General features: G+C 30.5%; 3 protein-coding genes across 11 annotated transcripts in view; 2 read left to right on the forward strand and 1 right to left on the reverse strand.

The window, feature by feature from the left end:
- Positions 1 to 315: 315 nt before the first annotated feature.
- On the forward strand, positions 316 to 28,335 carry LOC129989284 (monocarboxylate transporter 2-like). 7 transcript variants are annotated; one of them, XR_008785748.1, is made up of 5 exons: positions 14,773 to 15,265; positions 16,057 to 16,265; positions 19,007 to 19,150; positions 20,337 to 20,773; positions 20,874 to 20,946. XR_008785748.1 is itself a non-coding variant. In XM_056097719.1 (5 exons), exons 2-5 carry the CDS (start codon positions 16,076 to 16,078, stop codon positions 28,152 to 28,154), a joined length of 492 nt encoding a protein of 163 aa, XP_055953694.1. In that variant the 5' UTR covers positions 14,773 to 15,265; positions 16,057 to 16,075; the 3' UTR covers positions 28,155 to 28,335. The 7 variants fall into 7 exon arrangements, 6 of the variants coding, with proteins under 6 accessions (XP_055953689.1, XP_055953691.1, XP_055953694.1 ...); XM_056097719.1 differs by lacking the exons at positions 20,337 to 20,773; positions 20,874 to 20,946 and adding exons at positions 22,818 to 22,951; positions 28,131 to 28,335; XM_056097714.1 differs by lacking the exon at positions 14,773 to 15,265 and adding an exon at positions 316 to 381 and having other exon boundaries at positions 20,337 to 20,963.
- A 12,307-nt stretch (positions 28,336 to 40,642) lies between these two features.
- On the reverse strand, positions 40,643 to 55,051 carry LOC129988607 (speckle-type POZ protein-like). Of its 2 annotated transcripts, none has more exons than XR_008785660.1 (3): positions 54,806 to 55,040; positions 48,765 to 49,229; positions 40,643 to 40,935 (listed from the first exon to the last, which is right to left on the reverse strand). XR_008785660.1 is itself a non-coding variant. In XM_056096867.1 (3 exons), the coding sequence occupies exon 2, from the start codon at positions 48,868 to 48,870 to the stop codon at positions 47,425 to 47,427; it is 1,446 nt and encodes a 481-aa protein (XP_055952842.1). In that variant the 5' UTR covers positions 48,871 to 49,229; positions 54,806 to 55,051; the 3' UTR covers positions 40,643 to 40,935; positions 47,402 to 47,424. The 2 variants fall into 2 exon arrangements, 1 of the variants encoding a protein (XP_055952842.1); XM_056096867.1 differs by having other exon boundaries at positions 47,402 to 49,229; positions 54,806 to 55,051.
- A 4,932-nt stretch (positions 55,052 to 59,983) lies between these two features.
- Positions 59,984 to 72,089, forward strand: part of LOC129988927 (uncharacterized) — a 16,950-nt gene continuing 4,844 nt past the window's right edge. The window contains exons 1-10 of one of the 2 annotated variants that reach the window (XM_056097214.1): positions 60,014 to 60,038; positions 60,174 to 60,263; positions 61,125 to 61,188; positions 61,939 to 61,998; positions 64,305 to 66,818; positions 67,454 to 67,603; positions 68,534 to 68,694; positions 69,123 to 69,356; positions 69,982 to 70,075; positions 71,812 to 71,957. In XM_056097214.1, coding sequence (XP_055953189.1) covers positions 61,153 to 61,188; positions 61,939 to 61,998; positions 64,305 to 66,818; positions 67,454 to 67,603; positions 68,534 to 68,694; positions 69,123 to 69,356; positions 69,982 to 70,075; positions 71,812 to 71,957 — 3,395 coding nt within the window. In that variant the 5' untranslated portion in view covers positions 60,014 to 60,038; positions 60,174 to 60,263; positions 61,125 to 61,152. Of the gene's footprint in view, positions 60,264 to 61,124; positions 61,189 to 61,938; positions 61,999 to 64,304; positions 66,819 to 67,453; positions 67,604 to 68,533; positions 68,695 to 69,122; positions 69,357 to 69,981; positions 70,076 to 71,811; positions 71,958 to 72,089 lie in introns of both variants that reach the window. The other variant, XM_056097212.1, reaches the window with a different exon arrangement.

The following is a 72,089-nucleotide window of genomic DNA, read 5'->3' on the forward strand; positions in this document are numbered from 1 at the left end:
CCAGAACACAGATCCGAAACTCCTTTGCATTTTAATTGGCAAAGTTTCGGTTCTTTGTTATATTTTATAAATCTGACGTTTAGATTTTACATGCTTATTATTTTTTTACGATCTCGAATTGAATGATTACTGATTAGATGCCTTTTAGATTTAAAAGTGGGTCATTAGATCGTTCGATAAACCTGACATTCCAAGGGCATATACTAAGGAGTTGAGATTCATTTCCAAATACTGCATGATTTTCGAAAACCTTGAACCTTATCAATGCATATACTATCATGATTATCTCATTTCTCAAACTCTCCAAGTCTTCTTGAAACATTTGACATCAGAAAATGCAGAAATGCTTCTGAAACTGGCATCTCCTTATTTACGAATCTAGTAAGTAAATTTCCCTTTATCTTCCTAAAATGCTCTGCTTGATTTCTCACATCATGTTTACAGGTTGACATGCTATCTGCAAATTGTGGCATGAGACATATATATGATTAAAAATAAAATAAGATGCTTAATATGGCAGACGTTGATCTACAGCAAACAAATATGGTGCACCTTTTCGGTAGTAGATGATCATTTTAAAAGCTTTTTTCAAATGGTATGTTAATTCACTCTAATTTAAAAACAAGTAATATATAAAAAAGAATTTTTTTCCTACTTAGCTTAACAATTTTTTTTTATTTTAGTTACTTTTTATTAAATAATTACAATTAATATAGGAATGTATATACATATGACAGAATTACAATTTTAAGTGGCAAAATAGAACTTGACGACAAACTTGGAGAGCATTTGGAGATATGATGATGGATTTGACGACGAAATAGAAATGACTGGACAGATTTAATTAATTAATTAATATTTAAAAAAAGCTGTATTAATAACAAGTGTCATCCACTACAAGTTTAAAAAAAATGTATTTGAACTTGAGTGGATGAATAAAAAGTATTTTATTGACGATTGAAAATTTGAACAAGATGTATAAGGAGAGAGTGTGAGCTAATAGTAAGAATTAAATAACCGAAATTTTAACTTAAAAAAAAAATTTCTCTTATAAGAAGTATACATATACAAAGTATTATAATCGTCAGAAAATACGAAGTCGAGATCTTAACGAATCTTAGACTTTTAGAATGCAAAGAACACGTTTTTGGAATTATAATTGCTGTGAATTCGGTAAGCCGGAACCATTTTGAGCTAAACGAATGAAATTTGTGGTGGATGGTGCCACCAGATTTATAGATTGCTATCAAATTTTGAGTAAAATCTGTTCAAAACTCTGTCGCCTGTTTGTCGCATTGTTTGAATATGAGATTGAATTAACACGATGGAGGATAAAATCTTAGTTAGAGTTTGTTTAATCTTTGTTTACATTGAATGAAATAAGCTGTAAAACTTGTTTTAATAAAAAAATTAGTAATTCGATTTTTTTATGAAATCGAATAAAGAGAAAATGTTTCTTTTTATCAATTAAACGCAGCAGCAATCAATCTTTTAATAAGAAGCTGTTTTTATCTGTATCGAGACATTAGAAGCTAGAAAAGCATGCTCACTCAGGAAATTGATTATCTTGTTTTTATTTTTATATTAAACCCTCAGAGCACTCGGTGTGTGTATCACATAACAACTTTCACTATCATGTTCTAAATATTATTTCCTCTTTCTTCTTTACCATAGTTGAAGCATGATGTTAGAATATTAAGTAGTCTATTAGCAGATGAAATAATCAGATGCGTATATATTTTTTTGATGTTTTGAATTGTTATGAAGTTAATGCATTGTTATTAATAGACGCAAGCCTTTGGCGAACAAACTGTTCGCCAAGATTATTGGGTTTTTAGGCTGTTAATTATGAATAATAATATTACGAAATAAAAGCGGGAGTGAAAATCCTACTACAGATTGAATAACTAGCAAAAGTACGTGCTTGAATGTTTTGATTGAGTGTTTGAATTCCATCTTAGCATTTAAAAGTAATGTTTCAGATGTTATATAAAACTGAATTAAAAAATATTATTATAGTTAAAAGTGAAATTGTACTTATATGAAATTTATATCATTAAAATGTAATTTTTTTAATCTTAAGATAATAAAAAAAAACATTTTTTATAATTGTTTTGGAAGAAATGAATATCGATTTCCGAAGGCAAGTCATAATGATTATGGCTAGACTTAAAATTAAGCCCCAAAATTGAAAACTTTTGGAGAGATTTCTCGCCAAATATAAACGTGACAATTTTTTATTGTAACTTTAAAAGCCTTTTGTTAGCATTTCTTGTATACAACTTGTATTACTGACTTCTAGAGAGTTTTTGGAACTGACCGACTTCTAGAGATTTTTAGGTCAATTACTTATCTGGCAACGGGTAAGTCTATTTTTTCACTTGATTGCACTTTTTGATTTCTTTTCTATCTTCTTTCCTCTGACTGAATGTCTTCTTCGGTAACGAGATAAACTATCTCCAGAAACATCTAATGATATTTTGCGATTCAATTAATTAGCTAAGCGAAGCGTTTGTTTCAGTACAGCTGCAAACATATTCAATGAACGAGGTAATTTGAAATTCGTAGGATATTTTGTTTATATTTCACAGTTGTCGTTCGACAATTAGTAATAAGCTCCATTACTGTGCCACGTACGTTATATATATATATATATATATATATATATATATATATATATATATATATATATATATATATATATATATATATATATATATATATATATATATATATATATATATATTATTTGAAAGGCTTCATAAAAGTGTAAAAAGTTCATGACAAGTGTAAGACATGGAAGCATTTCAAATCAATATTTTGTTAAATAAATATTAGCAATTTTATAAAAATTCTGAAGAGGATACGTTCAATTGATAATATTCCCCTAAAAATATATCCGTGAGTCCTTCAATTTTCATTTCAGGCCTATCATGCGTTAAATGATTTAATTCTGGTTTATATAATGAACTATGTATATTTGTCTTGGGTTCTATGAGTTTTGCTATAAAAATGTATTTTTCAAGTTAAAATTCTATATATTATGAAATAAGTTTAAATTTCTCATGAAAGTTATCTAAATTTAATTCTGAATTTCTCTTATTTAGTTTAAAATTGTAATAAGGTAGGTTAAGAAAGAGCTAAAATGGATTTAAAAAAAAGTGTTTTGTTTAATTGATTTACTGATTGTTGTGAATGAAGACGATCTTTTATCTATAAACTATTTATTTTACATTATGTACAGGAACTATATCAAAAAACGTAAACATGGATGAAATTCTACACTAATTTCTATTCCGTTGCCAGTATCGCTATCTGAATAACAAGTTACATAATTAGGAAAGACAACAGGAAGTGCGAAATATAAAATGAGTGGCAACATTCTCCCACCTTTTGTATTGCAGACAAACACTTTAAAGCAATACAAAACATAAACAAATTATTACACACTTGCATTACAAACTCAAAATCTTATATATGACATTACAAAAATAAAAATTATTAACAGTTCCTTGGTTGCCCTCGATGAGATGGTCACTAGCGCTGAGCTCCAAAGGATAAATTCGTTGAAACGGTCGTATGATCTCACCACTGGCTAGTCGTAATTTAGCCACACGCTCCACGCCGTCCTTGCCTGGAAACAATTTGATCACTTGAGCCAAAGGCCAATTCATTCGGTTTGGGTTCTTTGATTCAACTGTGACGATTTCTCCCGGAGTCTATATTTAGGTTCAAGTTCTACAGGCAACACCTCGTCCCAGCCTATTTTTCCTCTCCAAGCTTCTTGCATAAGTAATTTTGGTAACAATAAAGCTGGAGCCGTAAAGCCAATCGGATCGTATACACTGTTGGTCACAGATAGCAATACCCTTTTTGTAACTGGATTTTCTTGGGTGCAATCTATATTTGCTGGTAGCTTGCAAGAGAGTTCGTCGCTGACTACATCCCAACTCAGGCCAAGTACCATTTGCTTATCTTGATCTTCCTTAGAGATATTAGAAGCCCAACAGCGCAATTCAAATGCGTCTACTTTCATTATTTGTATGGATTGCGATTTCAGTTGTTCCAGTTCTGTAGCGTTATTAACAATCGTAACTAAACTGTCCACGTAGAATCCTTCTTTTAAATGACCAATTGTCTTCCTGAGGCTCTCTGTCTGGAATTTTTCTCGTTCTAGATGGTAACTTATAGTGGCATTCAGCAGAAAAGGGCTGGAGGAAACGCCGAAGACTACTCGACAATGACGATAAATTCTTATTTCCGAGCATCCAGTGTTCTCCCACCATAAAAATCTTAGGACATCTCTATCTTCAGTTCTCAAACGTATCTGTAGAAAGGCCTGTTTCACATCTGCAATTACACCTATGGCACCAGAACGGAATCTTAATAGTAAAGGCAGTATTTTATGTATAAGACTTGGACCCGCACTTAAGCATTCATTCAAGGAGGCAAATCCCGGTTTCTTGAACGAAGCGTCGAAAACTGGGCGAACCTTTGTGGTATTGCTTGAAGCTTAGTGACGGGTCTGTGAGGTAGGTAATGGACTTCCTTGGTAAGCTGATCTATTGGGACAGTTTCTATAATACCTTCTGCCTCCCACTTTTTAAATACGTTATCGTAGGCTTCAAAGTAATTTTCGTTTATCAAACGCTTAGTTGCTGTACGAAGTCTGGATTCTGCTGCGTCGTATTTATCATATAGAGCAGGATTTCCAGCTAGCCATGGTAAAGACAATTCACATCTTTGATCTTCACAGATCCTAATTGTTTCCTTAAAATGGGTCAAAGCTTCTTCTTCAAGAAGGCTTTCATTTATCTTCTCTAGGGGATCTGCAATGCCCAAAACTTCCAAGTCCCACATTTTAGGCACGTCCATATTTTGTAAGCTTAATGTGACTAGGTTAACAACTTCCTTTTTCTTTCCCAGTCCTAAAATTGTCCAACCCAGCAAGGTCTCAACTGCAGATACTCCTGAAGATAATACTTCTATTCAGCCAGTCAAAATGCTTCCAAGTATATCAGCTCCCAGAAGAACTCGTATAGGTGGTGAATCTCTTCCAGCATCTGTAAGTTTTATTCCTCTGGAAGCAAGCTCAGAAAGCAATTTCCTGTCACGTATTCTAGGCAGTAGTTGTAACTCCACCAGCACTAGTCGTAGTTCCACGAACAGTAGTCGTAACTCTAGGATCAGTAATCGTAACTCTAGGAGCAGTAGTCGTAACTTCACTAGCAGTATTCGTAATTTCACGAGCTCTAGGAGCAGTAGTCGTAACTCCAGGAGCAGTAGTCGTAACTCGAGGAGCAGTAGTCGTAACTCGAGGAGCAGTAGTCGTAACTCGAGGAGCAGTAGTCGTAACTTCACGAGCAGTAGTCGTAATTCTACAAGCAGTAGTCGTAATTTCACTAGCAGTAGTCGTAACTCTAGGAGCAGTAATCGTAACTTCACTAGCAGTAGTCGTAACTCCACGAGCAGTAGTCGTAACTCCACGAGCAGTAGTAACTCTAGGAGCAGTAATCGTAACTCTAGGAGCAGTAGTCGTAACTCTAGCAGCAGTAGTCGTAACTTCACTAGCAGTATTCGTAATTTCACGAGCTCTAGGAGCAGTAGTCGTAACTTCACGAGCATTGGTCGTAACTCCAGGAGCAGTAGTCGTAACTCCAGGAGCAGTATCACTCATGAGTTTCTAGCTTGGATTTAAGCTCAAGAAAATTATCTCTATAATCCTCCGCTGCCTAAAAATCAGTTTCGTATTCGGCAGCAGTGTCAATATTTTCTAAAAGTAACGACGAAATTTTATTCTGAATCTCATCTAAACGTAAGAATTTATCTTGTAATGTTCAATGCACGCAGCTTATCGCCATCCTTGGCGTTTTCTTTCTTCGCCAAACTTTCCTTCAACTTGTTCGCCGTAGCCGTAAACGAAGTTCTTAACGACTTTCGTTTTGTTTTCAAAGCATCCATATTCACATGAAACTTAAAATAGTTTCTTAAAATGATTCGTAATAAATTCTTAATGTATGTTTATAAAGAAGAAAATAAAGTGAATGTACTTTCTGAAACTTAAATCACTTTCGTAAACTTCATATCGTAACTCATAAGCAGTAATTTAAATTATTCGTACCTGCACATTTTATAGTTCTGAATTCTTCGAAAGCAGAATTCTGTCCTGTCGCGGACGCCAATTTGTTGTGACTGAAGACGATCTTTTATCTATAAACTATTTATTTTACATTATGTACAGGAACTATATAAAAAAAAACGTAAAAATGGATGAAATTCTACACTAATTTCTCTTCCGTTGCCAGTATCGCTATCTGAATAACAAGTTACATAATTAGAAAAGACAACAGGAAGTGCGAAATATAAAATGAGTGGCAACACTGATAAAAATTGCGAGTTCGCAAATTGTACAGGCTAAGTCTGTGGCAAAGGATACCGACGTGCTCTGATTGGTTTAAGCCTTGGCAATGTTTTGCCAAAAAGATGCCATACCGAAATATATTTTTATAAAAATAAATAAAATTTGTGAATTTATCTGCCCTCTTATTTTTTACGGTTTACATGTAATATTAATCTGGAACACATATACAGCAGAAAAGATCAAATCCTGAAACCTAAATTCAGGAAATATAAAAATTACAATTTATTAAAAATATTTTTTTGTGTTTCTTTTTAATATTATTTTGATATAACTAAAAAAATTAGCTACGAAATCACATATTCCGTTAAAGCTTACATATTTATACGTTTTGGGCAATAAGTATTCATCTCCCCATATGTAGTTGTTGGGAAAGTAACAAACGTTCAGCAACAAGTTTCAATGACTGCATGAATTATCTAATAAAGGCACGAAAATCATAGAAAGATAAGATTTATTTAATTGCTGCATTATATGTTGAGTCATTACTTTCATTTAGTTTTTATACTTTTGTGCATAAACAACATTAGTTACTTGTATTACTAGTATTATTCGTAATATTTATTATTACTATTATTAATTAGTATTAGTAGTATTACTAGAAATATACAGAGAAAACAATTATATTAATAAAAATTAGATCGTGTTGATATTCACTCGTATCTTCCATAAAACTAATGAAAGGCGAAAGGTTTGAGCCAAATAAGCGAAAACTACACTATTATGAGTGCAAAACATTGCCAAAAAAGATGCCAAGGCTTAAACGAATCAGAGCACATCGGTATCCTTTGCCATAGACTTAGTCTGTACAATTTGCGAACTCGCATAAAAAAATGAATCTATTTATTTGAATATTACCTCAGAAATAATATTACGACATTGGATGAAAACAAAGTATATTTATTGATCAAACATAAATACAAATTCTTTTATAAAATTCATTAGCTTTATTCAACATAAGTTTTATTTACAATTTTCAGCAACAGTACTTCCATCAGTGGATATAAAGTAATGTCCATATGAAATATAAAGTATGCCAACTTTTAAAACATATTTTTTATCGTAGAAATAACACAGACATTTCTTATTCACAACACTAGCGCTGATATCATGATTTAGGCTTAAAATCTGATGCTGACAACAGCGTTCATTTAACATTGTTTTCAAAATATTTACATACATTTTATGATTAATTTTTTTGACTTCAGATCATCTTATGCCTTAGCTGTGTTTTTTTTAACTGTCTATATAAACAATGGTTTTGGGTTTTACCAATTTATTATTACTTTATTGTTATCATTTTGAAAGTTTTCCATTTAGTATTAAGTTATTCAGTGTATAGACTCCAGTCGTGGCGCGCTCCAAATTGCATTTTCGACAATCATTGCTTTTTTTGTTTGATTTGAAAAAGTCTGCTACCGAAGCCCATCAGACACTTTTAGAAACTAATGGCGACGCTCTCCGTCATATCCCAGTTGTCGGTTTTGGTTTCAACTATTTAAGAGTGGAGATTTCGATGTCAATGACAAAGAACGGCCTTGAGGACCCAAAAAAAATTCAAAGACAATCAGTTGCAAGACTTATTGGACGAAAAGAGGAAAAAAGTATAGAAAATGATCGAAAATATTTTGTTTTTTTGATATATGTTGTACCACTTTTCTCAATAAATACCTTTTTAAAATGAAAAAAATGATCAAAATACATGCAAACACCTAATAACTAAATAGTTCCTCTGTCGGATTTTTATATGGATCCATCATAAATTTCGAATTTCCTGTATAAAGTTGTCTTCCAAAGCAATTAATTTGACTCATACCTATTGAATTTTTAAATTCCATTAAATTGTGTGAGTTCAAGCTAATATCTCGCATAACTTTACATTTAGGAAATGAATTTTGTAAAATTAAAACAACACTTATTTTTGTATATTAAAACACACCATTGTACTTTCACAATGGTGTGAAATTACAGTATATTGTGGTGAAAGCCTATAAACCAGTTAACGCTACACGAGCACTTGCTTTTGTATTGAAGTCATGTTACTCGGCTGTGGACCACAAGGTCCCAGGTTCTATCCGCGCTCATTACAACCCGCCACAATATAATTCTGCAATTTTATCATTTAAATTATGCATAAAATCATCGATACTAATCAAATCTGTCTCTTTGTATTCTTTAGGAAGTTCTTTAATAAATACATTGTCTTTGTTTTACAAGAAACCAAAGAGAACTATGAGCATAACGCCATTTTATTTGTTTAAACAATTTATCATAAATATTGTTTTTTTTAATTTTTCGCACTAAGGATATTTACCAGACTCAGTTTGTCCCACAATTAAACATGCAATTAGATTTCCAAGCATTTTAAATAGGTTTATAGGACACTATAATTTTTTTTATAAAACTAGAATTAAATTATTTGTACTTTAACTTTCATAGTTTCTGAAATATTATGTTTGTTAGAAGATAGCATTGTGGTTGCCGTTTATTATACCAAAAATATTTATAAGATATGAACTCAAATGGAATTGAAAGTTGGTATTTAAACAATCCAAGCCATCTGATCCTAGGAGTAATGCCTCGATTAAATCTAAAAAAGTATTTTTTTTTTAAATCTATGTGTAGAGTTTATTCTATTAATTAAGATGTTGAAAATGAACCTTTTATTTAAAGGGTGTTCCAAAATTAACACAAGATTTCAATTTACCACCATTAGTGCACCAAAGTGTTGGTAGTATTATTAAAAAACCATTTGATAGCTGATAGTTTAGGATTAGTAAAAATGAAGAGTTAGACGACAGAACAACATGTTTTCATTGTTGAACAATATTTCAAAAATAATGAAAATCTGGAAGTCATAGTTCAAAAATTTGAGAATTTGCCCCCTAGATCATGCGATTTAACACAATTGGATTTCTTTTTACGGGGTTATTGGAAATAAAAGGTCTATGCCAAGAAGAGCACAAGCACGCGTGCTTCGAAGGAGGAAATTTAACCACATTTATGCAACAGAATTTCGTTTATGTGGCCACACACAAACCACATTTATGTGGCAGAATTTCGCGTAAACGAAATTCTGCCACATTTATGCAACATGGCATGGGAAATTTCGACAAAAAAAGTGCTATGTGCCAGCAAAGTCATGGCGGCTCTTTGTCCTATGTGTTATTTCATACATAACCCTATTCTGCGTACATTACGTTTCCATAAAAAAAATAACAATTTAAAGAGGAGAAAACTGTGTTTTTATTTAATTCAAATCTTGCGTTAAGACGTCGTTCTATTGTGTAACGCTCCTTTTCTTCTAACTCTAAACTATCATTTGTGGTGAAGTTGGTTTTTAATAGGGTTGCCATCACTTACTGCACGAATGGTGGAAAATTCAAATTTTGCATTAATTTTAGGACACCTTTTATATCTTTAAAAATAGAAGCATAACGTTTCATTTTAGCTTAGTGATAAAAAAAATTAGAGCAGAAACAGGAAACTTGGTTTGTGTTGGGAATGTTAAGGGAATATGAATAAATTACATGCTGCTCGTATAAAGCAAAGCTCTCTAAAAAATTTATCGCTCATAAAACATTTGGAAGGCAGACGATTCGATTGCAATGTTAGAAACATATGCGATGTGAGCAGCAGTCGCATCGATTGCAACAAATGGCATATGGGCATCAGATGCTTCGATTGCGCTGAGAGATACAAACGCGATATGATCCAGAAGATGACATGTTTCTGAAAAATGGACCAGAAGATGACAATCTATACCACTTTCGTTACTCTTGTTTCTAGACCCTCGGGGGGGGGCACCTCGAAATGAGGATGAGATGCTTCCGGCATGGTGGTTGGATCTCGCCACCCTGGAGGGTACACTAATAGGTGGGGGATCTGGCTCCTCCCATCGATGACGGGACGTACTTCCTTCGGGAAGGGTTGTACCGTGGCCGGTGGCGGCCCTTAGGACTCAACCACAGTTCCCGCCAATTGCTGTTGCGGCGGTCCGGTCATTCAGTTTTATGGTTTAAATCCGTGTGCCTTAGGGCGGGTCGGAGAGTTAGATGGTTGACTTACTCTTGTTTCTAAACCCCCGCGGGGCACCTCGAAATGAGGATGAGATGTTTCTGGCATGGTGGTTGGATCTCGCCACACTGAAGGGTGCACAAAAAGGTAGGGGATCTGGCTCCTCCCATCGATAACGGGACGTACTTCCTTCGGGAAGGGTTGTACCGTGGTCGGTGATGGCCCTTAGGACTCAACCACAGTTCCCGCCAGTGTTACTGTTGTGGTGGTTCGGTCATTCAGTTTTCTTTATCCGTGTGCCTTCGGGCAGATCGGAGAGTCAGTGATATGACTTACTCATGTTTCTATATAAAAACAATTTTTCATTTGTATTTTTATTACGTTTTGTATAAATAGTTTTTATTCGTAACATCTGCCGAAATGAACTCAGATAGCGCGCGAACAATGAAAATTGTCATAGATAAAGACATAAACTGACAAAGATTCTAGTAGTGTTCGGAAACTTGGTAAAATTAAAATTAAAATAAAAAAAACACTATAAAAATGTTGCTAAATAAAGAGATATGAAGTTTTAAACAAACGATGCAGATTTACAACGCCGTGCATTTAAGGGTTTTAAATGCAAAACAGCCGAAGTTCAGTGTTCCAAAAAATTGCAGCTATTGAAAACATTTATAAAAAAAAATTGTTTGTTCTAATGAGGCGCTAATTCACCTAATTTGATTTATTTCTTTTTCGCATACTTAGTATAGAGGAAGTATAGAAAAATTCTTAGAAAACGTTCGTCCGTCTGACTGTGACAAAAAATAATTCAAAATTGCTTTGAGTTAGATGGCTGAAATTTGGTATACGTTCTTTATATCAAATTTGCTGATTTTTATCTAATTTTGAGTAACATCTGTTCATATGTTCGAATATAAGTGTTACAAAACGAAAGGAGCTAGATAGATAAAATTCGGTTAACAGGTTTAAAATCTATAATGTAGATAGATACCTATCGAATTTTGAGACGAATTCATCTAAGGGTTGAACGTCTATCTGTCTGTACTTTCAGAAACATGCCAAAACTGTAATTCAAAAACGCAGTGCCTTAAATATATCAAATTTGGTATAGGATTTTGTAACTACAAGTGCAGTTTTGTGACAAAATTTTGTTTCAATCAGTTGAGGAACATGCGTCTAAAACACAAATTCGATTTTTGGGTACTATTAACGCATTCTAGGGATGAATCGCCAAATAACTCGCCAAGGAAAACACGATAGATTCAGTAAAAATGCTAATTTTACTCCAAAAGTTAATATTTCCTAACCGTTGTAAGCCAGTAACATACAAGGGGTTCACTGTTATGTCAAGTTTATAACAGTGTATGCGAGAAAGTTTTGAGGAAACAACTCCCGCTGGTTTTGCTAACGACTGTACAATAGGATGGAACGAAAAAATAAATTTTTGAATTTTTAATTTCTAATAGCGGGGAAACGTTGCCTTTTAGTGTAGATAAAATAAATTCTAAATATGAAAAATATTGGAGTAGGTCTTGACGCAAGGACGTTAAAATTCTATAAACTTGAAATTTTTGCTACATTTTAAAGTTTTTTTTTTTTTTACGAAATAATCAACTTTTAATTTTTAATTTGTTATAGCGCGGAAACGTTATCTTTTGGTATAGATAAGATAAATAAAAATCATAAAGAAGAGTACATCTTGAGGTGCCGCAAAGACGTTAAAGTTTCCTAAAAAACATTTTTTGCCACTTCTTAAGGATTTTTCTTGCCTCGATTATGAAATAAAAAGCTGTCATTAGACATTGTCTTATGAATAAAAGTATAAAAACAGTTTTACTATTGTACTGGCATGGCAATGAGTCGTCGCCGGAGTTATTACTCCTTGATAAAGATTTCCCTCGTCGCCGGAGCGGTTGTTATTGAGGCAAAGTGGAGATTTTTCTGCGTCCAGTGACGAGGACAGAGCTGGTTTCAAATCAATAGCTTTGCCGAGTTCAGTTCAATCTATTCCTTCTATTGTGTAACTGATATTTTAGTTTTTTTATGTGTGTGTATATTGGAGTGTTGTATTTTTGGGAAATTTAGTGATTTGCTTAAAGTTGACTTACGAATCTAGTGCTACTGTTATATTAGACATAACCTCGAAATTGCTTCAGAAAAGGATCCTTCTGTAAGCGAAATATGTGACACTTTAGTTCCCATAATAGAAAAATTATGTTCAATAACTTATATTCCCATTGCTTCTAGCAACAGAATTTCTCAAATGATAAAAGCTTATCATGCTAAATACAGGAATTTATTATGCAGAAAATGTTCAAATAAATTTAATTCCAACCTCACAGAATTTAGAGAAGAAACTAGACGTTTATTTGATAGTACTGACTTGTATAAAAGAAAAAAAGTGCCAGTTACGGAATAAAAGGTTCTAAACGATCAACGCTCTAACAGGAAAATGGTTATATGTAATATTGCTATTGCTATCACAAGCGCTCTGAGGAAGAAAGAAGAAAGAAAGAGTAAAGAACTGTAGAGAATAGTTAAGTTTAATCAAGAACGGGCAAAAAATACTAGTGCATCAGAAACGATTACTGGCGAAAATGACAATGCTGAAAAAACAAACAAACAAACAGTGTTCTTTACAAAAAGAGGCAAGTCAACCAGATCAATCAAATAGACAAGAAGTGATAAAATACCAAGTGCCTGTGCGGTTTAATATTAAGTTAAAACATTATACAGAAGGCATCTGAAGCTGAACCAAATAGTATAGGGAACTCGGTTATCGGCTTTACTCGGCTTCTTTGTCAGATGCAAGCCGTGAAAAGAGCTGTGAAACTAGTGGCCGAATCGGCTCAAAATGTCTGTGGTTCAATCGCACGAGACGTATACATAAGAGCAAAAATTGACTCACGTGTAAATATGCCAAAATTTAATTTTAGAAAGTAGTATAATGTGACAATGAAGTAGAAACAAGCCTTTTTGAACTGTAACATTTGCAATCATGAAGGATACAGAAGTAAGAAACGCAAAATTGGCCATAAAAATATTTTTTTATTTTTATATTTTGTAATTAATAATTTTTTCCAGTTGTAATGCTTATATTTGTATTTAAAATCATCTTTTGTAACATTATATGAACGAAAAATTCATGAAATTACTTTATCAAAGTTTATAATTTTTCATTTTTTTACAAACTTTAAACTCTTTACGGTAGCTCGGAATATTGTTGCTTTGCAACCATAATTTTTAAAAAATTCTTTTTGAACCTAAAAGGCAACTTTTCTGCGCTATTACCAAAATAAAATTTAAGAAAAATTTTTAAAGGCACTTTTTAAAAATTTCCATATTTTCCATTTTTTTTACAGATTTTAAGTTTTTTGCGGCGCCTCAAGATAATGTAATACTGCAATCAAATTTTTAAATATTATTTTTGAACCTAAAATGCAACTTTTACGCACTATTACCAAACTAAAATCGAAAAAATAATTTTAAGACCGTTTTCGTTTTACCCTACTTATTTTATTGTAGTCATATGTGAAAATAATTAAAGGAATGAAACATATAAATTGAACATATTATATTGACATATAAATTGATGTCTGTTTATTTAATGTTTTTTTTAATTCCCTATACTTTTCGACCTCTGTAGCGTCTTCTTCACGTGAAGTTTGAACTGGCATTTCTTCATTTTTCGTCGCCAACTTGTGATTCTTACGTAACTCTACAACAGGATGTATTTCTGATCTAGCATTGTTTTGTAAGAAAGACAACCAAATGTGCTATTTTGGATCACTTTTCTTTGGCCCAATGAACCCGAAATCGGATATAGTTCTACAATTTTACTGTCAGAATCAAGGAATTATTTTTAACTTTGCATCGTAATGAGATTTTTAAATTTTTGCATACACATATATGCAGCCAACTTCATGACGAATTGGTTTTAAGTTTGATGTGAAACTACTATTCTGCTGAAAACAGAGCATGCATAAGTTCACCTATCTAGCTCATTGCGTTTTCAAGTGATTTTAATTGCAAGTTCAGTGACTTCGTTTGAAAGATTTAATTTATAAGAAATTCTCACAATTAAATTTCTTTATTCAGTTTTTAAGACAATCCTCACCATATTAGCTATATAGTGAAATCTTGCTTAACAAGCATAATTCGTTCCTGAGTCTTTAAGCGAAAATTCTTTTCTTTTTTTCCCCTTAGTAAACCATATTAAACAAAACAATACATTTCATTCCGGAAAAAAAAATACTCAAACAAACTTATAATATTGCGATTTTTTTATTTACAATGCGTTCTGTTTCCATTTTTACAAAATGACTTCAGACATTTGTCTTTTCAGAAGCTTCAAAATTTGGTGAACATGAGACAGAATTATCATTAAATGAATTTGTAATGCTCATAGCTACTGCCTTATCAGGTCATTGCTTCTCAACATAAGATGCAATGATTTGTTATGTTTGCAGCATCTCCCTTATTTCATTGGAAGGTTGTTACTCTGTTGCGTCTATTATTTCTTCCTCTCATGACTAAATCTCCTCCGCAGCTGTTTGCAGTGACACATAATGCAGCTTCATATGGGCTTCGGCAGTTCAGCCCACGTTTATCCACCAGCTCATTCATGTCTTCCCTATCCAACTTAACCTCGAAATCATAACCAGAGACAAAATCCCATCGATTAAGGTTCTATAGGCATCTATTCAAATTCCATCGGAATCGCGTTCGACAATGCTATCCGGTCCAAACTGCTCTTCCAATAAGCGCTCAACACAGATTGATGCAAATCAGTTGGAGCATGTGACGTGTCTCTTCGCCACTCATTAAGTAAGTCACTTTTTACTTTCTCGTGTACGAAGAATAGAAAAAGTACAATAATCGTCGAAAAATTCGAACTGGAGATTTTGAAAAATCTCCGCGTTTTAGAACTCCCTGGGTTCGATAAGCACATTTTTGGAAAAAGTCCGTCTGTCTGTCTGTGATAAAGATAACACAAAACGGCTTAAGCTAAACGGTTGAAATTTGGTATACAGTCTTTGCAACAAATGTGCAGATTTTTTTCAAATCTTGATAAAATAAATTCAGAGGAAATCTGGTTGTTTGAATTTAAGTTAACACGATAATTACAAAACGATGAGAGCTAGATAGATGAAATTCGGTATACACTTAACATCTATAATGTATACACCTTATCAAATTTTGATTCAAATTCACCTGTGGGTTGACTGACTGCCAGTCTGCACTTTCAGAAAGATGCAAATTTGGTATAGATTTTGTGACTACAAGTGTGGTTTAGTGACAAATTTTGGTTGCAATAGGTTGGGAAAACGAGTCTAAAACATAAATTCAATTTTCGGATACTGTTAACCACATGCCAGGGATGAATCGCCAAATAACTCGCCAAGGCAAATCCAATTAAATTTCTAAATTCATACCAAAAATTAATAATTCTTAACTATTATACTCTAATGCAATATGAGACGTTCTCTGACATGGCAAGTTTATTAAAGAGTACGCCAGAAAGTTTTAAGAAGACCATTCCCACTGTTTATATTTTGTTTTGGTTTTTATGGGAAGTGCATTTTAAGTAAGGTTTGATTTTTTTTTACATATTTCAGAAGTCTTTACACTATAGAAATGAAATTTTCTGCAAGTGATATCGAAAGCGGAATTGCTGTTGTGAGCTGCACGTTTATCTACGGAGCACTAGTAGCTACGCCTTTCCTGTCAAGCCTAATGTTCGTAGCTTCTATGTCAAAATTCAACATAGACAAAGAGCACGCTTCTCTCCCATTTCTGCTCTGCTACACAATCAAAAATGCATTTGGTAAGTATGACCAATAGAACGATGTTTTAATCCATGCACTTTTATAATTACATTATTTATAATTTTATAATTATATTATTTATAATTTTATAATTATATTATTTATAATTACATTATTTCTTAAGCGCCATACCTAATTAGCCTCTTTTCCGTTGAGTCCGCAGTATCTCATTTCATCTATGAACTAAGGACTCTTTATATTTTTAAGGTTGTGATAAAACGACATCTATTACTTCTGATATATTTCTTGTATCTATTTATTTGTCTTGTATGTTTATATTATTTATATATGGGCGATGCATACTCTTAAAAATGCTTTATTTCCGGTTTGTTGTCTTCGGTTCGAGTTCAATGCAGTTCAAAAATATTCAATGAAAGTTTCTGGAATAACAAAGGATATCTAGATTTGATGATAACAAATGATATCTGATATATTTTTCTATGAAACCCAAATTATTTAAATTTTATTGATAGAAGAAAATATTTTTTGCACTCATGCATCTCCAGTGACGAGTGATTGGCGCGCCCTAAACAAAGCGAATTCAGTCACTGAGGTGACTGAGGAGGGCTGAATCAAAATATTGGTCAATCTCCGATAATTAATGAGAGCAGAAATGAAAATATCATGTCGAAGATCTCGGATGTGTATCTGAAATATAATGTCTGGTCTCTGATCTGAATTGTATTTGATCTCTATGTGGCTTGAGGCTTGGATGCAAAGTAAACATTTGGTATGCGTAGCTAATGCGGTCTGTAAAAAAAGTATTCCATCAGTCCCCAATGACTGACGAGGTCTGGACGAAAAACATACATCAATCACCAATGATTGATGCGGGTCAGTGGCCGATGACTGATGCGACCTGAGGCCAGAGTGTCGTCGAATGCGAACTGTTGATCATTGGTAGCTGACGCGGCCTGAACAAAAAGTATTCTATCAGTCACCGGTGACTGACGAGGTCTTGATGAAAAATACCAAAGAATATTGCAATCCAAAAGGGAAATTTAGTGTCAATCACCAATGACTGATGTGAGCTGAAGGAAAATGGAAATAATGATTATTTTTATCTTCTAGTTTTTCAGGTTTAAAAAATAATTTTAAAAGTAAACAAGACAAACTTTATATATATGAAATGTAACACATATTTTTTTTAAGTAGAGTCCGAAGAGAGGGAAGACTCGTTTGAATTTGAAACGAAACTTCACTTTTATTCCATCCCTGGAGGAATAATTTATATATAAGCAGCAGCGATGAAACACATCAACACAGAAGGACACAAGAGCAAAAAAGGAAATGCTAATGAAAAATTTATCCACATGATTATGTACTGTGAGATTTTGGATAGGGATTTCTTCATACGTTTCGATTTAGGTAAGGGAATTATAGGGATCTTTTAAAAGAATGTCTTAGATTGACACATTTTTATCGTTTCACTCGGAGTGAGGGAACTTGCAGCACTTTTACAGAGCTTCTGTTGCATTAATTAAATAAAAAAGCTGGGACTGAATCAGGAAATTAGAGAATAAATGGGAAAAAACGTGACTTAAATGAGTACATAGGATGATCGTAGAATTATTAATGTTTATAAAGAATGGACTACCAAGCAGAAAACTGAATCACAACACCAAATTTGTGGCCATCACAGATTACTTAACGCTTGTGTTGAAAGGAGATTTATCAGAGTTATTCAATTCATGATAAAAGCTATAGTACGTTAAAGTGAGGGAAATCTTTATCAAGGAGTAAGTGCGGAGGTCTGAACGTAGTTTTCGCAACACATTATACTGTATAGGCTATAGAAGTCGACGACTTGTTTAAAAGTCTCTACTGTCTCTACTGAAGACATCTCAGTTCGCAAAATAAGGCTAAGAAATGAATAGCAGATGCCTGGAAAAGGGTCATGTGTCTTAATGAATCGTATTTTCAATTAGAACATATTGTTGACGGGCAGTAAAAATGAAGAAAAAAGCACAAAAGCAAGGATCCTTAATTGCATTGTCACAACACTTCGAGCTGTTGGAATCAATAGTATCGTTTACGGGATGTTTTTGGCATTGAATGGTTGCTTTGATGACTGTGAGATAACGTCTGAATGCGAAAGAGTAATTAAATGTTAACGCAGATCAAATACATCTTGTCATGTTGTGTACTCTGCCGAGGATGGATACTTTCAGCAGGACTATACTTCTTGTTATAATGCTGGTATTGCCCACAGGTGGCACAAAAAGCAGGGCAGGGGCTTTATCAGTTTTAGTTGGCCTACTCAATTTCCAAATCTTAATCCAATTCAGAATCTGCGGGATGAGATAGAACATGATATCACACTCCTGGATCTAGTATCCTCAAATCTTATGGGACTGATAGTTGCAGTTTATCGGATATAATATTAAGTTTTTCATACAACCTATCAGTATTTCATAAAGTAATAAGAATAATAAGATTCCGTGCAATATTAAGGACAAAATGTGATCCTACATTCTTTTGAAGGAGCAGTCATAATAATTTGACCATTTAGTACATTGCACATTGATCAAAACTACATAAGGCTTCTAAAATGATATGAGTTATTTGTCTATCAAAATTTGAAGTTTAAAAATATTTTTTTGGGATAACCACTAAGACACAGTGACACAAAATATTTAAAGGAAAATTTTAGAAGCTATTCATACTTCCGAATAAACTGGCTCCTGATAGTTGCTAGTTTTACAATAATGATTATTTATTCTTTCTATTGTTGCTTCAGGGCCTGTGATTGGATTTTTAGGTAGCATATTTGGTTTGAAGAAAATAATCCTATTTGGCAGTTTCTTGTCATCAGCAGCTATAGGTGCGTGCTTCTTTGCCGAAGATATGGTGACAATCACAATCTTATGGGGAGTTGCTTTTGGTAAGTGAATTAACAAATTTATAGAGAAATTTGAAAATTAAATGTTAAAAATAATCTAAAATATTTAAAATATTTTAGCTATCAAAATATTTTTTAAAGTTGACAAACACGATGAAAAATCGATTTCTTTTTCCAAAATAACGAAACTGTTTTTATTTAGTAAAAGCATAATATCTAAAGAGTTATTTTTTATTAAAACCGCTTGTTTTTTGTTTTGTTTTTTATTTTCGTTATCTTTCTTTGGGAAGTTGCATTGATTTTTATATATTAATTACTAGTGTTTGAATAGCATAGTGACATCGTTAAATGCTATTTTATCAAATTCTAAATTTTGATAATTTTTTCTTGCAAAAGAAAATTAAATAAATTTAATTCTAATCCATATTTTTTGTCCGAATTTCGTATATTTTTTCAGATTTCCTCTACTTCTACAAAAACACAATGCATTAAGTACATCAAATTTGGTATAAGATTTTGTGACTACATGTGTAATTTTTTTTTCAAATTTTTTTTTCAATTGGTTGAGAAAAAATGTGTCTAAAACACAATTTCGATTTTTGGTCTCGATCTTGGTCTACCCCACAACGACCAGCCTACTCAAAATAATTTCGATTTTTTGGATACTATTAACGCACACTAGGGATAAATCGCCAAATTAGTCGCCAAAGATGACACGATAAAATGCTAATTTCACGCAAAAAAATATTTCGTGACGATTGTACGCCAGTCCCATGTAAGGTGTTCTCTGACATGACAAGATTATTAGAAAGCATACTAGAAAGTTTTAGAAAGACAACTCCCACTCGTTATAGTTGTATTTGTTTAGTCTAAATCATAACTAAACATGGTTATAAAATATGAATTGCAACAAAAATTTAGATTTTCCAATTTCCATATTTTTTTTTTTTTTTTTTTTTACTTTTGTAAAATACCATTACACACCAATATGGCTGATTAGAAGAATTTTGTAATTGGACGCATATGTCTGTGACTGACAATTACGAAAATGGAGGGCAGATGAGGATAATAATAACAACTTGTATAAAGCATCCTAGTAAATCAACATTGAAAATGAAACAGAAATTAATACGTTGTAATATTCTTAATGCAAGTATTTATGTAAATTTCATCCAATGTATAAATTTTTCTTAAAAAATTTCTAATTAATTTGTTTTGTTTTTTTCAGGTTTCAGTTTCGGTTTAGGTGTTTCCTTTTTACCGCAAGTTCTTAGTATGCATTTTTCGAAGCATTTGGATAAATCTATCGGAATTATTGTTGGCGGCGAATGCATAGTATCGTTTTTTCTTACATTACTAACAGACTATTCGCTGAAAAGTTATGGACTATCTGGAACATTCTTGATATTGTCTTGTGTAGTACTTCACAGCGTACCAGCTGCCATGCTTATCAGAAAACCAAAAAATGTTGAAAAGTCCGAACGTCTTATTGAAAAATTAACATAAAAAGTGGAACCAGACACTTATGAAGAAAGCCTTCCTTGCAATTTAAGAGTCGAGTTACAACTAAGTCAAAATGAATACGATGGACAAATTACTTCTCCAGTTACGGTCAAAGAATCGGAAAAGAGTTTGGATAAAAAATCATCTCTTTCGGTTTTTAAGGTATTCTTGGACCCAACGTACATTCTTATTTTAGTAACTCAAGGTGCGATGTTGTATATTTATACAATGATTAACATAATACTTGTTGATGTTTCCATAGATCACGGCGTTTCTACAACAGAGGCGGTGTATATTTTGGCTAGTTTTCAAGTGGCCGATGCAGTTGGACGCTTCACCTTAGGTTTTGTCACTGACTACGACTGCTTGTCAAAAGCAAATTTTTTAGCTGCATGTTTCGCTGCCATAGGTCTTCTGCTGATTGCTTTCATCTGGATAAAAGGATTTGCTGGGATGGTGGCTTTCATTATTGCCGTTGGATTTTTTAAAGGAGGGTTACTGATGATAAGCCCCAGCATTGTTATGCATTACATAGCTAAAGACTATCACAGCATGGCAGTTGCCTCAAGATGCTTTTTGTACACTCCTGTAAGCTTTACACAAGCTCCTTTGATTGGTAAGATACTCCTAGCAATCAAGATTTATAATTATCCATTTCTTTCATTTAACTTTCTTTTTTTTGAATTTTTTGAAAAATAATAAGATACAATAATAATAAGATAATAAGATAATAATAAGATACAATAATAATAATAATAATTTGAATAAGATACAGCACACTCCCGAATATCCAGTTAGTGACTATCCGGCCTAATTTTCTTTTATCATAATTGAATGAGGAAGGCAAAGCGTTGCATTGGCAACATTGCCAAGGCATTGGAAGCGAGCGTCTGCTACGATCCTCCTACTTGTCGTGTGCAAAATACAATTTGTTGTGACAGGAAAAGAGCAGCGTTCTGCTCGTTGTTCAAAGTTTCGTCAACGTGTGACGGACATCTTTTGCTACCACTGTTCCTGATTATAACTGCAAAGTACGTACAGTATTCATAAATTGTTCTTGGAGTGTGCTTAGTGATTTTTTAAGAATACCACAGGGAAGATTACAGAATTTATGTTAAAATGTGAACAGTTTATATTCTTTAACTTACTTTTTCTGTAATGAATTCTTGAAACATGCAGTGCAATATATAAACATATATAAACTACCAGTACAGAGCCTTCTATTTTTAATTCGACACTTTACTGGCAACTGCTTCGATGATTGATTCACTGGGCCGCGGTCGCGTTCACTTTCTACGTGGCTTGAGATAAATAAGGGCTTAGTACTCAATAAGAAGTGGGAAAATATGTATTACAATATTGAATTTTGATTTAAAAACTTTGCCTTCTAGTAGACCTCTTAGTAGGCAAAGAAATGAGTTCATAGAACTCCGGCCTATCCGGCATGTTTGTTTTTGTTATCCGGCCAACCCTTCAGCCACAGTAGGCCGGATACTCAGGAGCGTACTGCACTTTTATTTTTGAATTTTCTTTCCATTAACTATATTTAAATAAAACTGCGAATCAAAAAATGCAGTATAATTTTAAAAACTTTTGATTTGGAAAAAATATTTTTTCCCCCCCTGTTTTTCATTTTTGGAAAAAGAGTGGTATAAAACAAGTCTTCTAGTTAGTATTTTATGTCTAAACGTTTGGGAATAGTTGAATGATTTTTTTTCAAAATCTTACTTATAATTAATGAAATACATTATCTCATTCTTGAAGTACGGAATAAGACTGTTTCAATCCAATATTTAACCCTTTATTTACCGAGTTCTTTTACCATCAATTTTTCAAATTTATTTTTTGAACCATTAGTTAAGTTTTGGTACAGAATAAACCCAGAAAGAAGAAAGGAAAAAAAAGTTTTTAATTAATTAAATTAATTTTAAAAAATTTTAATGCTCTTTTTAGTTTCCATCATCTGGATATAACTTCCGATTTACAGAGACCTTTCAAATATAACCTTTTTATTGCTTCAAATCAAGAAATTAATGCGATTAAACTAAAACAGTGAATGTACATTTAAAACCTTATAATAATGAAAAAGAGAATTTTTGAATAAGTAGTAAATACAAATGTAAGAAAAGTAAAAATACTAAGCGTTTCTTAAAATTAAATCATTTATTTACCAAAATGGATACATTTTTACTTTTATTTTAAATAGGTCACTTCCGAGACACATTGCAATCTTATGATGGGTTGATTTGCATTCTTGTTGGTATTTGCTGTGCCAGTAGCATCATTTCTATCCTGATTCCTCCATTCGTAAGATTCAGAGAAAGAAAAAAAGATTTGCAGGTAATCAAAATTCTCAACTATTAAAAGTAGCCTTCAGTTCCCGAAATGAAGAATTTAAAAGTATTTCTTGCTTTTATTGAACTCTACGTTTTGATGTTTTGAAAGATGGAACGTTTTAGTAGATATTTCTTTTATGTTTTGATACACAAGATTTATGTGTGTTTGTACAACTGCGTGTTCCCGTTGTAAATACAATATTATTACGAATCTACATTATTGCCTCCCTGAGAGTTGACCTCGCAGTATGGTGAAGCAGTTTAAAATATTTCGGATTTCTCAGCGGATACCGGATCAGTGATCCTCGAAATGGGTGACCTTATGACAATAAAATGGAAGGTTCTCGAAAATACAGGAATTAAAGTGATATCTCTATTAGCATTCGATATTCAGCTGTGCTTTTCTACTTGTGGAATAAAATGTCGTTATCCGTTATCAAATCTATTGGATTTCACACCCTTCCCCGACCGGACCGATTTTTCGTAACAATATTTTATTATTTTTATATCTTAAATATCCTAAATGAACGGAGTGGTTAAAATTCAATCGTTATTCCACTTGTCGGGGAAGTTGAAATAAGATGATGCACCCTTGGTATTTGTAACCATGGATTCTGAGGTATACACTAGTCTAATCGGTAGAAAATAATAAAAGTGAAAAAGTTAAAGAAGAAAGTTTTTATTATTGTTTTAAGAAATAAAAACATTTTTTAAAAATCAAAAATACTCATCTAAAAAAAAACTTTAAAATGTGAAGTGCTGAACTAATGAATCATAATGCATAACGTAAGAAAAGGAAGTTAAATATTTGAGCCGTTTATTTTTTAAGTGGGGGAAGTCCATTTTTGAAAAAAATGGAGATAATGGCAGATATAGATACAACCTGTTATGATGTTTTTATGAGTAAAAAATTTATAGTAAAAAAATATTTAGATTCTAGTATTTTGGAGATGGAAGTTTTAGCTCTTAACAGCATTGAAAATCTGTTTATTTTGAAAGTGGTGCAAGTCCATCTTAGATTGAAATTATATTTGACCGAATATATTACGGCAAAATTTAGCTTCGGTTGCTCTATGGTGAAGCAAGTGTGGCCGTATGACATCATGTCTGAAATCTATTGTGTTTCTATTTATCTATTTTTGATATTGAAAATCGGTGGTTAATTTTGTGTACCAATAATAATGTTTACTTCCATCACCGATTATTTAATCCAGTGACAACGAAAGAAATATCATTGGTAACAAATTTTTATTGTCAGTACATTCATTTCTACCGAACGATCGTGATTTTGGAGCGGAACTATCCAGTAACTATTCAATACAGAAACCAGTTCCTTGCATATTCCCCATTATTACTATAAAGTAATAAAAATTGTCGAAGACATAATAAATTTTTAGTACATGCAATTAAACATGGAAATTTATTTTCAACCCAACCTCTGGAAAAAGCGATTTTAAAAAGAAAGAAAAATATCGATGGAGAAACCGTGAATTGATTAATTATATGCTGGATCAGATTTACAAGGGATGCACCATACAAAATCTTCAACAAAACTTCGATAGAACGAGATTTTGAATTTAAAATTATCGATTTCTCAACACAACGAGAAAGGTAAATAATTCCAAGTAATTTCAGAAATATAAAATTATCTTTTATGTAAGAAAAAAAGGAGATTTATTACATCTGAAAAATACAAGGATATGTTGGATTTATTACCATTTAAACCTCCCGTTCATCATGAATTTTTTAAAATGTTAAATCTTGAATAAAATTCAAATTGATTATATCTATGTATAAACTGAAATATATAATTTTATTAAAATTCTTAATAAAACTGAATTGTTTGTTGTTATGTTATATTGTGTGATGAATTTCATATAAACATGAAATGCGTTTATTATGAAAAATGGCGATCTCTTTTTTTAATGAAGGGTCTTTTAAAATGTTTAATGAAAAGTTCATTTGAAATAAGTCAAACGAATTTTTGCATTTTAGATTATTACTGTCAATGAAAGACTCTAAACAAATATTTAAGAATCCTCCAAAATAAAATACGAAACGGCTATCAAATAATTTTTGAAATGAATATATTTCATTTGATTAGCTGAAAGATTTATTTTTCATCTTTTTCTCAAAAGTAAATTTAATATATCTTGCAATTAATAAGAAAGATTTGCAAAGAATACAAATATTACACGTTTTCTAACTGTTAGCAATACCCCGACCTAGCCAGAGGCCGAGCTGGAAGTTCGATGGGGCTGCAGAAGAGTAACCCTACCTAGCACGGTGGAACAAACGACGCTTGACATTGAATACTTATAAACAACAAAGAACCCTCTACAGAGAATACATGTTGGTCCAGAAAAAAAGAACAAAAACACATTAATAATGCATTAAATACATTAAGTTAAATTTTTACATTACGTGGGAACTAAAGACAAGAACTTTGACAAAATGTCCTTAATAGAAGGTTTAATAACTGGAATTTTTAAGAGTTCTTCAACGTCCAGGGACATCCAATTTCTTGGTCACCTGTGTTCTCACCACAGGCTTTGATCACGTGATTTATAGAGCCTTCATCGGTGCCAAACTGACAAATCGAACTTTTGTCAAAGAAACGGCTTTGATGTGCAGGAAATACAGCATGTCCACTATATACTTGGTTGAGATATAAATGATCCTCAATTCGGTAAAGAGAGACGTTTTAAAATGTTTCTAGTTGATTTTCCTCTTGAGGGAATTACTCCATCAATCTTAATTATTATTTTTTAGTCTCATTTCTAAATTGGATTTTGAACTCATGGAATACATCCATGTTAAATACTATAAAAAACAAGAGCAAAATCTATTGAAATTAAGATACGGAATCTAACATACAAATTATTAGGAAAGATAAGAAATACACACACACACACACATAACAAAAAAAACGATATTTCATAGCAAATTATGGTGTGAAAAGCCAACTAAATGAGCTAGAAAGCATTTCATTTTAGATTTTAGAGGTATTTATTTAGCACATTGACTGCGATGATAAATGTCTTATAATATAATTTATATGGGCCCGGCCGTTACCAGTGACCCTTACGGCAATTCAGGTATTAATGGTCAGACTATGAACGGTGAGATTGCAACAATTTTGGAAAATGATGGGAAGCGTACTTTTAGCACGAATGTAGATCGCCGCTGCAAATGTCATGATGATATTTGCAGCAGAATGTGATGATGATGGATATTTTCGAAACATTTCCAATCCAGGTACTGTCTGGTGAAGCGCGCACAATTGAAAAATAAGACAAACATTGAACAGTTATTGAGAAATCGATCTGATTCATCTTGTTCAAAATCCATAATGACCCAAGGAGGTATCATTATAGATATTAGACCAGACATAATGTATCTACATGTTCTAATGTATCCATAAAGTGATACATTAAAGTAAAGCCAGATTGATCATTTTTAATTGTTAACTCATCAATCATTTTGTGAATTGCTTGAGTCATCCAAGAAAAAAAAACCATCATGAATTTTTCTGTGATTTTTTATCGTGGTTTTGTGTGTGTGTGTGTGTGTTTCTTACTTTTTCAAAGAGTTTGCATGCTGAATTTTGAATCACCCTGCAGAACGTATTTTTTTCGTTTTTCGTTTCCCTGCAGAACGTATTCGTTTTTCCGTTTTAACGTAACGTTCGACGAATGAAATCACTTTTGTGTTGACCTTCTATTCTGATGTTTCCAGGTTTATTTCTGTGAATTTTGGAGATCTTGAAAATCATTACATACCCGAAACGACTATTTATTTGGTACTGTATGAATAATTAATTTTTTTCGTAACATCAGCAGATATAGTGCTTCTCTTGCTGTGATAGGTAAGCAAACTTTGTAACGAAAATCACCGAAAATATTATTAAATAGTGATGATTGCCATATTTGGGAAGGCGCATTATTCATGAAAAAAGGAATCATATCTGAGTGGATGTTAATTTTATTAAAGAATTCATCCTATTCAGGAATGATTTAATTACACGAAGGAAGGAATCGTATTTGGGACCTTTTTATTTCATGAAGGAATTCATCATATTGAGGGCTGTTTTAATTTCATTAAAGAATTCATCCTATTCAGGAATGATTTAATTACACGAAGGAAGGAATCGTATTTGGGACCTTTTTATTTCATGAAGGAATTCATCATATTGAGGGCTGTTTTAATTTCATTAAAGAATTCATCCTATTCAGGAATGATTTAATTACACGAAGGAAGGAATCGTATTTGGGACCTTTTTATTTCATGAAGGAATTCATCATATTGAGGGCTGTTTTAATTTCATTAAAGAATTCATCCTATTCAGGAATGATTTAATTACACGAAGGAAGGAATCGTATTTGGGACCTTTTTATTTCATGAAGGAATTCATCATATTGAGGGCTGTTTTAATTTCATTAAAGAATTCATCCTATTCAGGAATGATTTAATTACACGAAGGAAGGAATCGTATTTGGGACCTTTTTATTTCATGAAGGAATTCATCATATTGAGGGCTGTTTTAATTTCATTAAAGAATTCATCCTATTCAGGAATGATTTAATTACACGAAGGAAGGAATCGTATTTGGGACCTTTTTATTTCATGAAGGAATTCATCATATTGAGGGCTGTTTTAATTTCATTAAAGAATTCATCCTATTCAGGAATGATTTAATTACACGAAGGAAGGAATCGTATTTGGGACCTTTTTATTTCATGAAGGAATTCATCATATTGAGGGCTGTTTTAATTTCATTAAAGAATTCATCCTATTCAGGAATGATTTAATTACACGAAGGAAGGAATCGTATTTGGGATCTTTTTATTTCATGAAGGAATTCATCATATTGAGGGCTGTTTTAATTTCATTAAAGAATTGATCATATTCCTGATGATTTTAATTACATAAAGTAACTCAAATGGTTTTAGTGTTGACGACCCTTCTTGCAAAGCAAATAATAATAATAATAAAATTAAATTTTAAAAAATTTAAAAATTCTGGTATATGTTATATTCTGCACATAACTATCCAGCTAAACATAGGCATTTATTATACTATTTTAATGCAATCAGTACTGAACATATTATATGAAGATACATTTATATTTCATGATTTTTTTAAATAACAGTATAATATTTTTTTTCTCTTGGTTTCAACAGCACAGGCAGGAAAGTGGGGGCTGAACATGGTTTAAAACTGGCTTTGCCAAATGAAAATGCATCAATGGAGATCCCATTCTGAAAGAACTTTTGACATTGTTTATAATTGTAAAAGATTTTATGATACATGCCTTGCTATTGCTTTTATGATTAAAATTTTTGAAATTGTCTAAAACAAAACATAGCATTATATCTTTTTTTTTATCTCAGGGAATTTAATAAAACTTTATTGATAAATTTATATATTATTATTAAATAAAATAATATTATTATATAATATAAAAATATATAATTCTATAATTATTATACAAATTATACTTTTATATAATAATTTTATATATCATTCAATAAAATTATATTAATTTTATATTACTATTTTATATATAAATATTAATATAAAATTATTATAAAAAACTAATATTAAAATTTATTAATATTAAATTATATTGAATATTAAAATATCTTTATTGCAACTTGAATTTCTTTATAAATTAGTGAAAGGCACTTTGCCCTCGGGAATTTAGTATAATTATTGAGAGAGTCACTTCCAAGTTCTTATTTTAATACTTCTCTCGCCTTTTTCTTTATATCTATAATGTAAACATGTCTTGTGTATAGTCTTTTATTAAAGTTACAAAAAATGACAGAGTCTTATACCACTTTTCTTTCACTTATTGAGCCCAAAAATTAAATATAGGCATAACATTTTTAATTTCAAAATTATATTACAAATTTTATTGCCATACTTCGAAAAGTTTTTGCTGCGATCACATCCATGCTATTATATAACCACTCTTCAACGAAATTGTTTGAAAATTCGATACATATAATATAACTCACTCATAATTTTTCATATAACTCGCACATCTTCTTTGAAGTTTTCATAAAACACACATATTCCAATTTTAATTATAAATACAGGACTTTATTGAAACTTCTAGGATAAACAACCTAGAATTACTATAGTAAAAAATATTATATCCCTAAATTTAGCTGCTAGGAAAAAATGAAAAGAAAAATATCACACTTTTTTTAAAAAGCAATATTTATAGCATTTTTTGTATACATGTTCATCATATCATTGAAAAATTACAGCAAATCAAAAGATAGATTTGATTGTATTTTATTTCTTGTACTTTTTCAGTTTTCAAAAAAACGAAAATATTCTAATTTTAATAAATAAGTTAATAATATATATTTAGCTGCCAGAGATGAAATGAAGAGAAAAATATACAATTACATAAATATATAAAATTCTTTTTTAAAAAAAATTTACAAAACATAAAAATTTTTGTAATGATTTGTTTCTAAAATTTCTATTAAAGCAAACAAAAAAAAATTATAGTAAAAAAATTATATTTAAAATTTGGTGCTAGAGAAGAAATTGAGAATAAAATATGATACATCCATTAAAATGCTATTGTTACAAACATTTTCGCTCGATTATTTAAAAACAATAATAATTAAAAAATGGTTGTATTTCTTTTAGTGTACTTATCCAATCTTTATAAAATAAATACCGTCCAATTTTAGTTATAAATATATAAAATTTTTCTATTTTTTTCGAGAATTTCTATGCCATAATAAACTAAATTTAAAATAATTTATACTTGGCCGCTATAGAGGAAATGAAAAATAAGATAGGAAACTTCTATTAAAATACTATTCATTGTATTTTTATATTCATATTCTCATTAAATTATTTAAAAATAACAGCAATTCAGAAACCTGGATTGATTACATTTCTTTTAGATTACTTTTCCAATTTTTTTAAAAATTGCAAATTTTAATTTTAATTATAAATATATAGTTTCTGCTAATAATTTGTTTCGGAAATATTTTTATTAAAATTCAAATTCAATGAGCAATAATTTATGTATAAACATAGTTGCTACAAAAGAAATTTATTTCTGTAAAGACTTTCTTTATTACATTTTTGTCTATGCATGAGCTTGAGGTCTTTGAATTTAGAAAGCAAATTGATGACAATTATATTTTTATATAAGGAAGGAAATTAAGAGAATAAATATAATCTATTAATTATAAGGGCAAATGAAGGAGAACTAATAAATTATTTATTCTTCAAACACATATTTATTTAAATATCGAGCTTAAACATTTGCAGACAGACAATAAACCAAATTCTGACACAAGAATAAGAATCCCAAATTATTAGACCATTTTTAATATTACGTTTTTAAACAGGTAATGTTTAGCATTTTATACAATTAAGAATGAAACATATAAATGAAATAGCAAAGACAGTAACTATAGATAACTAATATTAAAAAGAAAAAAAAACATTGAATACACAAAATAATTGTATAAAACAATCATTAGTTCGAAATTTACCTACTCATTCAACCATTTCAGAAGCATAGTTTCCGCAGCCAATTCAATATTCTTACCCATGAGTTTACTCCAGTTATTAGAACTTATAATATTTGAGCTGTTATCCAAAATAAAATTTTGGATATCTCTCTTCAGTTCATTATCTTGGTGGAAATCGGCAAGAACCAGTGCCTCACAAGCATTTGCAACAGAAATATTAGTTTTAAGGAATGAAACGCACTTATCTTTCAAAGGAATTATCTGGTATTTATCGGCGGCTGCATACAATTTAGAAGCACTTTCCCAATCGAGATCTTCCAGAGTGCCAGTGTACAAGTACGAGAGCATCCGTTGCACGATACCGTCTTCCAGATCTGGGATATCGACGAATTCACTGGCTTCTTCTTTCATCGGGTTGGTGAACATAGATCGAAAAACTGGCGAAGCGGCACTTAAAATGATTCTGTGACAAGGGAACGCTTCAGTTTCCGTGCGAAGTCTCACATCACACATTATTTGGTGATGGTACAGACAGTCGAGTCCGCTCAAGGCATTCGGTATATGTCTTTCTGAAGGACTCAAATCGCCTTCGAAAGGTTTCAATTCATTTAAACATGTATCTTTACTATTAAATTCTTCCAAAATGATGCCAGTGGAATACGATAGCTCGCAAAAAAGTCTGAGAGTATTATCAGATAAGTATTGATTCTTCTTCTGCATCAGTTGCCTTTTCGAAAATATCATTGGAAAATGGTATAGCGTATTAATAGTACAGATGGCATGTTCACCTAGATTGCATTTGATTTTTCCTCCAGTGGCATCCATAATAAACAGTTTGAAATCACGTATTCTAATTTTTTCATTCGAACTCGTTGCTTTCACGCACAGATTTTCTTCGCAACCCAGTCCTTCCATAACAAAAAACTTCAGCGACAACTGCTGTATATCCGTGGATGCTGATTTGATGACAGTCATCCTTTCTTCATCTGGAGTTAAGTTGAGGAAATCCTTTATATCCCATACGAAGGAGTTGCTTGCTTTTCCAATCTTAGTTGTGACAGAGGTATATCCACCCTCTGAAGATGTCCCCTCAATATTCCACATTTTGCAGCAGAGGATGACTTTTTTATTTCTAAATAATTCTTCTCGGGTTAAAATCTCTTCTATGCCATATCCATGACTTCTCGGAAAGCAGTGCTCCTCTATTTTCTGAGTTCGAATGGGCGAACCGTTTTCGGCAAGATATGAAATATCGAAACTCAAAATAACATTTTCAGGGCCATCGTCGTTATTTTCTCTTCTTAAGTAAACAGGAGAGAAATCGGTTACATTTTTGTTGCCTCTCGGATAAAAACGCAAACGCCACCTACTTTTATCCATCGAGTTGACAGTGAAAACCGGACTGTCAAACCAGAATCCTTTCTTGTGCCAACAATAGGGAGAATTTTCGATGATCCATCGAAATACATACGCATGCTTTTCCATCTGTTTTTCAAGGCAATGAGCTTCAAACTTTCGGCTTAGCACTATTTGCTGCTTGAGACTCCAATGAGGGTTTCTTAGAGAATGATTTGCTGATTTCCGAGAGGGTGGGTGGAATGTTTGAACTCAAGGTTCTTAACCTCGATTAACATAAAAGCGAACTTTCTTTCTCCGTAATGCTGATATGAATAAATTCTTTTACCGCTTATCTTACTCATAGTACGAGTCACTTCCGCTTTCAAACTGTATGCATGATTATTTCTCTTTTTCTTCGTGAAGAGACTGTCGGCACCTAATCATAAAGTTTAGAGTCCAAACACTACAAGGTTGTTATACTGGCCTCTTCAAAGAGGCCAGTGTGGGAAATTTTGAAAATTTTATCTCCCTTCGAATTTTTATTTGCACTTCATATCACTTATCTTTTAAATTTTTATCTGTTGCTTCAATTAAATTGTTCCAGCTCTCGGGCATTTCTTCAGAACCGATAGAATAATACACACTTTTATCAGACCGCGATAGACAGAATCGCTCTGGCCCAAAATATGTTTGTTTATGTGAATTATAACAAACTCTCAGAAAAGACTTCAGAAGAAAAAATTATGTTACGTTTTTAACAGCGGCCAAACGAGTGTTGTAATCATGAGAATGATGAAATTTTTAACTCTTTCAAGCTTTATTTCCTAACAATTTATATCAAATAACTTAATTCTTCGTGTTTTAGTTTTTAATTTCTTAGTGTATAAAGTATATATTTAAGCTTTAAAACATATACTTCCTTCATTAAGTGGTGTAACTATTAATAAAAATACTAATTAAAAAATTACTATTTTAATATAAGTGGTACAAAAAATGAAAAGCCATAATTAAAAGAATTAAAAATAAGCAAACATGCAGAGAAAGTATTCGCCTATTTATTTATACACGTAATTATGGGACAACTAAAATAAAAACAAAATTATTATTTAAAAATTAAAATCTTTTTATCACTTTTTAATCGTGTTTTGAATAAAAGGATCAGTTAAAGATAGTCCAAAGTTGTAAAGCAAGTTCAGACTTAAAAACTTGTAGATAACTGGTTACCAATCAGACAAAACTGGTCCGAGCTAACTAACTTTATTAACAAACGGCATTTATATATACAAAATAAATATTTAAAGACAGTGGAAAGTACAAAACGCCAAATAGGAACAATACGATTTGGTTACAAAATAGTGGTAAGGATGTTTGAATTAAAAGTAGTGGTAAGGATGTTGTGCTGCCACAAACTGACTAAAACAGTACAGCTTAATTAATTTTGGATGCGTATGCAAATGATGTGTGTGTAGGTTTAAAAAATGTAAAATGAACTGAAACAGTAGAGGTCTTGATCTAGATAAACAAAATTTGGGACACAGATTTAACTAATTCGTAATGAATAATAATAAAAATGTTTGAGTACTTATGAAAAAATAAATTTTCAAGGTTGAATCTTTAAGCCTCTTTTTCCAAACAAATATAAAATATTGGTTTTTTTATGATTTCAATATATTTATACAGAAAAAGAAACTACTTATTTAAATAAAAGAGTTTTATATGAATAGAATAGAAAAAGTAAAAAAAAAGAATACACAGAAAAGGTAGGAATAAAAGGCATGCATTAAATTTTCTTTTATTATTAAAAATTGCATCTATGTATTAAATAGAAGAACATATTTGCACAAAAAATATTCCTATAATCTGAGCATATTTGATTTTTGTATAAATAACATAAGGAGAAAACGTCTGATAATTTGGGGTCAAAATGATCCTGGACATGGGTTAAAGGATAACGTCTGTGTCTTTAGAAAGAGCTCTTTTCTTATTCTAGAGCTGTCCAGGTAAATTATTTGGAATAGGTGTCCCAAAATGAATGCAAGATTTGAATTTTCCACCAGTCGTTCAGTAGCCTTATCAAAAAATCGTTATTCGTTTCGGCAACCCTGTTAAAAAACACCCATTTGACACCTGATAGTTTAGGACAGGGGTGACGAAACTTTATGGATCAAGGTGCCATTTTTTTTTCTAAAAAATGTTTAATGAGGTATAGACATGCCATCAAATAATTTTGACCCGTGATTATTGTTATAATAATAAAACTAAATACTAACAACTAACAACTCAAAACTCTTTATTTACTACGAAAAAATACATTTTGCACTGTATAGAAGTAAAGGTTCTAGTTATACGAGTAATTCGAATTAAGGTAATGTTAGTGTGACCTTTGGGCTTGCAGAATAGATGACAAATAACCTATGTTAGGGTTGTAAGATGTTACTTTTAGCAGAATGCATGTTGAATTGGTGTCATCTGCCAAACGGTTTCTAAGAGAGTCTAGCATGAGCCAGCTTCTCAAAATAGTTAAATGTGTCTGGAACCGAATTCCATGTTTCCAAAATTTCATTACTGGCATTTTTACTTATATTGCTTGTTCATCTTTTTGTTTCAATCCATTCCAACTTTTTCCTTGTTTCAATAAATTTTTGAATCTATATGGATTGGAAATGAATCAGTTGCGTTTCAAATTCTTTCATTTCCAACTAATAGAATTGGGACTAATTCAATTTATCAAATGAAGTCACATCAGGGTACATAATAAACTTGAGCGTTTCCGATATTTTTTTGAACTGAAAAGCTGAAAATTCCTTGATTGAAGAATCAATTTCGGAAATAAATTCTTCAATGACTTTTTCTTCGTCTGGTTTCTTATGTACATCTAAATCTTTGATATATGATTCAAATTTAGGAAGTACTTGCAGTTTTTTGTAATAATATTGTTCCTGAAAATATGCAGTCCAGCGCTATAAACGCGAATGAGATCCATCATGATGATAATTGTTTTATTTGTGCCTTGAAGCTTTATTTTCAATTCATTGAAATGTTGGCATGTGTCTGTAAAAACATGAAATTTGGGAGCCACATAATATCCACCAACTGTGAGTATTGTTCCATTTCCTCCTCATTTTGCAGAAACAGTCCGATTTCTTCCAAGCAGTCTACAAATCTTTGAAGTACGTTCCCGCGCCTCAACCAGCGAACATTATTATACATTTGTAAGCCATTATACACCGAGTTGACTTCATCCAACAGAGCCTCAATTAAAGTCTTTTCGCTTGCTTCAAACCTATGAGATTATTATTACTTTCGCTTATTTAAAGCGTACGACGGTATGAGGTTGACTATTTTTGTGTCTGACGCCTTTATATTATCAAGAAATGCTAAACCACTCTTAGGACACAAGGCTTGTTGGTGAATAATGCAGTGGAATTCAAGAATCGAATGTCCTACATCTGATTGAAATAAACTAAGGAAAGCAATTTTTTTCTCACCATATTTGAAGCACCATCAGTTGCTGAAACAATTCTTTTCAAATCAATTTCTTTCTCAGCAAGTGAATTTTTAACAGCCGTACAAATATATGTGTTTTTTAAAAAATGGAATGGGAACACTCGCATTTGTTCGTAATACTTTATAGTGAACTTTGTTATTTTGCACCAAAATGCAAACCGTTTTGATCGGCGGAGTGCCCAAAATATTGTGTCGCGTGCCATCTTCGAAAATTTGAGAATTTACCACCTACATCGTGATTTCTTTTTATGGGATTATTTGAAGTCAAAGGTCTGTGGCAACAAGCCCACAAGCATGCGTGCGATGAATGAGAAAATTCAATGCTTAATCAACGCAATTCAGCCACATTTATGTAAAATTGTAAGGGAAAGTTTCGACAAAAGAGTGCGTGTGTGCCAGCAAAGCCATGGAGGCCGTTTGCCCCATGCATTTTTCCATGCATCATTCTATCCTGTGTACTTTACGATTCAATCAAAATATAACAATTTCAAGATCAAATCCTGTGTTTTTTTTTTTTTCATTTCATTCGAATCTTGCGCTATCACACTGTTCTATTGTGTAACTCTCCATTTTTACTACCCCTAAACTACCAGATGTCAGATGGCTTTTTTTTAATAGGGTTGCCAACACGTTACTGTACGAATTCGTATTTTGAGTTAATTATAGGAACTCTTCAGAAAGTGAAATTTCTGATTTATAAGGGGAGGGCATGGGGTTGAAATCTGACAACGGGATGAGATTTAGTATAATGATAGTATACATTTAGTATGTTCATTCATGCAAATATTAAAACGCAATGACCAGTCAATATCGAGAAAATGGTCCTCAAACTTTTGGTAAAGCTTATATACTGATAACTTGACTCCGTCCGAATGTTCCCAATGGCGTGGTTGTCTAGGTAACCGTCTCGTATGCGGAATATCAGGGTTCGAACCTGGCTGGGAATTTTTTTCTTTTTTTTTTCTTTAATAATTCTTATGCAATTAAAAATTTACAAATACTTTTAATTAATATGTTTTTATTTTTTTATCCAAAAATAAATAATTATTATCGAAATACATAATTAAATTAAATAAATTAAAAATTAAATAATTTAAAATTAAAAAAATTATAAAAACAGATGCATTTTAAAAAAATTATATTTAATTAACGATTTACAGATCGTTTTAATTAATATGCTACTTATTTTTATGCAAGGAAAAATCATTATTCTTCTAATACTTAAATTATAATTTAATATTTAAAGGAAAAATAATTAAAACCGTAACATTAATGGCTACAGATAATTTAACTTGCTTGCATCATTTTCAAGCAATTAATTTTCCAGTTCTTGGATTTTAATAATAGTAAATTATTAATTCTAACTCAAAGATGCGGTATTTATATTCAAAATTGAGGGAGCAGTTGATATTTGTTAAATATGTAAGCAAACATTCCCAACTGCAGTAATCAATAGAAACAGTAGAGAGCCGGTGTTAATTTATTGAATGCGTAGGCAGATGGTTCAAAGCGTATACAAAATTCTTTCTTAATCGAACAGGATAAAAAAAAAATTCTGGCGAAGATAGTATAAAAATTCAATCAATTGTACACCATCAATTGTCACCACATCAATCATCATTTATCAGTTGTGCAAGATGTCGAAATATATTATGTTTCCAATGTTTTTAGTATAGTTACTATTCTGGTTCTTGTATATAATCAAAAATAAATGTGCATAGGCTATTTTTTTAGAAATATTGAATAAACATTTTTTACGATGCAAGTATTTATAATTAATAATTATCAGCATTTATGTTATATTTATTACTATTTTTAAATATTAAATCATAATTTAAGTATTAAAATAATAAACATTTATCATTGCATAAAAAATAAGTAGCATATTAATCAAAATTATCTGTAAATCGTTGATTAAATTTAAATAATTTTATTTATTTTTTAAAAATGATATATTTATAATTTTTATATTTACTATATTTATAATTTTTATATTTACTATATTTATAATTTTTCTTTATACCATATTTATATTTACTATATTTATAATTTTTATTATTTACTATATTTATAATTTTTATAATTTACTACATTTATAATTTTTCTTTGAAAATTTTAATTTTTTTATTATGTATTTCGATAATAAATATTTATTTTTGGATTAAAAAAATTAAAAACATATTAAATAAAACTATTTGTCAATTTTTAATTGCATAAGAATGATTAAAAAAGAAAAAAAAAATCCCAGCCGTGTTCGAACCCTGACATTCCGCATACGAGACGGTTACCTAGACAATCACACCATTGGTGATCATTCGGACGGGAGTCAAGTTATCAGTATATAAGCTTTACCAAAAGTTTGAGGACCATTTTCTCGAAATTGATTGGCTATTGCGGTTTATTAAAATCCAAGAATTGGAAAATTAATTGCTTGAAAATGATGCAAGCAAGTTAAATTATCTGTAGCCATTAATGTTACGGTTTTAATTATTTTTCCTTTAAATATTAAATTATAATTTAAGTATTAGAAGAATAATGATTTTTCCTTGCATAAAAATAAGTAGCATATTAATTAAAACGATCTGTAAATCGTTAATTAAATATAATTTTTTTAAAATGCATCTGTTTTTATAATTTTTTTAATTTTAAATTATTTAATTTTTTAATTTATTTAATTTAATTATGTATTTTGATAATAATTATTTATTTTTGGATAAAAAAAATAAAAACATATTAATTAAAAGTATTTGTAAATTTTTAATTGCATAAGAATTATTAAAGAAAAAAAAAAAGAAAAAAATTCCCAGCCAGGTTCGAACCCTGATATTCCGCATACGAGACGGTTACCTAGACAACCACGCCATTGGGAACATTCGGACGGAGTCAAGTTATCAGTATATAAGCTTTACCAAAAGTTTGAGGACCATTTTCTCGAAATTGATTGGCTATTGCGTTTTAATATTTGCATGAATGAACATTCTAAATGTATACTATCATTATACTAAATCTCAATTCGAACTCAGATTTCAACCCCATGCCTTCCCCTTGTTAGACGAGGGTTTTTCAAGCGATTGAAATCAAAATTTGATACACAACTATACTTGTAATAAAAAAAAGGTACATAAAATATAAACATATTTAAGTTAATGGGTTTTTGAGTTATTTTAGATATTAAATTTGTGTACCTAATTTTATTTATCTAGATCTTTTCCTTTCGTAGGTATAGTGTTAACTTATATTCGTGCAGGAGGACTTCCTCTGGAATGGATTTTGCTCAAAATTTTGTAGAAATCGCCAAATCGCCACGATGGCGCCAAAGACCACACACCAGAATTTCATCCGTCTGACTCAAAGCAGTTTTGAGTAATCTTTGTCTCAAAAAAATTAGTGCTCGAAATCAGGGAAGTCTAAAGCGCGGAGATTCGTCAAAATTTTGAGTTTGAGTTTTTTGACAGTTACAATAATTTCTGTTGTTTGTGTATTTTTTATACTAGAAAGGATTATGGTTGCAAAATTTCAAAACAAAAAATAATCAAAAATATTTTTTTTAATTCTTAACAATTACAAAAAGAAATTGCTTGGAAATATGTTGGGTCTCGCAGAAATACTTTTTTGAAAAAAAAATGTGTAGTTATCTAAATAAGTACTAACTCAATAATATGCTTTTGAGTAATTTAGAAGAAAAAAAAATAATTTTTTAATTAAAATCTTGAAACAGCTTTCTCAGTATATATCTATCATCTGCCTAGTTTAATAGTTATAGGTCTAACGGTCAGTCATGTAAAGCCACTTGAACGAATTTTGCGCCATAAGGGTCAGATAGAGCAATTTACTGATAATATCTAACTTGAAAATAATATCACGTAATAAAAAGATGGAAGGAAAGTATCAGTTTTGAAGTTGAAGTGAAACACTTCGAACAAAATATTTTTTCTCAACTCTTCCATGTACTCAAGTGCCCTTTCACCAGAAACCTAAGGAAAAGAATATCTGATCAAACCAATGGTATTTCTATAAAGTAAAATCATGCAACGTTATTTTGAACTAGAGGTTCGAATCTTCTTAAAAAATGGTGGACTTTGAAATTAGCAAAACAGGACGAAAATAGGAAGTTCCCTTTTTATTGTTTCATCACCAATATATACATTTATATTAAAGCAAAATGGATTACAAAATGTGCCGTTTAATAAAATGAATATTTGAAGGGCTGACTTAGAAGGATAAATATATATTTTAATGGCTTTCTTTCATAACCCTATACGAATTAGATTTAAGTATCTGAAATGTTTTTTTTTCTGATGAAATTACATAAAATTGATATAGCAGATTTCGGTTGATGACTCAACCAAAAATGAAATGAAACTCAGCTTTGTTCCAAATAAAGTTTTAAAGAATATAAAAAGATTGTTTGTTTGTTTCTTATGGCACTTGCCACTGACAAGCCCGCTGTTACGAAGACAGCGATTTAAGCCTGAGGGGGAACGTCTCTTATTTTTTATAGCAGCGCCAACTAGGGCCAAGAGTACGACTTTGCCACTCACGCATCATTCATTCGCTTGCACAACCCCTTTTTACAGGAGGGCACATTCACACATCTCACAGATAGAACAGAAGAACAACCATGCCCAAACCGGGACTCGAACCCGGGACGCCCAGATCACGGGGAAGACGCGCTACCCCTATGCCAGGACGCCGGTTTATAAAAAGAAAAAATAATAAAAAAACACATTTTTTTTATGTTGATGTTGCATGGAAATGCTGCCTGGCACGCTTTAAAATTTCAAAAAAAAAATTATATATAATTTTTTAAAATATATTTAGTTTTGAAAAGTTTTTTAAAAGTTATTAGATTTATTTAGATTTTATTACATATTCTTAAAAACTTCATAACTCTAAAGGTATAATTTCCAGAAATAATTAATATGAGTCCACCATCAACTCCCCCCCCCTTTTTTTACAAAAATGAAATAAAATAAATCGGGGTTAAATAAGACAGAAGTATCAATTCAGGAGCCGAAGATAATTTCCACGCCATGCAAATTAAGGACGATTCATCAGTGATCCACAAATGAAACATTGACACCAGATTATGGGGAATCTAGGCTCGCTTACATCTTATCATCTAGTCACAATACTTCAATAATAAGCAAGAAATAAGTTTTACATCATTAAAAACGTTTAGTTTTTAACGAAACGAGTAGTTTCTATTTCCAAATCTGAAGAGAGTTGTAAAATTTAATATTTTTATTGATGTTTTTTTTGCTCTAATTATTAATCATTGTCAATTTTATACTTAATATTGCCAGTAATAACCGACTCTAAACGCACGGTGCAAAAGGAATATAAGAAAAGATTTTATTAAAAAATAATTACAGTTCGAATTTACATTGCTAAAGACACGCTTGCACACAAAAATAAAAGCACATAACTGAATATAAAAGAATTAGTATTCATTATACCATGAGTTTTTTAAGACTTGAAAATAAACATATGGTTCTTCATTTTAAGGCTATTTTTCCAGGAGAAAAAAAGTGAATATTATTTGATTCTCATCCATCAGATTTCCGGAAAACAATTACAATATATATAGATTTTCTGGAATATGGCTTTTTAAACAGTTCCATCTAATCTGAAAAGAAAACAAAACACAAAAATTAGGATGCAAAAATTAGGAACAAAACACTAATTAGAAATGATTCCAAAGGTCATAATAAACCTTGGCTTAAAAACCAAAGTTTAGCTGAAATACGCTGTCAAAATTTTATACATGAGCTGTATATATGTGTGTGTGTGTGTGTGTGTGTGTGTGTGTGTGTGTGTGTGTGTGTGTGTGTGTGTGTGTGTGTGTGTGTGTGTGTGTGTGTGTGTGTGTGTGTGTGTGTGTGTGTGTGTGTGTGTGTGTGTGTGTGTGTGTGTGTGTGTGTGTGTGTGTGTGTGTGTGTGTGTGTGTGTAAAACTAAAATGATTAATACAAACGAGAATTCTAAAATACAACATACTGTTCGACAAAAATATTTATATAATTTTGTAAACATTTCTCACTGAGTCGCCTTTGGCATAACTGCGGAACCGTAATGAAATTGTTGAAAGTCTCGGTTTAATTTAGTTATATTAAAATTTCATTTCCAAGCGACACGACAAGTATTTTGGGGTGAAACCAAGGTCAGACGGCTGTGGATAGTCATGGTTTGACAGTTAAATGATTATTAGTTCGAGACTGCTCAAACTAATATCTCGAGATTCTGCCAAAATTCGGCATGTTAGTAAATTTGGAATAATTTAACTGTATTGGAATCAAACTTCTCTCACTTAGGATTTAACATCGAAATTTGAAGAGGCTACATATACTTGGATGTTCTTCTCAGGTACACATTCAAAGTTAAAAATATAGCAAAATAAACAAAATCTTAATAGGAAGAGCCTCTATGTGAAATTTCTTAAATAAATTAGGATTTCTGTTGCATTCATAATATTGAATCATCATCAATGGGAAGGTCGCACATGCCGACAAAATTACTTTGCTAGGGAAAAATCAAGAATTGGTAAAACTCCATTTCAAAATGGGATGAATGTCGCCGAGGCCTTGAGTGTTTCCCGTCGAAACCATCGCCAAATACCTGGCCCATGCACACGGAAAGCTCTGCGTGATTTAGTAAAGATATTCGAAGAAACTGGCTGCATTTTAACAGACAACGATCCGAACGACCAGCTTTTCAAAGTTGGATTTGAACTCAGTATTTGAATTAAAATATAAAATTTTACTTTTAAGTACTCTGATTATAATATATTTTAAAAAATTTTTAAACGTAATCTTTTTTAAACTTTTATATATCTAAAAATTTAACATTTTAACATTGCAATTAATTTTAATTATTTTACAAATATTACCGAATAGTGGAAGAGTAATTTTTTTAAATCAAAATCACTACTGGTCGCCTCTCTCACATGGAATCAAACGGATTAGAATTAAGTTTTGAAAATATTAAAATATATAATAGTTAGGTTGAACACAATTGTAAACAAATGTCCAAATTGTAGAATTGTAGTTCTACAATCCACGTAAATAAGCAGAAAAGTTAATCTTTATAAACATGAAATTCATAATAGTTGAAAGATAATAAGCATAAAATACATTACAATTTGAGAGAAAAATAATAATAACAAAACGCATTGTAATCCAAAAAATAACAGTAGAAAGGTAATATGAATAAAATACATTATAATTTGAAAAATGATAACAGTAGAAAGATATGAATAAAATTCCTTATAATTCGAAAAAGGATCTCTATGAGAAAATGCGCGAGTAGCAAGAAATGGCAGCTCCTTTCCTACCACACTGTACGCAAGTGTCTAATAAGCACTTAAGAGTTTGGAAATTGTATTCTACTATCTTAGCTGAAAATGAGAACTTCAAATGTGAAGTGATTGCAGAATTATGGTACAGTAGACTCCTGAGTACCCGGCTTCCGTATTGTCCGGGCTAATTTTCTTTTACCGTAGTAAAAGAAGGAAGGCAAGGCTTTGAATGGACAACATTGCCAAGGATTTAGAAGCGGCAGTCTGCTACGATCCTCCAACGTGTCATGTGCAAAATACAAGTTGTGACAGGAAAAGGGCAGCTCGATGTTCAGTATTTCGTCAGTGTGTATCGAACCTCAAATGCTGTCACTGTTCCTGATTATAACTACACAATACGTACACCATTCATTAATTGTTCTTGGGGTGTCATTAATAATTTCTTTAAGCATACCACAGTGAAGAACAGAATTTATGTTAAAATGTGAACAGTTTATATTCTTTAACTTATTTTTTCTCTAATGAATTTTTGAAACGTGCAGTGCAGCATAAAAAACATATATACATTGCCGGTACAGAGCCTTCTATTTGAACTGGACGCGTTACCGGTAACTGCTTTTACGATTCATTGAGCCACGACCGAATTCACATTCTACGTGGTTTGAGATCAATGGCGGGCTTAGTACTCAATAATATGAGAAAGTACACATTATAATTGTAAGTTTTGGTATAGAAACTTTGTCTTTAGTATTGGTGGGCAAAGAAATTAGTTCTTAGAACTCCGGCTTATCCGTTTTTTTGTTATCCGGCATACTCTTCCATTATGCCGGATCCTGGGGAGTGTACTGTATTTATTTCTGAAAACTGTTTCAAATTAAAAGTTGTGTCTATCTTGACGAGCTATTACCCGTTACGGATCTGACTATCGCAGATAAGCAAACGAAAGTTATAATAAAAAACTATCATGCATCATTAAATAATAAAAATGTATTATTATTAGCAGTATACTTTAAACGTAAATATAAAATAAACATTAGAAGTTTTGTTTCCTTGCAATATGATATTTGAAAGAAAATATTAGCAGCAACCTTGTATTTGGTCTGTGTCAGCACAAATGAGTTATTTGCAGGACAAGACGAGCTGCTTTCCTGTTACAAATCTAACTGTCGAAGATAAGCAAACTAAAGTTATAATAAAAAAATGAGTCCATCAAAGACAAAACAGAAGTTGGTATTTCACATTCGATAATGATGCAGACCAAAAGGGATAGCGGTGATTTTTAATTTCGCTAAGTGTTACAGACTGCGCTTGAAGATAACATATACTACTACTTGAGTAATCGGAAAGAGATTCAGAGGATGCTAAGTTGAGCTGCAGTTTTAATTTTCGTAACTGTTTGCGTGCAAAATGCTCAAATTTACCGAAAACACTTGGCAGCAGTTTAGTTGGGATTTTGATTATTCCTCTCAAGCACAAATTCAGCACTGAGAGACTATCACCTGTTCCGGCTCATAAAAGAGTGTTTGAAAATACACTGGCATGCCATGGATTCGTTGATGACACTTAATATCCTACTATCGATGAGTAACTTCGGTTCTCGGTTGCAAACGTTTGGTATAGGAATTTCGAAATTAGTAAAAATTTGTTAAAAGAACCTTCATTTGAATGAAGATTATGCCCAAAAGTAACATACTGTTATAGTTTCCTAATGTGTATCATCAAAAGTCTGTATTTATGAATATATGCTATTGAAACAGTGTTTTCTTTTTAGCTCGGATGTCTGTAGTACAGCAACAATTAATTATTACAAGATTCCTGTTTTGGGGAAAGGCTGTCTTAAATACAAGGAACGGAAAATGTTTCGATTTCAAAGTCAAATCTGAAGTTTAATGAATCTTAAATATTAAATAGCTAGTATATGATACAACTATGTTGCAGTTTTTATCTATGGAAAATTATAAAAATGTATAAATGTAAATTCAGTAATGTATCCAAGATTGTATCCAAAATTCGTTCGTAAATGTATCCAAGATTCGTTCAACGCATGCACATTTCCAAGTTTTTATCCAGTCAGATCGATAATGCTCGGGAAAAAAAATGAATGTCAAATGATATGCAATAAATTAATCGCATTATTTATCTTTTTAGCATGTGATAAATTAATAATAATTGATATCTCCATGCAAAATTTTTTCATCAGACTAACATTTCAAAAAAATTAATTATATATGTTTTTCGAAGAAAGACCTCTGACAAAGGAAAAACAGTATACTCATAATCAGTTAATTCAATGGGCTGTTGTTTCTATCAAGGCAATAAGGATCGAAACACAACTCATAAGCATCTAATGAGAAAGACAGGGATAACAAACACAAAGAGCAACAGAGAATTTTGGATGGAAGCTTAAAAAAAAAAAAAAAAAAAAAGATAGAAATGTTACTTTAGTGTTCAAATCAATCGAAGAATTAAAAAAAAATTATCACTATTTTTAACCGATTCTGCAATGACTGCATCTCTAGAACCTTATAACTGAGGGTCAGAAATGTAAATTTAGTATTCAGTCAATAGGTTGTGAGCATAGTGTGTTTTCATGAACTGCCCAATGATATAATCTGCATTTCTTTTGGACTGTTGATTTCTTTCCTCGTTTTTTCTCTTTTATTGTTGATTATTTGACTTTCAGAGTGAAAAATTAAGCATCTGACATAAAACTCTCATAATGAAAAGTAAATAATTCAGATAAAAACGATGCAACTTTTCAAGCCACCACAGCATTGAAACGGGGATCATTTACATAATTCCCCCCCCCCTTTTTTACGACCGAAAGTTTTGGATTTCATTCTCGATAATAAATGGTCAGTGAAGGATGATATAGTTATAGTAAGTAAAGAGTTATTTCCAATGAAATTGGCACAATTATAAATTCCAACAACAGTATATTTTAACTCCAGTTTTTAGGCAAATTAGATTTATAAAGCATGTATTTTGCACAAGTGATTTATACAAATAAAATCGGTTAAACATAAAATTAATAACAATACATTTGAGTGATTGTTTTTTTTAATTATACATTCGAATTACTTGATCAGAATTAAAGAAAATTCCGATTCATAAATGCAAATGTGATAGACATCAAGCAACTGTTTTTATTGTGAAAGTGAACAATTTTCGAACATTAAGACGTGGCTTCAGATAAATACAAAGGGGGAAAAAACAGGATGCAGAAACATCTAGAAAATACACATCGAGTATTCGAGCAAGAAAAGGTTAAATATTGCAATTTTGAAAAATACAGCATTCTGAGAAAAGTACTTTTATGTAAGAGACTGGAGACTATTTGATCTTGTCGGACCCAATAAGATTATAATTCTAATAATTAAATGGATATTAATAAAAAGTTCAAAATTTTTCAAAAAGTTCAAAAGTTCAATAATTCTTTTACTTTATTCTTTCCCTGCCAAGGAAATGAATAAAGTAAAAAAAAAAAAAAATTATTATTTTTCAATAATTATAGAATATTTCACTTCTGTTCTATTTTAAAACAAAACAATCAGGAAAAAAAACTGAAATAAGAACTACACAAATCTGAACTGGCATGAATTAAAATAATAAATATTTGAATAAATCTTGCTAAGACTTTCACTTCAGCATTAACTCGATTCATAAAATCTAAAAATCAATTATACCATTAAATTTGATTTAATTATAAAGATAACAATACCTACGACTAAACGTGGTCTTAAATTTTGCAATTTTTCAAGTACAGTGAACGGAGAACTTTTTTTTCAATTGGGGACTATTCTTCTCCAGATTGTTCCATTATCAAGAAAAAGAGAATAGTTCCCGGGATATTTTAAATCTATGTCCTGATGCGTATCAGATAAAGAATATCGTAGTGTGGAAGATCGTTCACAGCGAGGATAGAACCTGGGACCTTGTGGTTCGCAGCCGAGTAACATGACCACAATACAAAAGCAATTGCTCGTATAGCGCACCTGTTAACTGGCTTATAAGCTCTCGCCACAGTAGCAGGTTTGGCATTTGGTAGTTTGCTCAGGAAATTCTAACATTTGAGTCTGAATGAGGCAATGTTGCAATACAAACTTTTGGCACTTCCGTATTCTAAATCATCCAAGCTAAGCGAAGTACATAAATAAGAGCATCCGCTACACTGTATCGCCATCCAAATCGTTAATATCGACGCAGTTAGTCGTTTTCTACGTTAAGTCTGTTGTAAACATGGATTCGAAGACTAGAGACAGTGTGCTTGGAACGGCCATGTGAGTAGGCAAAGTTCTACTTCCATCCTATTGTGTAGTATCGCATAAAACGCCGTCCTAGAAAAGTGAAAGCGGATCAGAGTCGTTAGGTTTAGATCTGGTATTCTTTAGAAGATGCATAATATTTGTTACTGTGGATATCACTACATGAGTGTCTTGGTAATTAAATATGTATTCAATTTCCTTTGTTATTAATATATTCAATTTCCAGGAATTTTTGTTAATTTGCAGTTATGATCAGGACATTCACAAAATATTTCAAATTTTATAGATACATTTTTTTTTTTTTTTTTTTTTTTTTTTTTGCTAATTCATAAAAACATGAAAACAGAAACATTGAATATTTCTTAATGGTTGCTCAAAAATGCTCTTCTTTAGTTAGAATTGACAAAATATATAAATTTGGATGAATTCTTCAAAAATTTAAAAAATTAATAATTTTATACCAACAATAAAACAATTAGGTAAAAACGTAAAAATGGCATAATAAAGGAATTAAAAAAATTGTAAGTTACTTACAGAAGATAATTACAATAGCTATTTCATTTCTTCTTTTGGATGTACACAGAGCGAAAAACTTCTATTGCCAATTGGGGATGATCCTTCTCGAAATTTTTCCATTCATCAGAGAAAAAAACCTCTTCATCGTTTTTTGTAATGTAATCATGAGCAACTCTTTTCAGATCGTTGTCTTGATGTTTCTCAGCCAGAAAAAGAATATCGCAACAGTTCGGAATAAGGATTTTCTGCTTCAAGAGATTCGAACACCTGTGCTTCAGTGAAACGATGTTGTATTTATCAGCTGCATAGTATAAATTTTTGGCACTCTCATATTCTAAATCATCCAAGCTGTCAGAGTACATGAACAAGAGCATTCGACTCACAGTATCGTCATCCAAGTCATCGATATCAACGCAGTGGTTTGTTTTCTCTTTCATGTCAGTTGTAAACATAGATTTGAAAACTGGAGACCGAGCACTTAAAACAGTTATGTGGGCTGGAAAAATTGCATTTCCTGTCTTGATTTTTGTGTCGCATAAAATGCTTCCTCTGAACATAGAAATCAAATCATCCTTCAGAGAAGTTAAGTCTTCGCTGTGATATTCTTCAAAAGATATATCGGTACGTTTTGCTTCAGATATCACTTTTTGATTGTCTTGGGAATCAAATACATATTCAATTTCTTTTGTTGTCTTACCTTCAGCAAAAATCTCCTCACAGAGAATGGTAAGCTGATTCATCGGAAGATACTGTTCTCTGTATTTTATTAGAAAATCTTTTGATATTGTAAGAGAAATGCGGAGAGGCTTTTCACCAAGAAATTTACCCAGGCCGCATTTCACTTTATCTTTACATTTATCCAAAATAAATATATTAAATATTCTGCGAAGAGTTATTTCGGACTTGGTAGGAGAGACTTCAATGTCGAGTTTACCGCTGGCGGAGACGGAGAGATTGAAGGAAAAGAGTGATCTTGCATTTGAAGATGAATCCATACAAACTGGATATTTTTGTGTTGGATTTATACTGTCGAATTCTTTAATGGTTCCGATATAAGTTTTACATTCAGTTTCGATTCGGGTCTCGCCAAAACAGCTTATTGATTCCTCGCTATTCCATATCCTGCAGCGGATAGTAAGGGTATAGTTACAAATAAACTGATCCTTCTTAGACAAATAGAATTCTTCTCTTTTAGCAGTCAGCGCATCTACATTAACGGTAACAAATTCAACAAGAACAGATTCATCACAATCGAGAAAGGAAAGTTCACAATTTAATCTACACTGAAGGGACTCAGGAGCTTTAGATTTTATATCAATATAACAAGCGACACAATCGTCATAAATTTTAGAATTAGTAAAGAAGCTTAGCTGCAACTTACCAAAGGGTATGGGTGCAATGAACTCTGGACTGTCTGTCCTTCCATCACAAAAGCCGAAATTCTTGATTTTCCAGATAAATGTGAAACATTCTCTATTTTCAGTCATTTTGAGGGGGGAAATGTAACGGTTTCTTTTAACGAAGTCTTTCGTAAAAGAGATTTCCAAATTATACACGAAATGAAACTGAGCAGCAGTGCAGTGCAATGAAAAATTTTAATATGTTTTCTATCAACGGGCATGAAAAGAAATTTATCAAACCTTTTCAAAGTCCTCTTATTTTTCGCCAATTGTACGAATTATGCGAATTTTCAGCACTGACACCGTATTTTTAGGAATACAACTTTAAAAGCTTATCGAAGAGATTTCTTTTCCATTTATATGCTTTTCCGTCAATACTGAATTATATCTTTTACTTTCTTTTTTTATGAAAATGAGTCGTTTTCCAATCTTCCCCCATACGAATCCTAGCCACACAAAAAAAGAAAAGAAAATAGTTAATTTATGATTCAAATTTAAATTATATAATTTCAGATTTTTTTAAACACAATCACTTCCACAAATTAAAAATTCTATAAAAAATTGAAAGCGTGTCTATAAATGTCTAAATATTTCCGTTAAAAAATATCATCATATGAGAACATGATGTTGTTTTGCTTTCAGGTTTATGAAGCCTCGAAATGCATGGGCAGAAAATTAGCGATTTGTCGATTTTGAGGCATCATTTTTTTTTACTTTTAGGACTATTAGAAAATGATAAAGAATGTTGTCACATTTGGCCAACAAAAAGTTACAACTTGGTGCGAATGTCCTCCATGTATCCGATTCTCATGTCCGACAGATAAAGGGCAGAATCGTAAGTTATAAAGCACAGAGAAGAAAATGAGAATGAACGCGAAATAGGAAGGGAAGGTATCGAATGTTTATATAACTTTCAATTTTTGTAGTTAGGAAAAAAAGTTTTGGGAGCTCGAACGATTTTGAGATGGGGGAAAAAAACATTTTCTAAATATCGACGCATGCGTAATATGATAGTCACGTGATTGTTTATAACCGATTTAAACTGGTTTCATAGGGGAAAAAAATTTTGACCTCGAGGAAAAAATTTTAGAGCACCAGTGATTTTCGGACAGTCAAAAACCATCGCTTTCTAAAGGTTGGCGATTGAGAAATATGAATCATGTGAGAACACGGTGTTTTTCTGTCGGATTAACACCAAGTGACTTTAAAAAAATGTTCTCGCATGATAACATGAGAGATGCGGTAGCAGATTTCAATTTTTTTTTAATTCTATTTTTGCTAACTATTATTTTCAATGTGTTCGATTATCTGACATAATTTTGAAACTTTCATGTGCAAGTTGTGCACACTCTTGGAATCTACTGCACATGTAATAAGAAGAAAAATGGATTTGACATCCCAGGTGAGCTTAAGATTACGCATGATTAACTAACATTTTAAATAAAAGAAGTTTCTCCTTTCCCGTGGTTTGGTTTGGTTATATTAACGTCCCGTTTGAAGCAACACTAGGGCTATTTTGGGACGGACCTCGTAATTTTGAACCACGGTCAGATGACGAGGACGACACCTGAGCTGGCACCCTCCTCTCCACACCACACCACACCAACGGGAGGACGTTTGGCATGACGGATTTAACGTGCAACAGACCCCCTTACACGACGGTTCTTCGGTGGAATCGGGTCACGAACCTGAAACCCTCCGGTTCCGAAGCCGAGACCTTGCCACCGGGCCACCGCGGCCCCTCCTTTCCCGTGACTAAAACTGATCTAGCTATAAAATTATGAATCATGTCCAAGTTAGTCAACGGCCGCCTCGAGAAATTGTTCATTGGCAGCTGTATATCAAAGTGCATAGTGAAATGATTAAAAATAATAATATTCAAATTATTAAATAATTTAATCCGTTTAGTTATAGAAGAATGGGTCTATTTCTTTACTTAAAATGTTAGTAAATCAATATTTAATAAATATAATTATATGAAAGGACTTTTTTTGTTTGTGATTTATTCAAACTGAATAAAATTTAATTCTTAACTTACTTATATCATCTTTTCCACTGGAAGTATATGCATACATCTACGAATGCGAAGTAATTTATCAGGCCATGATTACAGTAAAATATGCATATTATAATCTTGTGTGCATTATAAATTTATTTAAAAGTATATAACTTTATATATGCTAATTTATTATATAATATGGCTCAAAGATAAAGATTGTCTCTTTCCGTTTCCAGAAAAGTAGATTATACTTTGAAAACTTCAAACAATGGTTTTATCTGCTTTGGACAATACTTGCATGCATATTCGTAAAATCATGTAAATTCGGAAAAAGATTCATCGGTTGTTGTTTGATTTTATTGGACATACAGCACAAATCTTACATTTGGAAAAAGATAAACATATTAATAAAAAATACCAAATTTTCCCGTAAGCTTTATTAAAAAAATGCAGAATTTTCAATTAAATTATACTTACAAATTACTTATGTGAAACTTTATGTCAATTCTATTTATATACTGGAGGAAATATGAATATTTTTAATAAAAGCATTTTCAAGTGCGCATGCGCGAAATATAGAATATATTTCTATCCCAATTTTAAAAGATTATATATCATTAGTATAAAATTATGTAAATAGAATATCATTGAGATTCAGAAAGATATTAATATAGTAGAAGCCTAAATCTCAGATGCTCTTTAAGAGAGCTTAGAAACAAACTTGAATAATCCACTAATTACAATAGATTCTATACATGTTTAGAAATATACTAAATATTTTTTTCAAACTTATAAATTAAGTATATTATAATAATTGTAAATAAATTAGACATCATAAATAACAAAGAAATTTAGCATTTTATTTATTATTATTTGCACATATATAAGTCTTCTAATATTATGCAAGCCTGTTTACAATATAATAAAAGAATCCGGACATTTTTTATGCTTTCAGTTATATCAATTACTAAGATGAAGCTACGCCATTTTTACTTTCTCTTATATATAGTATAGAGAAAGTATAGTGATCGTCAAGAAATTTGAACTCGAGATTTTGACGAATCTCCGAGTTCAAAAAATACATTTTTGGAAAATGTTCTTCTGTCTGTCTGTGACAAAGATAATTCTAAAATGGCTTGAGCTAGACGGTTGAAATTTGGCATACGATCCTTGCACCGAATTTGAAAATTTCTATCAAATATTAAGTTAAATCTGTTTGTTCAAACAGATTAAGTCTGTCTGTTCAAATATAAGTAAGTTAACACGATAATTACAAAACGCACAGAGCTAAATAGATAAAAGAGGATACACAGATTTAACAAGCATAGTGTACCTACCAAATTTCAAAATCAAATCACGAAATGACTGTCTGTCGGTCTGTACTTCCAGAAGCATGTAAATGCGATAATTCAAAAACTCAATTATTTAAATATATTAAAATTGGTATGGGAGTTTGTGACTACAAATGCAATTTTGTGTCAAATATGGGTTGGGGTTAAGAAAAAACGAGTCTGAAATACAAATTAGATTGTTGGATACTATCAACGCATGTCAGGGATTCATCGCCAAATAACCCTGCCAAAGATGTCACGATAGATTCAGTAAAATTGCTCAATTCAAGCCAAAAGTTAATATTTCGTAATTATTCGTATTGTATGCCAGTATTGTAAGACGTTCTCTGGCGTGACAAATTTAACAGAGAATATACGAGAAAGTTTTTGGGAGACCACTCCCTTCGGTTTGCTGCAATGATGTTGCTACGTTTTGAGGTGAATTAAGTATTCGGAATGTTTTTAGCACAGGAATTGTGTGCTATTCTTGCGAGAGAAAACGGGAAAGTAGATGTCGAATTCGAAATTTCAATTCATCCCATGGATAAGAATTTTGACTGTCTTAAGAACCTGGGTCCGAATTTTGCAATTTGTAAGAAAAACTTATGATCATTTGATTGGTAATTCTGTATTTCATATAAAAAAAAAAGGAAAAAAATTCGGGATTTTTTTTTAAAAAATGTTTATATCGTCCCGCATTTACGTACTGTTCCTACGAAAATTCAAGTATTGTTCAAAGCAGATGAAACCACTGCCGAAAGTTTCAAATCCTTATCAGTTTTCACAGAAAACTTATAATGATAATGCTTTCACGGACAAAGAATCAGAAATGGATGAATCCTTTCCTTCTTCCTCAATTTTTGGACGTTCTCTTAAATATCCCCCTGACAGATCTTCACGGTAGAATGCGAGTTCAAATCTATTTTTTACATAATTGATGTCCAAACATAATTTGTCCAACTTTACAGAAGAAATTTTGAAAAATGCGTACATCCGAAAGTGTCCGCATACTTTTTGATCATTTCGTATGTTTATTAATTCTTATGGATGAAATATATATAAATTTGTGGATGATAATTGTTTGATAAACAGAATTTTTATTCAATAAATACAATTGTTTTTCTAATGTAAATCAAAAGTTTTACTTAGATACATACAATGGAAATTGATATATGGAGACTTGACTGAATATTAAAAAGTAAAAATTAGTAACTAATTACAAATAAAAAAATTAAAAATTTACACTTTTATGTAGCGTTGGAAATATGTATCACTAGTGTAAGAAAAATTCTAATTATCCACGGAAATATATTAAAAATTATATAGTAAACTAAAAAATACGGTATCTTCGCTACTCTGTCAAATATTGGAAAACTCGCCATATATTAAATAAAGAATATGGTTAAGTTACCTTATTTGGCAATTTTTCGGATAAAAAAAAAATCACAATTTGACAATTATATCATATTCTTTAAATTAGTCAGTAATATAATAAAGAAATTATGTAACAATAAATACAAAAAAAATGAAAAGAAAAATCATATACATCTATCACAAAATAAAATATATTATGAATGATTAAAATTCCATTTATATAGAAACTCTATATCAGAATTATTCCGATGTAATATTAAGGTCATATTAAATATCATTTCTATTTTCTATATTTAAGTACACTAATAGAAAAATTTTATAATTGTTTTTATTTTTATATATTTATTAAAGACAGTTTGAAATATGTTAAACTGACTAGACAAATATTTTATGGATTAATAAAAAGAACAATAATTAAAAATTATTTTTTAGACTCTAATAACTTCCAGTAGTAATAAGTAATTAAAAATCATTATTATGTCGATAGTTTTCGGACACATCAAAAAATCAACACAGTTAAAGAGTAATTTTTAATTATTTAATCAGTCTGTAATAACTGACTTATTTTAGTGTAGCATTTATTCATTTTACAATTAGTAAGAATTAATGTAAGAATCTCTCTATGTTTATATTTATATAAGTGTATTATGTAGATAGATAGACAGTCATATACCTCTTAAGATATGCCACCCCACGTTTATTTTTCGGAAGGGGGGGAGGCCTTCTTTGAAAAAACAAAACAGTATGTTATTCTCTTATATCTTATCATTAAAATTTAATCAAATCTTACCATTAAACTTAAATCGAATGAATGTTTTTAACGCGATTAATTTATTGATAAAGCAATAAATGGGACATTTCATAGCACTTAGCTCAAATTCAGTACGTTGCGTCATTTAATAATTACAAAAGAAACATAAGTTCAACTTTTCTTATTTGAAATTAGGTTAATCATTTTAATGTAATTTATATACTTATAAATAAAATACCATCCGAGATATCTGTCAAATTAATTAGCAAAACTTTATTTTTTGCAAAATAAAAATTGAAAAAGAGAATTGCTTGAAAGCTAATTATATAACAATAAGATCTACTTAATAGTTTTTTTAAGGAAATATTTAAAAGTAAATAAAAATTTGTTACCACATGCGTCTGGTATTAAATTATTAGATACATTAAAAGATACATTAAAGACATCAGATTCGTTTTTGATTATTTAAGAGTATTTTAGATGCATATTAAATAATAAAATATTATTCTGCTAATATATTAGCTGGTCATCTCGATATATATTATTTACGCATTCAAATAAACTTACCCAGAGCCTAGTTTGTTTGTTTTTTAGCTTGAGCAACAGTAGTAATGCATACCAATTCTGTGATAAATAATCATAAAGCGTTGAATAATGTTTAGGTCCACGTGATGCTTGCTGATAAGAAAAGGGGAAGTACCGAAAGAAATATTAGGCGATGAATTGGCAGCTAATTTGGCGACTTTCGGCAGTGTCTCGGCAAGACGAAAGAAAAAAAAAATACCATTTTGTGTGTTTCCTGGAAGAGATTCATTCGTTTACTCTGCTTATTTCGTGAAGTGACTGATCGTATGTTTTTGTATGTAAATACAGTGCCCAGTGGCGGATATGAAATATGCAAATTAGGCAACTGCCCTAAATCCTTGGATTATGAGAGGACGCAGGCAAATCGATTAAAAAATGTTATTAGCCTATTTTCTAAATAAATAAATTAGTAAAAAATGCGATTTTCATGAATAATAAAAAAAGGACTGTCATGTTTGTTTATGATGAATTATTAAATAAATTTAATATAATCATTTATTTATATTACTGTGAAATATTAATTCATCCTATTATTATGTCACATTCCATTGGATAGATCCAGTTAAATAATCCATTTTAATGTTATTTTTGCTAAAAAAAATTAGTATTCCCTTATAATTTAATGCATTTAATTATCAATAAGAAAGTCATTAACTACTAATTATGATTAATTTTTGAAACTTCTATTTATTTAATCATTTTATTTTTTATATATGTATACAAAATAAATAAAACTTTATTATTTTAATTATTAAAGTAAAAAATTAAACTGAAATAAGACATTCAATATTATTTAAGTTTGTTGTGAAATGAAAGCAAATTTAACCATTTAATAAAAGAGTGACCTCACAATGTACCTACCTATTAACAATAATGTCTAATCGCTATTAACAATAACTCAAAAATGCATATGGCTTGAAACACGAAGTTTTCTGCATGTTTATAATTTTATATATTTGTTATAATATATCTTTGTTAAATTTTGGATCAAATCCACCAATTTTCCATTAATATTACTATTCAAGAAAAGTAGAATTCTAATTTCATTACAGTGAATTGATTTAAAAACTTAATACTGCAGATTTAATAAACATTACATTTTTTTTTTCATGGGATTCTCACAATGTCTTATATCCCAAAGAAATGGATACATTCGATTATCGCTCCGCTTCTAAAACAAATTAATTTGCCGCGGTGGCTTGTTGATCAGATCTCGGCTTCGAAACCGGAGAGTTTCAGGTTCGAGACCCGATTCCACCGAATAACCGTCGTGTAAGCAGGTGTGGTGCACGTTAAATTCGTCGAAACCAAACGTTCTCCAGCTGGCGGGTTTTTTTTTTTTTTTTTTTTTTTTTTTTTTTTTTGTAGATTTGTATACGAGACAATAAAAAAGTGTAGTAACAATATCACTTTATTATAACGATAAATAAACCGGATATAATGGCACTATGACTGATCTCCATTAGAAAAGTTCATATGTACAATGGACAGAGCATATAATCAACTGTTAAAATAATATGGCTTTAATGTCTAACAATTTTACGGAATCACGGATATGAAGTTTTTTGTAAACGATTTCAGAAATAAATATAACCGATATCTCCGACGAACTTGCTGGCATCCAAAGGCGACTAGTATTTATAATAATGATTAGTTGTTTTTTACATAATCTATCCTTCATAAATGATGTGCACCTATTCAGAGACACTTTATGCACAATATTCGGAAATTTAACATGTACGCTGACATGATTGATGCCTATGATTCGGACCACTATCTAATAAGATGATTACTCATTTGTTTTCTTTTAATCGAAACAGAGAAGAAAATATCTGATGATATACAATGTATGAATCACAGGCAATTCACGTGCTGAGCAACGTGTTAAAACAAGGAGATATAGACTTATCAAAGGCTGGTTCCACTCGCATCGAACTCCACATTAACTGAGAACTTTTGCTGTCACGCGAATGTAAGAGGCAAGGGAGTCAACGTGTTCAGATGTTGTGATAACAATAGGTCAAGAAATTTCTATAGCATTTGATTCCTCGAAAGGAAACGCGTATTGAAAATATAACAGCTTCCGCAAGGATTATAATGATATGTCATGCGGTAGAAAATATAACTAACAATATGTTAAGATAATTAATGTATCAAATATTTAACTATATTATATGCATTATCAAGAATAGATATTTAATAATAACAAGATAAAACTAACCTAATATCTGACAAAAAGAAAGAATTTTTCAATTATTTTCTCCTATATAATGTATGCAATGAGAAAGTATTGTCATCGTCAAAAAATTCTACCTTTACATTTTGACGAATCTCCACATTTCAAAACTCCCTGAGTCAGAGAAAGATTCATTTTAAAATTATATTTGTTTATGAGCTTGAAAACTCAAAAACACTCTTAGTTAGACGGATCACATTTGGTATAGTTCTTTATACCAAATGTGTAAGTTTCTGCGGAATTTTGAACGAAAGAAGTTTGTCTTTTTGTTTGTCCGAGAGCAACTGAACTAAATAATTTTAAACCGTAAAAGTTAGATACAATGTTTGTATAGCTTCAACATCTGAAAAGTGGATACATATCAGATTTTAGACCATACATATCAGATGAAAAACGGACTCTGTCTACTTGTACATTCTCATGCTTGTAAATGCAATGACTTGAGTCAGGTTAGTGAAATTTTATAATTCATTTTGTTATTAAAATTGTAGTTCCGAGGTCAAAAAGGCATCCAAAAACATATGCTCCTTTTTCTATGAAGCACAAAAAAAAAAAAAAAAAAAAAAAAAGACAGACTTTAAAATGAACAATCTGAATGCCTGCAATATTCAAAATCTTGCTTCAGGCTCACACTATATATGAGAAATTACATCTGTATTACTAAATACGCAAGACAGTTTTCGGGGAGTTGACCCCCTCTCGTTTACATAATTACTTCATGTTGTTTGCAATAGTATAACCTATTTTCGGCTCTCATGTCATGGCTGTGCGCTCTTAATGAGGATAAACAGCGAGTGCATAAGCATACGCTCAATTGCCATTTGATAGGAGTTCGATCATTTGATTAAAAGGCAACTGATTTTTTGAGTCATTCATCTTCTGATTTTTAACTTCCTTTTATACAAAGTATAAACAGAAAGAAAATGCTGTCATTTTTAAAAATTCAGACTTTGAAATATTGACGAATTTCTACGTTTTTCACCTCCGAGTGTGAAAAATATATTTTCGAAATGATACTTGTGAACATAATAATTCAGAAAAGAATTGAGCTATATGAATGACATTAACCACACATGTACCACACCACATTTGTAGCTTCTATTCAATTTCGGCGAAATGCTGTTAAAAGAAATCTGTCCGAGCGCTTGTGAATACGATCATTCAAAAACGCAGAAGTTCGATAGATGACATTGTGATACAGATTTTGGTCAATAGAAATAGAGTTGTGTATTCCTCTTATGGATCGATACACTCTTTGTTCCCATATCGTTACTTCATTTTACAGATCAGAATTTTAAAAAATTCTTTGCCACCATTCAAAACCCAACCGAAAAATTTAAAAGAAGTGGCGACATCTAACTTCCAGAGTTTAAGAGTTCTGATTGAAACTTTGTAAATGCGTTTATAAATTCTTTAAAAACAACAACAACAACAACAAAAAAAAAAAATCTGAAATTGTGGATACAGTTTCTTTCAGATTTAGATTAATATCCTCTGTTTTGGAACTGCTGCTGAGTTATTTATCCGCATTATTATTTTTATCCCCAGTAAGAGGGTGGAGGTTAGACATTCCTGTCTCTTTTCTTCCGCACCTCACCAATGAGGGATGGGGTCCATACAACAACGCGAGTTCGCAAATTGTACAGACTAACTCTATGGCAAGGGATACCGACTTGCTCTGATTGGTTTAAGCCTTGGCATCTTTTTGGCATTGTTTTGCACTCATAAGAGTGTAGTTATCGCTTATTTGGCTCAAACCTTGCAAAACTGTGCCAAACAGTTTCTGATCTTTGTTGATATTCTTGAATCCATTCCTAAATTATGTGTTACAGAAATGCAAGAAATAAGTATTCAAAAGAAATGTATAAACTATTTATATATTTATAAATCTTAATATTAAGTTAATAACAAATATCAAGATTAATAATTAGATTGTTAATAACTATATGAATCTAAATATCTTAACAAATATAGCACATTTGCAGATAGATGGATTTGATAGATAGATTTGCATCTTATGGTAACAATTTGAATACGAAATTAATAAATAAATATCTCCTTGTGTTATTTTGTTTTGCATGAATATTCAATAAGAATTATGATGATTTCTATTCCGTTTAATGTCATCTAAATATCTTAATAAATATATAATAAATTTTGCGCCTTAATAAATTAATAATGAAATATTTATTTGCATATAAATATTTCATGGTAATGATTTTAACATGAAAATTTAATTAAAAAATTGGCCGATCATTTCCAGTAAAATAAAAGCTTAATTTTCAAGTCTTATTTTAATAATACTTCACAGAAAAGTTGCTACCTGTACTAATTCTTTATTTACTCTTATTTATTCTTTAAATAGCTCTATTCTCATCGATCTCAATTATTTTATAATTGTATTTCTCTGGAAGATTTAATTTCTCCCTTTTGAAAAATGGCAGGCAAAAAAGAAACTGAACAATTCAACAGGGTTGCAGCAGCTACAGCATAGAAAGTCTGTGCGAAAGAAATCAACCAATCAGATCACGTCGGTATCCTTTGTCATAGAGTTAGTCTGTACAATTTGCGAACCCATCATTCTGAGGTTCAGAAGTAGAAACTTCACTTCGAAACTCCCCGTGATTTATTTACGGACCATCCATGCAATTTGGATAAATATTCGTCGTATTCACGGCCTTTTGCTAAGATCAAAGAGTAATAAGGAAAACATAAATTTCAATACATTTCGTTATTTCTTTCAGAGAGAAAATATATAACTCTCTTTAATATTTTTAAACTATAGAAAAAAAAAATAATGAATCAATCTAGTATGAACAACTTTTCTGAAATGAAACTAAGTCGTTAAAAAAAAAGTTTCCATCAAGAATATGGCAACGGAATTCTATTCCAAAAGCATGCGCACTATTTGTTTACTCCGTTGCGTAATATTGCGTCTAGGCATGTCTGTCGAGCGCCAAAACTTCAAAATTCTGAAACGTAAACAATATCAAATTTTCTTTTTGTGCTTTCATTACTTATTTATTAAAAATAAAACCGCATTATAAATTTACATGATAATTATATAATACTTTTATTTTGTTTTGTGCCGATTGTTCTTGATGATGTTAACAGAATTCTTAATGCTGTGCATTTCAATAAGAAACATAGAAAATAAATTTCTTTGATAGTATTGTACCGGACTTTGGCGCATTTCTTTTCAAGGTAAGAAGACTTCATTTTTTTTAAGTGCGATTTTTTTTAAATGTACTACTTTTTTTTTATGTTCGACAGAAATAGTTATTTAAGTATAAATAATAGATCTTTTGTTAATTTTATTAATTTGTTTATTAAAGTGGTACCTCAATAACTACCATTTTAACAATTTAATCGTATGATTATTTATATAAAATTTGTAGAATATATATATATATTTTAAATTTTGAAGATGAATCTTTAGAATTTTCATTCCAATTTTTTCTGATTCTCTGAATTAATTCGAACATAAAATGAAATCTAATAAACAATTAAATCTTCTTTGGACACTTTAAAATATTCGTAATTTAAAAGTTTAAACATTTTAATTGATTAAAATTTAACAAAATTTCAAATATGCTTTTAGTATGAGGATTTTATGAAAAGAAAAAGTTATATTTTCAAAGTCACTTAAAAACACTATTTATCATTTATAAAGCTACTTAATCTGGTACCTGTCTATTAACTGCAGTTTTTCGGGTGGTTACTCGTTAAAAATATTATCAAAGATTACTTGTTAATAGGCTGTTTCATAACTAATGCTTATCAATGGTGTACAGCTAATACACAATTATCCTTGAAAATCCTTAATCTGGCCGTCACAGGTTAGGCGCTACAATAAGAAAAGAAAACTGTGTAAGCTATTTTAATTCCCAGATTATTTATATGCAAGGATGCTATTAATACTTTATTAATAAGGTAACTGCACCAGACTGAATACGGATGAAAATATCGGTACCAAAATAATTAATATCGTTATTGATAGATGTTTTTAATTGCTATGTGGGTGAATTTCATGAAATAAATTTGTATTTATTTCTTCAATTATAGGTAAAAAAACTATTTAAGAATTAAAAGTATGGAGCCAAATGATTCTGATGTTTATGTAGCCAAGGTATGTATTTTTATGAAATTGATAATGTTGGAACTATTAACCATTTCCAAATTGCATTGAAAAATGTATTCCGTTTGCATGTTAAAACATTTAACATGTTTCATGTACTGTATGTTGAAAAATTCTTTTTTTAAAGCACTCTCTAAGACTAGCAATAAATATCAAAGTAATGACCTGATAAGGAAAAGAAATGTCAGTGATTGGAAATGTATCTGTAGATTAGAAGTTTGAAAATAATTTGTCATTGTATTGCATTTTTAACAAACAGTTAGATATTTTTGGTTATTTTGTTTTAATATCATGCATTTTATTATTCTTATTCATTATTGATATTAAAAAAATGTTGTAATCTGGTGGTAGGACTTGGGAACCAAATTTTGTGAAGGATATATCTGCACTTGCCTGACATATATATGATATTCAGATGCTCTCACATTTGTGTAGAATATAAAATGGGCTTAGGCAGTTTTCTGTTATTTATTAGTACAAAATTAACAGAGAGTCTGAAATAAGGCCTTTTTGATATATTTGAATGTGGCTGTCATATAACTTACCAGATCTTTATATCCATATATATATATGATTAATTTGAAGAATTTTTAACTTGTACATGTTGGGGGGGGGAATTCACTTAAAAGAAGGTGTCTTTAACTGCATTCACTCTTAAAATTTTACACCTTAGAATTCAGTATCTGTGAAAATTGTTGTAAACACATTCAAAGTATGCAAGATATTTTCTTTTATTTTTAGCTTTTGGAGCAGCTAGAAGAACTGAAGAAGAAAAAAGCACGCAAATTAAAAAAATTAAAGGTACTTATTTATTTTATTTTGTTTAATAATTGTTGCAAGTGATATTAATTTTTTAATTCAATTACATTTATGTTCTATTTTCAAATTATACTTGATTCCCTCCACCCCACCCCTCAAATGTACTGTGTTTCTAATAGTGTAATGATGAAGAATATGCCTCAGCTATTATTGCATGAAATTTATACACCCTATCAGTTTTAGGAAATTTATTGCACAATAGATTTAAATGACACTAGGCCTTCCCACCTTACATAGAGATCTTGATGAATTTAAGTCTTGAACTTATGTCCCTCTGGTCTTAAAATCAAGATCCTGTCACCAATCAGTTCTGCATCACTAAATGCATGAGAATTTTGAATCTTAAGAAGTGTTATAACGTCATCTTGATTTTTAATTTTAAAAATAATATTTGGTTATGAGTTGAATTTCTGGTGAAAGCTTATAAGGCAGTTAACAGCTACGCTACACGGGCAATTGCTTTTGTATTGTGGTCATGTTACTGGGCTGCGAACCACAAGTTCCCAGGTTCTATCCTCACTCATACCAATTCGCCACATTGGTGACCTCGAATGATGAACCTTCAACCTTCGTACAGCTGTTGTGGCGTCATCTACCCGCATCAACCCAAAGTCATCAGATTCGTTTGACACGGCAACACTAAGTCATCAGACTCACTTGACGCAACAATAACCACTCATCTCACATGCTCGCCATAACGCTTGGTGCTACTCAAATGGGTACAGGCACATTAGATTCAATAGCTAATAAATACATCACCACTCAACAGCCATATTGTTCGTCTCACCTCCGACTCACTGGAGGGAGAGTCTGTGGTGAAAGCTTATAAGCCAGCAACAGCTACGCTGTTACTCGGTATTGTGGTCATGTTACTAGGCTGAGAACCAAAAGATCCCAGGTTCTATCCTGGCTCATAACAATCCGCTACAAATTCAAGATATATTAAAATAAAAAAAAATACATTCAATGGAAATGTAGTATTTTTATTATATTATATGTTCTTAAACATAGGAGAAATGAATGAAATTTTTGAAAATTCGTTTTGATGATGCAATTTATATATAATTTAGCCTAGAAACCAAATTATTCTTCTTGTAAAAATGGCTTGCACTTTCAATTAAAAATGTAAAACCTTATAAAAGTGAAAAGATAATGTTACATAGTCCTTTGAATTTTTGTAACAATTTTGGAAAATTTATAAATTTCTTCTATATTCTAATATTTGATGTAATATAACAGTGAATAATTTTTAATTATTACTTATTTTACCTAATTACTAGGAAATACAAAAATAATTAATTATTTATAATGAATGTTTTATTTATTATTATTGATTGTTCTATGTATCATGACTTTCAAATTTTTGATATTCTCATTCATATTTCTATTAAAAATTTCATGTATTTCTAAAATTAATATCTATTAATTTGATTTCATTGTAAAGATATATAGAGGGTCATAAATCTAAACTATATATGTGAAATATATTAATCATGCTTACTCTGTATTTTTATTATCAATAATGATTATTTTCCTTCCCTTTAAAAAATTATTTTAGTTGTATTGCATTTTGCAATTATTTGATATAAAATATAACTTGGAAATGTAGATATTACATTATATATATGCTCCATTAAATAATTATAAATATAGAATAGCAATTTTTTATTGGCTTATTCATTACAGATATATATAGGGAAAATAAATAACTTTTTCTGTAAGTCTTTTGTAAAATGAGCTACCAATGCTTATTTTTAAGCGAAGTAGGTTGATCAGTGTTAAAATACTTTGAAATCTATTCATACCTTAAAAAAGGATTTTAAAATATATAAATAATATATATATTCATATAACTAATAATCTTTCATATCAAAAACTGTCCACTACTTTGTTATTATTTTTATGCCCATTTTAGGTCAATTATATTATATAAATTTTTAAAAAATATTTGTTTAAAAATTAAGTAAATTATTTTAAATAGCAATAATTTCATATAATTCATTTTTATTGGCAGTATATTAAATATTTGTAAAGTAAATTTTACTTATATATATCTTTTAAAGAGAAAAAGGAATTATTTAACTGTAATTTATTATTTTTGGATCTTTCAAAGATAAAAATGAATGGTGTAAAGTGTTATTGTTCTCTTTAAATTTTGTGATTGGATTTTTGGCTGACATAGTTAATTGTAAAAGCTGGCTCAAGTTTAAATGAGACTTTTAAAATGGTTTTTAGATATATTACCTGTCGTCTTATTTATCATTTTTCTCACTTCTTTTATTTTTTAGAAACTAGTACATGTCCAAGGAAAAGAAACTGCTTCTACTAGTATCGAAAATGTATCGGCTCCAGTCTCTCCATTACAAAGTATACAAAACCATTCAGTATCAACTCATTCAGAGGAAAAAGAAAATATTACAGATTTAAATAATTCCAGCTCTTCATTTTTAAATAGTTGCACTCACAACGTTATTCACTCTGCAGTAAAAGAGACATGCAGAAGTTTTATTAAAACTAATAATAGTAGTTCTAGTTTAAATTTTGAATCTAATTCAAGTAATACATGTCTAGATAAAAGTTTATTAAGTTCAGCTGTGAATATCCTAGAATTGCCAAGTAAAGGAGCCCAAAATGATCATTCAGAAAATGGTTGTGATTCATTTAGCAAACATTCTATTGACAAAGAAAAATTGGGCCAAAATATAAAAAATACTTCTGTAAATAATAATATCCTACTAGTGCCAATGAAAAAGATTCAAAATAATCCTTCAGAAACTGGTTCTGATTTGTTTAGTGAAAATTCAACTGATAATGAGATATTGAATCAGAATATGAAGGATATTTCTGGCTCTTTTTGTTTAAATAATCCACTGAATGATCTTGAAGAGATTCAGCGAAAAATGAAGAAGCGGCCAACTTCTGAAAGTGGAGATAGTACAGAAAATTCTGCTGAAAATAAAAAGAAATTCAAACTATCGGGAGATATCTCAGATGTTACAGATATTTGCACTAAAGAAGTTTCTGAAATTAAGGATGTTTTGAATCATAATGATTGTGTTTTCTCAGATAAAACTGAGCAGCCTTTGAATGGCATAAATGGAAATTCTGTAACTTCAAGTAAGACATCAGATGATTGTAATGAAGATTCTTTATCACATAACATGACTTGTTTTATGTCATGCAGCTTATTTATTGGGGAGGAAGATGATAATATTAATACAAACATCAGACATAGTGTAAAGCGCAGAGATTTTGCAGAATTGGCTCCTAATCTGGTGAGCAATGTGTCAAATATGGTATCTTTAAGAAACTGCATAAACAGCATGGTGTCTTCTTCATTAACTTCTGAACAGAATGATATCAAAAAATCTGAATCCTTAAAAAGTCGTAATGAATTAGATTTATTAAATAAACATCCATCTAATATACTGAAAGAAGTTAAACATAATGCTGAAAGCTCTCATATTTCTGATATTGCTTTATATTCAATTAAAGACTTAGAAACTATTGATTCTTCTGTTAATGCAGTACAAACTTCTTATTCTCAAGAACTTGATAATTTTTGTGAAGTACCAGATAATTTATCTAACTCAACTCGGATATCAGTGGAAGAAGTTATCTTACCATCCCATAACTCAGCAAACAGAAATTCATCTGATTTATCCATGTCTGATAAACACACCTCATTTGATTCCCAGAAACCTACAAATATATGGCCTGAAAATGAGATGCAGTGGGAAAATACAGAAAATGGAAATAAAGTTCCTGAAGTTAAGATTGAATGTGCAATATCAGCTACAAAATCTGTTGAGGATGTGACAATGAAAGAACTTGTTCTACCACCCCAAAATACAGTGGTGAAAAATTCATCAATTCCATCCAAGCATGATAGTCAACCATCATTTGATTCCCCAAATCCCGCAGAGGTCTGGCCTGATAATGAGTTTCATTGGGATAATGCCGACGATGGGATTGAAGTTATTGGAAATCAAACTCCAAGTTTGCTTGATTCCAGTGTCTCACATTCTCATCAAACAGAACTGAACTATAAATATGTTAATGAAAATGAAATTGTAAGTAGAGAATCTGTGAATCAACCTGTTGCTCTTTTGCAAACTATTGATATATCTGATAATGGCTTAGTTGATGATGCTTTGACTGCTGACATTGACTTCAATTCATCAATGTCATTAGAAGTTTCAGATACAGCAGACAGTTTGTTGAATGAATCAAGTAAGGAGAAGATTGCTGCTTCAGTATCTTCTCATAATGGACATTTAATGGAAGAGCAAAATAACCACCCTGATACAAATGTTGAAAATAATACAGAAGTTTGTGTTCTTGATACTGAAATATTTACTATTCCTGAGACTGAGTTTTTTGAATCTTCACATAGCAATGAAGTTGACACAATTATTGAAAATAAAATTTGCCTTAAACAGAAACATGAACCAAATTCAAACCATCCCATATCTGTCAGTTCAAAAGATGAAGTTCTTACTGGAGCTGCAACAGATTCCTTGCAAATTTTTGGGCAGGTGACTTCGAATTATGCTGAAAAATACAATGAAGTTAATTTTCTGAATGAGCAGTTTTCAGAAGCCCTAAGTGGTACTTTAGATCAGCTACACACAATTCAGGAGACTGTTTTACTTGAAGCAGATGATACTCAGGATCTGGGAAATCAGAAAATTTTTCCTGAACTATTAACTGAAAAATTCTCTATGGAAAGATATCCACCCAGTGCTAAAGAAATTATAGGATATTCTCCTTCAAATGTTACATTAACTCATATGTTTCATGTATGTATCCATTATTTATATATTTTTTAATAGAATTTAGGTATACTTATTTAAGCATTAACACTGAATATTGGTTTTAAGCATCAATAGTCAGCATTTGAATAGTGTAACTTAGGTTAAAGTGAGTTGTTAAATTTAATGTACATCTTTCTATAAGACTGGTATATCAAACATCATCTAACAGTGAGAATTCTTTTTTTTTTCTTTCCCCTTCTTTCTTTCTTTTACAACAGATTTTTCTTTAATTTTTATATTTGCAATATATTATACTTAAAACATAGCACGTGTTTCTATGCATTGATTTTATTGCTTTTAACTGTTAACACTAAATGTACTGATAATCGGTTTGCCAGTATATTGAAACATTAGAAAATTGTTGTTTGTTTTTGAACTAGGTTTAATGTTAAATTTATATCCTTTGCTATTAGTTTATAATTTGCTATTTGTTTTAACATAATTATGTCACAAGAATATATGTATTAACTTATCCATAAGTATCTAATTTCTTAATATTATTTCAAATCTTAAATCATGTTCTTAAATTACATTTTCACTTTTCTTATCTTCTTTATTGGTTTTGAATTAATTAGTTAGTTATTTTATTAAATAAAAATGAAATTTCTTTTCTTTTATAGAGTGATATTGATGAAGTAGTCCAAAATATAAAGTTTGTAAATTTCAGTCATAGCAGCTATATTTTTATTCAGCATATTACTTGGATTCAGATTTGGCGACAAGAAGAAAATAAAGATTGGTCAAAAGTTTTTTTTCATGAAGTTGGTGATGTATGTTGATATTTTCTTTTGATTTATTTAAATACTCTCTTTTTGATCCTCTTTCTAATTTTCTTATATAGCAATATCTTGGTTGTAATTTTTTTATTATTATTATTTTCTTATTTGTTTATATACACTTTTTTAAGATCAAAATCATTATTATGAAATTTTATATGCAAGTGTTAACAATTTAATTGAATATTTTAAACAAAATTTATTAAATATGTCTTATTATTAAAAATATTTTACTGTCAAGCAAATAAGAATATTTAAATTAATAGAAATTAACTTATATTATCCATATTTTTATATTATCCATATATTTATTATGATTATATGAATGATAAAATGAACTCAGTTGATATTTTTATTTAATAATTTTAAATATTTTTCAAACCAGAATTTATTGTTGGTAGTAATCAAAATGTTAATTTTCTCAGCAATATAAAAGGAAGAATTATGTATTGTTTCAAAATAAATAATTAAGAAAAATTGTGCTCAGAAGTAATTACCACAAAATCATATAAAAAAAGTCTGAGGTTCAATTATTTACCATGTCAGTCCAATAGTTCCATCTAATTTAAATTGTAGAATGGGATGAAATATCATTGATACATTGATGAAGTAATGCTTTAAAAAAATGTTAATCTTCTATAAGATTTGTTGTGTTCGTGAGAGAGCTGACATACTTATATTCTATCACTTGAGTAATTATAAACAAACTAAAATATATTATATGTATTCATATAATAGTATTTATATTATGTTATAATATTATACATTAATATTATGTATGAATGTGATTTTATTAAAGTATAAAAATTATTTTTGCTCATGCTACATTATAAAATAAAAATATATTGTATATCATTGAATTTACACTGATACTATTTCCTTTCCATTTTTAGTTCTAATGGTTTCTTTTTTTATTTCTTTCAGAACCTTCAATTAAAAGATGTTTGTTGCTCAACAGACAATGATTATTTGGTTCTAGTTATGCTTTTAAAAAGTAATGAAATGTATTGCCTCCAATTTTTACTTTTTGAAAAGGAACGAAAAGTTATTAAATTAATGGAATATACTCACTGGTTAAAAAACAAGTAATGTATTTTTCTTCAATTTTTTTAAGTAAATGATTTTTGTGCAGTTTGTAAAATATATAAGCTTGATTTGTTGGGTGCACAGTTAATACTACTGAGAATATTTTGCCTAAATTAGTAATCTATAAAATAACATAAGCATTTTAAAATTTATATTTTAATTTTTTGAAAAATTGGCCATTGTGGATTCTTTTAATTAATTGATATTGCGTATTTGTACACATACAGACACGTTCTTAATGCATGATGCATTTGTTAAATTTTTATTATTTTTTTATGAAAAACTCTATTGCAAAAATAATGTGATATACCATAGATTGAGAATCCTCTTTTTAATTACCCCAGATTGAAACTCTAAGATCCATTTTAACTTAGAAATAATTGTGATGCTGTGCTTCATACTGATCAAATAAAATTTCTTTGTTTAGATGCTCAGATAATGCTGTTTTACTCTGTGGTCTTGAGGGCTTGAAATTTGCTGTTGCTCAAAAAAATAACGAGAGGTTTGAAGTTTTTGTGCATGTTTTCAACTGCCTAGAAGAGAATCCAAGACTTCTGACTGCAGTTTTGGGTTCTACTGCTGGCAATCTGAAGAGTTTGTGCAGCATAGAAAAATTGCCCAATGCTTTAATGGGAACAAGTGAATCAACTCTTTATGTATGGTATGCATATTCAGCATCATGTAAAAATTCATTTGAAGAAATTTAAGACAATAGATTAGCGATAATTGTGTTAACATTTGATGGTTCTATAATAAATATTAAAAGGATAATTAGAGTAAAATAATAAAGCATTCAAGGACTTATTCACTATCATTTTTTTCTGATTAATATTCTGAACAAATAATGCAAAAGTTTTTAAATTCTTAATTTTTAAAATTTCCATTTTTTTTCATTTGTTTTTTTAAATTTTATCAGGTTTTCAATTTTCTTATTAGAATTATTTTAAATATCAGTTACATGGAATTGACATTGTTAATATTTAAGAATTCATGTCTTCATTTTGCTATTTATTTAGATAAGGTAGCAGCTAAGAGAGTTGAATTTTGTTTTAATTATATAAATTACGATAGTACAATTTGAATTCTATACTTCATATTCGAAATAAAGAAATTGCCCAAGGAGGTTTTAAAATAAAATAAATTTGTATGAAGAAATTATCATAAATATGTAAAGGGCATTTCTTAAATGACTTGTTTATTTAAAATAAATTTAATGGCATTATTTGATTTTTTTTTGTTTTTTTTTGTTTAATGTAGATTTTTTTTTCTGTTCTATTATTTTATAGGCATGTTTTGGAGGCTCGTCTTGTGACATCTGTGAATCTTCAATCTTCTGATACTTTCTTCATTGAAAACTGTATTTGGGCGACTATAGAAAATGTGAGAATGATTATTGTTATAGTCTTTAAGTGTGTCTTTATATTGGTTGCTATAAAGAAATGCATTTATTATTAACCCTTTTAGTGCCAAAAAAGAGTATCATACCCTTGCCAAGAATGCTGAACCATTTTGATGAATTTGCTAGTGTTTAGGAAACATTTTATAAAGACAAATTGTTTGCAAGCTTCAAATAGAATCATATGACAAAATAATGGGAGAATAAATTAATGCCATTTGCATTTCAATATTTATTTATTTTGAAAAGTAATGTACCTTTACTTATGCAATTGTATATTATTGTTCTTCATTTAGAGTTAAACTCACCAACAATATTATTGTAATACTCTATAATTATATTAAACGAAGCATTTTGCCATATATATAATTCATATTATAACAAAATATTTTAGTCTTCAAAAGAGAAAAGTTAACAGAGCAAACGGATTTTCAATTATGTCTTACCAAAATAAGATTTTAAAAAAATGATGATATTTATTTAAGTATGGAATTTATGGCCTATTATAGATATTATATTCATATCATCCACTTAAATATGAGTATTTCCTGTGTGTTAATTTAAAAAATGTTCTATTCTCTTTAAGGATATGCATAACAAAAAAAAGGAAAAATTATTTTCTTTAATTTTAAATTCATTTCAATTCACATCCAAAAAAGATTTTATTTAATTATTTTTCCGTTTTTATAATTTATTTATTTCCCAGCTTTCGAATTCATATTTTTATAATTGTGTGATTATTTATCAAAATTGTTCACAAAACTTGGTGTTATCAAAGTCTCTTATAAGAAAAATATATTAAGTTCCATTTTGAAACCAAAGCTAATATTGATGTAAATTACAGAATGTAACCTTTGTTTTATCGATTAAATGTGTCAATATAGTGATTGTACTTAAATGCAGTTGTGCAAAAAAGGGAATTAATTCTACAGTGCATTTTTAAACGATGTCAATTTTTTAAGCATGGAAAAATTTCTAATGCTGTTTTGTTTTTGTCAAAATTGTTTATTTTATTATATGCAGTAACTTATGCAATTGATTGAAATTGACTAAGTTTTGTACTACAAGCAGTTATTGTTAAACTAATTTATACTTCAATATAATTGTTATTTGGGAGCCTGAAATCTTCAAGATTATGATTGATTCATAATTCATTCAAAATTCTTAAGGTCCTTGAAAACTTTGATTCCATCCCCCCTTTTTTGTATTCTGGATCTCCCAATTTTTTTTTTGGGGGGGGGGAGGAAACCTGTGACTTGGTTTTGCCTTCGGAATGTGAATTTGTTTGTGCAGTGGTCACCCAGTTGTCATTAGTATGAAATTAGCATCTGGTAGCAGTCATGTGATTGTTAATTTTAAGGATGCATTATGGTCTTCAAACTCATTTTGAATTGTCTGTATTGGATTGCTAACTGAAAGTTGACATAACAGGAATCTTTAATATTCACTTAAGCATCTAGAGATATTAAGTTAGAAAGTGTTTTATGAATTTCAACATTTATCAAGAGAAATGTTTAATTTATATTTATTATTTCCTTTTTTTTTTTTTTTTTTTTTTTAGTATAAAATATGTTGTTTTATAGTCTTTGAATTTTCTTAGGAAAATTCTTGAAAAGTTATAAAATTTTTCTGTATTCGAGTGTAAAAATTACTGCAATTATTGTTTTTCAAGCATTGTTTAGGCCATATTTCTTAATGATTTTTTACTCTTTTACTTTAGGGTTTGGTTTTCTTTATGGCAGTATGCAAAGCTGATTCTTCTCAAAGCTGTGAATTACTTGCAGCTAATTTAGCTACAGGATTTTGTCAGAAAGTAATGGTATACAACCTCCGTCCAGCCAGGGATACAGCAATATTTTCAGACAAGTAATTGATTGATTTTGATTGCATTGATTTTGGTTTCTCATAATTTTTTTTAAAATATTTCTATTCAAAAGAAAAATTGTAAATTTTATTTTTTATGACTGAAATTTGATTGTAAAAAGAAACACCTTTGTA

Source organism: Argiope bruennichi, chromosome 10 (genome assembly GCF_947563725.1).
Source record: "Argiope bruennichi chromosome 10, qqArgBrue1.1, whole genome shotgun sequence".
NCBI lineage: Eukaryota > Metazoa > Arthropoda > Arachnida > Araneae > Araneidae > Argiope > Argiope bruennichi.

Bases quoted from the DNA above. Each gene is read 5' to 3' on its own strand.
- LOC129988607 (XM_056096867.1), bottom strand. From the start codon at position 48,870: ATGACTGAAAATAGAGAATGTTTCACATTTATCTGGAAAATCAAGAAT.
- LOC129989284 (XM_056097714.1), top strand. From the start codon at position 16,076: ATGAAATTTTCTGCAAGTGATATCGAAAGCGGAATTGCTGTTGTGAGC. The intron at 16,266-19,006 runs GTAAGTATGACC...TTGTTGCTTCAG, and splicing joins CACAATCAAAAATGCATTTG to GGCCTGTGATTGGATTTTTA. The intron at 19,151-20,336 runs GTAAGTGAATTA...TGTTTTTTTCAG, and splicing joins CTTATGGGGAGTTGCTTTTG to GTTTCAGTTTCGGTTTAGGT.